Source organism: Neophocaena asiaeorientalis, unplaced genomic scaffold (assembly GCF_003031525.2).
Source record: "Neophocaena asiaeorientalis asiaeorientalis breed wild unplaced genomic scaffold, Neophocaena_asiaeorientalis_V1.1 scaffold423, whole genome shotgun sequence".
NCBI lineage: Eukaryota > Metazoa > Chordata > Mammalia > Artiodactyla > Phocoenidae > Neophocaena > Neophocaena asiaeorientalis.
The window spans coordinates 1-59394 of record NW_020174133.1 but is presented as its reverse complement, the minus strand read 5'-3'; the positions used below and the strand labels follow the sequence as shown (position 1 = coordinate 59394).

The 59394-nt window shown below is 46.7% G+C and overlaps 1 protein-coding gene across 1 annotated transcript; it reads left to right on the top strand.

The window, feature by feature from the left end:
* The first annotated feature begins 1812 nt into the window (after positions 1 to 1812).
* HEG1 (heart development protein with EGF like domains 1) lies at positions 1813 to 54568 on the top strand. Its single transcript, XM_024754739.1, has 16 exons — positions 1813 to 1840; positions 4891 to 5244; positions 6374 to 6721; positions 10208 to 10483; positions 11119 to 12477; positions 14520 to 14636; positions 15266 to 15385; positions 19645 to 19748; positions 22492 to 22550; positions 22798 to 22958; positions 26786 to 26920; positions 32092 to 32134; positions 32267 to 32304; positions 42819 to 42906; positions 46768 to 46942; positions 49456 to 54568. Exons 2-16 carry the CDS (start codon positions 5001 to 5003, stop codon positions 49603 to 49605), a joined length of 3417 nt encoding a protein of 1138 aa, XP_024610507.1. The 5' UTR covers positions 1813 to 1840; positions 4891 to 5000; the 3' UTR covers positions 49606 to 54568.
* Positions 54569 to 59394: the final 4826 nt, after the last annotated feature.

The following is a 59394-nucleotide window of genomic DNA, read 5'->3' as shown; positions in this document are numbered from 1 at the left end:
GTATATATGTAATTTATGATTCATATTTTTAGGAGATTGGTTTTTAAGATTATTCTTAAACATTGGTTAGATAGGATAAAAGCTACAATCCTTTCCAGCTTCAAAGTTCTGTGGTTCAGTGTTTTACAACCAGCTTTATGAAATGGTGGAAAGGAAGCATTTTCTAGGAAGCTAAACTTGATTCTGGTCAGGGTCATTTAATATTTATACTTTAAATTCAGCCCACTACTGTGGTATATATACTGTGGTATATTTGAAAATCAGCCTATGTTTCCAACTACTGGCCTTGACTCTGTAGTCACCTGTACTTTTTAACATTAAAAAAATAATTAGCCCTCCAATTCCTTGAGCATTCATTCTTTTAGAACCTTATACTTTTAATTTTTGAAGAGTTCTACCATATCGTTCCTCTTCCTTGAGTTTCACTGAGCATTTCTATTTCTTCTTAGCAAACTGGATGTTCTGTGCTAGGTAGGGTCCCACCTCCCTCTTAGATACTGGAGGGGGCTTTGTGTGCTGTTAAATGAAGGAATACCCAGGCATCCAGGACTGTCTGGATCTAGCCTGACAGCCCCTGCTCTCCTCCCCGCAGGGATGCAGAGGGGACATGAACGAGGATCTGAAGCCACATGGGAAACGAAGCTCTGCTTTATTTTTAATGCTGGGCTGGTCCCTGCTCTCCTGCTAACCAGAGCTCCGGTGTACCTCCTACCTCCTCTAAAATCCAAATCTTGAGATTTAGATTTTCTGAGCACAGGATCTAGGAGCCCTAGGCATGCAGGCAGCAGTGCTGAGAAAGCCAGCAGGACTTGCCCGAGGCAGACCGGGAGTCACCCAGCCCAACTGGCCTCTCTGTAAGGAATCGAAGCCAAGAGGGAATGGGGTAGGGGCGTGCGCTTTGTGACACTTGGCTGCTCTGTCCACTAGTAAACGTGACCCAGTGAAAGTCGTGGCACTTGGACCAGTCAGATGAGTGATGCTTCTCACTAGGTGAGCGCTAGGATTCCAGCCAGGAGCCTGGCCTGGGGAGGATGGGAGTCCTTATTTGAAACATGAAGGGATTAGATCAGTTGATCCTAAAGATCCTTTCTAGTTCCAGCATCTGTTTTTCCAGACACATCAGCCTTTGTATTCGGTGACTCCTTTCACTTCTCATTCTGCTACATAGAAACATACACACAGCACAGCCTCTTCTGAGGCTCAGGTAGTCAGGGGTTACCTGCGTCCAAAAATAAATTACATGCTAATAAATGTATGTGTTAAAGCAGGTAAAAGCCCAGACAGCTAACTCATATTTTAAAAAAGAGATCGGAAGCTGTTTGAAATCATTTTGCTTGCTGCTTTAGATCTTTCGTTGTTTTTCCTTCTGTACTTTTTATATTTTCTATAATGACCATGTACTGTTTGATAATTAGGGGGAAAAGTAAGCAAAGCAACTAATAGGGGAAAAGTTCTCTTTTAAAGGCAAAAAGAGATATGTGTATGTTGAATTATGTGAAAATGGCTACAGTTGAGCACTGAATTTAGTACTGAGCTTCCTGGAAGCCAGGGCACAAAGGGAAACCAGGTGAGGCATGATATTATTGTCAGATAAAGTGAGTATACAATTCCACCCATAGGCTTCAGTGTTTGGGGGGCAGTACATTCTGAGAGGAATATTTATGTAAGGAATGTTGAGGCTCATAACAGAAAATGCCTTCAATTGCTGTTTTGTGGAAACTGTGCTGATGTTCTTTAAAAGTTGATATTTTCTGTCGATTCTCAATAGGAGCTGAGGGTGTATTAATGGATCTCAACTCATGGAAGTGTTTCTGTGGGTAGCTGAGCTAATGTGGTCCAGGTAAATTGCTTCGTGGTGATTTCACTTTGTAAAGGAAGAGGGTATAAATAACTCAGAAGGTTGTAGATTTAGCCTATCTTTCCCAAATATCAGCCGCTCCTGCCAGATTTTTGGCAAGTTCTGGATAGCAGCCAAGCCAAGGGTGAGCACTGTGATGCATGCCTGAGGCTCCAGTACGCTGTGTTGTGATGGGAAAGTGACCCATATAGTTTTCTCAGAGGAGCAGGCGTTCCTTTCACCTCCTATTATAAAGATTAGGGAATTTAGGTTTTTTCTGCTCCCAAATGGATGGGCTTCCCATTTTTGAATGGCTGCTTCAAGGGTAGAAAATGAGCAAGGAAAGGCAATTATTAAATAATCAATAGTGCTGGTCTGCTGATTAGAAACATGGTACGTTTCACCCTAGATGTATTTAGCGGGCACCCATTTAACATAAGTGGTGACTGTAGGTTAGTTTGACCTAGCATTTTCTCCTCTTATTAAGAAGCACCAGCTCTACAGAAGTATGCACACTGCTTCATAGCTTTACTGTGAGGATGGAACAAGATTATAGATATTAAGTACTTACTTAGCACAATATATGGAGGTGTACATGAAGTAGTGGCACATCGTAATTGGTTAGTAAAAGGCAGAGCTTTTAATACTGATGATAATGAGATGGTGAAGCAGTGTTCCACAGAGCCCTCAGGGTCAGGGAAACCCTAGCCATTTTCCTTTTGTGACTTCCAGCAGTTGTAACTTTTACAGTTGTATTTCTGAGGCCATTGCTTTGCTGGACAGGTATTTATGCTGAGTCCAATAAAACCTCACTGTGCATTGAATTCATGAAATAATGCAATTTACTGGGAATAAAAGTGTTTTGAAAGAGCACTCAGCAATCTGATGAGGCTGTATTTGGTGGCTATAGATGGTGGCTCTAATGAAGTTAGGCCTGAGAAGCTGAGTGGGCGAGTGAGGATTTGGGGCGTGTCTGTGTTGTGCTTTCCTTTTTTTATACTGAACATTTTTTGTTTGTTTGTTTGTTTGTTTGGAGCAGAGAAAGGTTTATTGCAGGGTCAGGCAAGGAGAATGGGTGGCTTGTGCTCAAAAACCCCAGGTCCATTTGTTCTTTTTGCGGTACATGGGCCTGTCACTGTTGTAGCCTCTCCCGTTGCAGAGCACAGGCTCCGGGCGCGCAGGCTCAGTGGCCATGGCTCACGGGCCGAGCCGCTCCACGGCATGTGGGATCTTCCCGGACCGGGGCACGAACCCGCGTCCCCTGCATCGGCAGGGGGACTCTCAACCACTGCGCCACCAGGGAAGCCCCTCTCATGTTTTAATTACTAGTTTTATGGATTGCCTGCATCTTCCTTGTCTCCACGAAGGTCCAATGACCAGTCCTGTGGCCTATGTTCTAGGTATACCTGGTTTTATGGTTTTGTACCAAAGTGAAAGGAACCTTTCTGTTTCCTGTGCTCTCCCTATATGTATATATTTGATATTTATTTGTGCTTTTGGTCATGACTGCACATTGGACTCATCTTCAGGGACCCGTTTATAATGAGAACTTCCTTTTTTCCTTTCCTGAGTCATAATTAACAATTTGAAGCCTTTCATTATATAGGTATAGAGAGTACTTTTTTAAAATTTTGGCTTAAAAAGAAAAAAAAGCACTCTTCCTTCTTACCTTTGGATCTTGCCCACTCAGCAAGCTTTCCTTCAGTTTATTCCTGTTTGGAATGAAGATTTCAATGTGCCCTTCTGGAGGTCACTTCTCAGGGTGTCCTTTGGAAAGTTCTTTGTGGAAGGGAGCCACCAGCAAGCCACAGTACTTCTGCAGAGCGCACTGCGCTTTTTGACCAGTGGTGTATAATTCAGTTCTTGAGGTTCTTGACGATTGATCCAGTGTCTGCCATCCATTTCATCAGAAAAGCTGTTCTCAACCTGAAGTCCTTGACCTCCTGGAGTAGTATGTGAGCTCGAGAGCTGGTCTCCCAAGCCTAATGACCTAACTATAGTAATGGAGCCTGTTGCTTTTGGATGGAATTAAATCAAATCGGTGGGGTAACAATCAGTATCTCCTGCTGATTAGAAGCTCTGGTACTTAATAAATGCAGCTCGGTTAATAGTCTTTCAAAACATAAGGTTTACTATGGCCATGAGGTGGGGAATAATAAAGAACACTTGATGGTGGCAAGGCTGGGAATTACTATTCTAGGCCAGCATTGTTCTGACTGTGGTCTGCAGAGCCCTAGGCCTCCTAAGTGGTGACTGGGCGCCCTGCAAGGCACCCACTTTGATTCATTTTTATGTATGGGTTTGTTTTTTTATTTATTTTATTTATTTATGTTTGGCTGCATTGGGTCTTCTTGCTGTGGGCTTTCTCTAGTTGTGGTGAGTGGGGGCTGCTCTTCGTTGCAGTGCGCAGGCTTCTCATTGCGGTGGCTTCTCTTGTTGCGGAGCACAGGCTCTAGGCACGCAGGCTTCAGTAGTCATGGCATGCGGGCTCAGTAGTTGTGGCTCACAGGCTCTAGAGCGCAGGCTCAGTAGTTGTGGCACATGGGCTTAGTTGCTCTGCAGCATGTGGGATCTTCCTGGACCAGGGCTCGAACCCGTGTCCCCTGCACTGGCAGGCGGATTCTCAACCACTGTGCCACCAGGGGAGCCCATATGTGTGGGTTTTAATCTATAATAGCATTTGAACAAAAGGGTTACACTGCTGAAACAAAAGAAAACAAATCCTGCACCTTGTTACAATGGTCTGTCCTGTGTAAGTAATAAAGTGGGATTCAAGAGCAGAAGTTTTTAGCTTCCTCTATAAAGACAAATGAAAATCATGTCTAGAGGCTTTCTCCTGTCTTCCTCTTAGCTTGATCTGAAGCTTTTATTGTGCTCGGTGAAGGACCTCATGCTTCTCCACTCAGCTCTGTGAGGAGAGGGCAGATGAGTGTGTTATGTGTGTTTATCTATTAGATCCACCTTATCTACAGTCATCTACCGAAATGTAATTAAAATCATTTGTGTCCAGGTACACCCCAACTAATCCTGAAGCATATTTTCTTCCATTTTAGCTTCTGCAAGTACGGAGGATTTAAACAACTCTACTGCTGTCCACAGCCCCTCGGTCAGTGGGACAAAGAGTGTCCATGTTGCTACCGTGTTCCCCGACGGTGTCCTAAAGATGCTCCAGTCTTTAGCCATCAGTCCAGGACCTCTAAATGAGACAGAGCGTTTCCCTGAGGACTCCGAAATGACCACAACTTCAGCATCAGTCCATTCTTCACACTCTGAGGCAGGGTGGAGAAGAAACAGTGGAGTAATCAGGAGCCCAGGGGATGGGGAACTCACTAAGCCATCCACAGAAAATGGAGTTGGCCTTACGTCCTCCAAGGTCTCATGGGAATTTTGGCAAAATGATTCCCCAAGTAAGTCTTTGATCTTTATTTAATTTATTATGGACATTTTAAAATTGTTGCATTTTCTCAAGGAATCACTTTAAGACCATTTGCAACCTTTAAAAAAAAACAAACCACTGTGTTCTTGGATAACATCATCTCCTTTATCTGGTATACCACATTATCTCATTTTGATTTTCATCCTCATGACAATGTTGTGAAATTAGTCAAATAGGCGTCATTCCTCCTGCGTTCTTGTAGATGAGGAAACTGAGGCTCAGAGGGTTTAAGTAGTGAGTGCGTGGTCTTTAGCTCACTCGCCACAGAGTTGAGACCCCCACCTTGAGGTCTCACTGCTGGTGCATCTTGTCACTCTGCGGCATCATCTTCAAACTGAGAGCTGGCCCGCTCTTTAAAGCTAGCTTCAGTTATCTTCTGTACAGATCATCTTTACAAAGAAAATGTGCAGATATAAACATACTCCCTAAATTCATGGCTTTAGTGTACCCCCTATAGTTGATTTTTTGTTTGCTATACTTCAAAATTAGAATAATCTTTTTAAAAAAAATAAATCTATTTAGTTATTTGGCTGCACTGGGTCTTAGTTGCAGCATGCGAGATCTTCATTGTGGTGTGCGGGATCTTTTTAGTTGCGGCATGCGGGATCTAGTTCCCTGACCAGGGATGGAACCCAGGCCCCCTGCACTGGGAGCACGGAGTCTTAACTGCTGGACCACCAGGGAAGTCCCCAAAATTAGTTTTATTAATAATAGAACTGTCTTAGAGAAATGCTCTAAGCACAGTATTTGGGCACATTGTATTTGATGGACATAACAGCATACTCACTGGCTCATAACACCCCATGTTTTGGGGGAAAGAGAATAAAACACTCAGGCCTATAAGCTACTCTGCTTTGCACATACTGTTTAAAAGCTCCCGTCTTCACCAATTTTTATTTTTAGTATTGATCTCTTACTGACACTGAAGAGTTTTGAAATAATTATTTAGAACCTGAAAATACACGTCAGGTTACACATATAGTAAATACTATACAAGGTCCTTGCAAAGGGCACCTTCTCCTAGGGAAGACTCGCGTCTCGGCTGTGGAGGGATCTCTCTTGCATCCGTGTGATGGCCTTTTCTCTCTGACACCTTTCAGCCTCCAGAGGACACCAACTTGCCAGCAGCTCTGGTGCGGGGAGTGGCAGCTCCGTGTCTCAGACAGCGACTGTGTCTCGGTCAGTCCCGCCGGCGAGAGGTGGAGAGAGCACTGCTCGCTGGTTCTTGACCGACAGCGAGCCATTCGCAGATGCGACCGGAAGCTCCACTTCCCATCCTGAGGTTGTGAACGCTTCGGTTTTGACCCGGTTTTCAGCCTCCGCCCCACAGTCTCGAGGAAGTGACCCAGCGCCTGGTGAGAGGAGCTATTCCGAACCGGCCACCGAGTCCTTGTCTTCATCCTCCTCAGAAAGCCTGGGCTCCTCGGCACCACGCGGGGAGCGCTCCAGTGAGTCTCCGTTCACGGAACCGCACCCCGTGGACGGTGGAGGGGTGCCTGGGCTGCGATCTTCTGCCGCATTAATGAAATAGCTCCGTGGGCCCCTCATTATTCCCAAGCCATCCTTCTAGCTGATTGATACCGATATCCCTGTATATCCCCCAGTTTTTACGTTCCATCTCCGAGATGTTGCTGTTGCCACGTGCCCCTCCCACGCACAGCTCGGGGACTTCTCTGCCGTGTCCTTCCACCCCATATAAGCGCCGCCACCATACCCCCGTGCCTGCCGCAATCACACGGCTTCTGGAAGGTGAAAGTATCAGCTTCTTGTGAGTGGTTGTTCACTCCAGGTCTGGGCTTTCATGGAGAGAAATTCTTTCACCGCCTTTTAAACAGCTTTATTGAGATATAATTCACATTCTATATAATTCACCCACTTAAAGTGTACAGTTCAGTGGGTTTCAGTATATTCACTAAGTTGGGCAACCATCACAACTACGTAATGCCAGAACATCTTCATCACCCCAGAAAAGCTCTGAGCTCACCAGCAGTCTCTCCCCGTTCTCTGCTATTCCCGGCCTCTGACATCCACTAATTTACTTTTTGTCTCTATGGACTTGCCTCTTCTAGACATTTCTTATACGTGGAATCGTACAGTATGTGGCCTTTTGTATTTTTCACTTAGCATCACGTTTTCAAGGTTCATCCACATTGCAGCATGTCAGTGCTTCGTTCCTTTGTATAGCCAAATACTATTCCGTCGCATGGATGCACCACGTTTTGATTATGCTTTTATCCATTACTGGATCGGTGGGTTATTCCCACCCTCTGGCTATTAGGAATAGTACTGTTCTGAACATTCAGGCACAAGTTTTTGTGTGCTCTTGGAATTGCCAGGTTATACGGTGGCTCTATTTCTGACCTTTGAGGAGCTGCCAAACTGCTTTCCAGAGTGACTGCACCGTTTTAAATTCCCACCAGCAAGGTTACGAGGGTTCCAGTTTCTTAACACCTTTACCACCACTTGTTATTGTCCAGCTTTTTTGATTCTAGCCATCTTAGTGGGTGTGAAGTGGTATCTCAAGTGGTGTTGGTTTGCAGTTTTCCCAGCTGACTAATGATGGTGAACATCTTTTCATGGGCTCATTGACCATTTGTATATCTTCTTTGGAAAAGTCTATTCAGATCTTTGGACAGCTTTCAAATTGGGTTATTTGTCTTTCTTTAATTGCACTGTAAGAGTTCTTTGTACATTCTGGATACTCGTTCTTTATCAGAGATACGATTTGCAGACATTTGCTCCCATTCCGTGGGTTGTCTTTTCACTTCCTTGATGTTGGCGTCTGCAGCACAAATTTTTTAATTTTGATGAAGTCCAATCTATCGATTGAGAAAACTTTTCCTTTTTTTTTTTTTGCGGTACGCGGGCCTCTCACTGCCGTAGCCTCTCCCGTCGCGGAGCACAGGCTCCGGACGCGCAGGCCCAGCGGCCATGGCTCACGGGCCCAGCCGCTCCGCGGCACGTGGGATCCTCCCGGACTAGGGCACGAACCCGCGCGTCCCCTGCATCGGCAAGCGGACTCTCAACCACTGCGCCACCAGGGAAGCCCGAAAACTTTTCCTTTGATGATCCTTTTTAATAATGTTTTTGGAAAATATTTTAAAACAATTCTCAACAGCCTTATCAATGTAAATTGTATGCTGACTAAAGCAAAAATGCAGTAACTTATCATTTAAGCTTATAATAGATTTAAATTCTTACCTCTCCACCACTCATAATAGCAGCTCTTTTGCCCCCTATGAGTACCCTAATTGATGAGGAAAATTAACATTTATCACTACTGATGTGACGTGGAAAAGCATAGGCTGTATCGTAAAGAATACCACATGTATGGGTGGAAGCTCTTTGTGCTCTTTTATGTCTGTGAATGGAAAACACACACTGTGTCTCCTAAACACAAGGAATCCTTTCCGCCCTACCCCTGTGGCGCTCCGAATTTTTGCCATCCCAGACCAGGAGCTCATGTCCCATAGCCTTTCCCTCTTCTGTCTCTTCACTACCCTGCACTCTGCAGTGAGGGCGCAGTTGATTGGTTTGGAAAATGTGATCTCAGTGTGAGTGGACCTTGGGGTTCGGTTCTAAAGCACCAGATAAGGAAAAGCCTCATTCCTGAAGCCACCTCACTCAGGGTTAACAATGCTTTCTCCCTTTTCCTCTGAAGAGCCCACAGCTGACCGATTCTGCCATCCAGCTTTCAGAGTTCTTGGTTCGTTCCTTTTTCTGGGTTCAGATGCAGCCCCTCTGTTTCAGGGCATGACTTTCCCCTGTGTTAAGTCTGTCCGCCTGACAGGGTTGTTGGCCTAAGTCTTATGTAACGGAGCCTCGACCATCATTGTCCGTCCCAGCCCTGTCCTCTTTGCCAGGGAGATTTTTCTCGGGTACACTCAACTCTCCAGCCTCTCCTGGTGGACTTTCTGTGGGTCTCTTAAGTCCTGCTGCCTTGGTCAGATCACATCTGTGACTGGGTCCTGGCTTTCTCAGTGCTGCCCCAGGTCACTGTGTGTCCCTGTCCCCATTCCTGTCTGTCAGTTAATGCAAACCTATCATGAAGAGAACCTACACTCAGCTTTGTATCCATTTTCCACCAAGGTTGGTCCATGGGGTGTCAAGGGCTAGACTGGTCTGGGAATAAGAATAAGAATCAGAACAGAGCCTGTTGGTCTCATTAGATCCAGATATGTACGCCAAGAAGAATTGGACCTCATTTCCATCATTTCTGAAAAGAAGGATTTATTTGATAATATAATCTAAGGTTCTTTAAGTTTATAGCATAAAACATATACCCAAGAAAGGAGGAAAAGGATACTTATTCATGTGTCACCTGTCCCTGTTCCATCCCTACCAAGAAAATAAAACATATACATTAAAAAAAACAAACAAACAAAAAAAACCCACCCGTAACCTCTGACCACAATGCCATTTCTCACTGATGTGCTAGGGTGAAGAGCTACACTATAGAATGACGGACAGTATAGAACAACAGGCCCTGTGTCGGTCGTGTATCGCTGGTCCTACCAGGAGGTAAAGACCTTCCAGGTGATACTGGCCTCCCTCCCAGACCTTGTCGGGTCTGAAGCCCCAGCAGGGTTGTTAGTCTTTTGCCCACTGTTCACCTCTCCCGCTGCCACCACCGATTTCCCTGACATAAACACTATTTACTATGTATCACTGAGCAGAAATACCGTATCAATCCTGTTCACTAACTGATAAACGTTCCCATAAATCCAAGCCACCTGAACAGCAACGCTGACCCCCCCGCACTGCTTCCTGAGGTTTCAGTCACCGGTGCCTTTGCAGGAACAGCACACAGTTTGGGTTTTCACCGTGTCAGTTTCAAATAAAAACACTGAGAAAGCCTAGGGAAGCGTCTGGCTGGCACAGCCCAGCTCTACCCCCCGGAGTGACCGGCCCTCCCCTTTTTGGTCCTCTCGCAGCCACCGAAGACAGTCCTGAGCTGGCCGTCAGTTCCGAAGTGGAGGAGGGGGCGCCCGGAGCCCGCGCTCACAGCCCGCACACCTGGGCTACTTTCACTGGAGTCGGAGAGCGCACGCTGCGATCTCTCAGCAACGGCAGCACGACTCCTGGGGATGTGGAGCGCTCAGCGGCGACGCCCAGAGACGCGGAGCGCCCCACTCAGCGGGGGAACGTGACGGCGACCTGGGATGCCCGCTCGGTCTCGGGTTCACTGGCAGCCTCGCGAGTGCTCGGAGGTGATGGGCAGGATCTCTTGCCGCGTTCCCTCAGCTCAGGTGTCAATTTGCTCGTGATCCTAGAGTGATCGAGTTCGCTGTCAACCCAGAAAGTGCCTTACCGGCTCCCTGTGAAGAGCACTTTCCGGGTTCCCCCACCTCCCCAACACTTGCCCCGGGCATTTGCGGTGCTGTCTGCCAGGATGCTTGCAATAAAGAAACCTGGCCATGTTGTGGCTTAGGCCAGTCTCCTGGGAAAGAAATATCTCATTGTACAGAATGGAAAGTTGGGAGGGTTTTCCTTTTTCCACTTAGGCATAACAATTGTTCTATTTGGGGTCTTAAGAGCTTTTCAGATACTAATTTGCTTTCATCAAAAAAGGCCTGTGGAAGGAATTTGGACCTGTTCCCTATTCTTCGGCCCCTGGCCCCGCTTCTCTTTCATGACCATTTCCCCTGCTGCCGCTGTGCTCCTCACAGGAGGGCAGGTCCGCTCACTGCAGACTCAGACCCTGCCTGCCTCCCCGTACTGCCTCTATCCAGAGAAAGCGTGTCAGCCCCCAGGCGTTCATGGGTGGGACACTGAAGGTCTGTCTCATAGTGCAGGTTCACAGATGTCTGTTTAGTTGACCTCACTTTGGTTTTTCCCTTTGCAGTCACTGGAATGAGCTACGATGCAGTGAGTGGCACACACCCTGAACACGGGACGTCCAGTGACTACACAGACCACACCTACGTTTCAGCTCCTTTCACCAAAGGGGAGCGGGCACTGCTGTCCATTGCAGACCACAGTTCATCCTTGGACGTAAGGGAGAGTTCCACCTCTTCCGTTAAGATCTCAAGCTCTTTGCATTCAGACTCTTCTTCCTCCTCTCAGGCTCAGGCAGAGAGAAGCAACGTCTCCTCCCACGATGGGGAATACGCTCAGTCTTCCACTGAGGCACTAGTTCTGCGCACGGCCAGCCCTCCATCCCGCACACCCGCCCTTAGTATGCTGACCACTCTGGTTCTTCTCGACACCGATGCTGAATCCGTTGGCGATACATCATCGTCTTCTTCGTCAGGGCCCCCCTTGCCCCAGCCCTCAGTGTCACAGTCCTACCGGTTGTTCTCGTCAACCTTGCCATCGACCAGGGCCTCCACTCACCCACTGCGGTCCGCCCCTGATGTGCCCACACCTTTGTCTTCCTCGCCACCACCCTCACTAGTATCCCTGACAGCATCTGCCCCTGTCTCGCCGTCTGTCTCACAGACAATCCTCCCACCTTCATCCTCTACCCTGGTCCTGCCCAAGGCAAGGGGCGCTCCTGTAACTTCAGCCTGGACGTCGATAATGGCATCATCCGTGGCAATGCTCCCCAGCAGTCAAACGGCAGGTCCTAAGAACCAGAGCAGCCCACACCTTGGGAAGCTCGTTACGGAATCAAAGCCACAGAGCCTGGAGACTCTGCCTGTGGAGGCCACGGAAACTGTAACAGTGAGGTCTCCTCTGGGGATCCCTTCGCCCCTGGCCTTAACGGAATCCTCCACTGAGCAAACCCTTCCAGCCACGAGCACCAGCTTAGCCCAGACGTCTCCAGCTTTGGTAGCTACCACTCTCCAGACCTCTCATCCCCATGTACCCAGCCCCCAACCCCCGTCAAGCACAGCATCTCTGACGGGTGGTCCTACAACAGTACAGACAGTGGCCGGAAAACAGCTCCCGCCAACCAGTCCTGAAATTCTAGTGGTACGCATCTCAACAGAAGGTGCTGTCACCACAGAAAGGAACCCAGTGAATAGAGATGCTGCCACCGGATCGATCGCCCTGACCAGTGTGCCCACATCAGCAAAAGAATGGACCACGGGGCTTGCCCCTACAGAAGAGCACAGCCTGGCTTCACACTTCCTCAGAACATCTCCTTCCCCCCAAAGCACACCTGTTTCTACAGCTAAGGTGTTGACATCTACATCGACCACCCTCACTGCGCAGAGCAGCACGCAGTCGTCCACAGCACCGTCATCTCCAGCCTCAGGTAGGACACAGTCGCACAAGCACGCTGAGGCTGCACGGGGCTCGGGGTGGCTGGTATCCGCCATAGGACAGTGTCTGCTTTGTGATCTCAGATGCTTTCTGTTGGAGCACTTAAATCAGAAAGGAAAGTCACGGTGACAGTCTTCTCACCCCTGAGTTTCAGAATTCTTCCCGGAGAAAGAGGAGCGGATGCCGTTGGCCATGTGTGACATCAGTAGTGCCATTGTAACTTGTAATGCCCCGTAATTGGAAGAGCTTTTCAAGCATGGCTTTAACTCTAGCAAAGCCAGAGTGGGGTCGTGAAGCAGGATTGAAGGGTGGAAAACTGGAGTCAAGAAGCTTTAGGTGGCCTGAGACAAAGAGCGAGCAGGTGCCTGCTCCCAGATCAGAGCCACGAGCCTCTGAGCTAGTCAGCCAGCCCCCCAGTCACCGGGGAGACTTCTCTTCATCCAGGGGAGCCCAGGCTCCTTTTTCTCCCTAAGATTATGATGTCAGTGGATAAACGTGGGTGGAGAGATGTGTTCAGTGAGAGGATGATGAGCTAACCTTTCCCATAGTGACTGTGTGACATTGCACCTGAGGTTATATATCTTTATATCCATGTAGAAGTTGCTGGGACAAGGGAAATAAAGCCATCCACATGATTCTTTATCACTTAAGGAAAGGTAGAAGGAAGTAGGATGATACCTCCTTTGATGTCAGGGTCAAAATTTGCTGGATATTTAGCTTGTCCAGACTCAGGAAAGGAAACCTGCTGTTGGTGAAGGGGTGAAATGGTAACTGAAGGGAGGAGGGAAGAAGGGAAGGGAGTTAGAAGCAGAGTTCCAACCAGGCAGCCATCATCCGGCTCGTGGCTGGAGGGCCGTGGACCCCACGCAGGCCCCGCAGAGCCCTGATGCATCGGTGCCCCCTTCGTGCCAGTGGTCTGAGCCTTGCTGGGAAATGGAAACTGGCTCCTTCTTCTGGCAAGTTTGGGATCCCTGCTTCAGGGCTCACAGGCTTCATTTCCAGATGCCAAATATATTCCAATACCAGGTAGAACATAATTCACAAGTGTCCCTTAAAGCCAATTATAGCCATTGCAGTGATAACTGTAGGTGAGTATTAGGACCATTGTTACTGGCTGTTGCTATGTCTTTTGTGACAGAGTCCATGGGTGCAGTGTTTGTACATACGGGTGCTATGCTCATGCAGGTGGTCTTGGGTAGATATGAAGTAGCAACGAGGAGCCGGGACGCCATCTTCAGGTTTAGCCCATTTGTCTCCAGGGTTATTCTGGAGTAAGCACTCTTGACTTCTGCCTTCTCTTTCTCATTCTACCACTGACTTTTCTCCTCGGAGATGATTTTTCTCCTTCTGTTATGAGTTTTGGCTTTTCTAAATGTGCGTCAGAAACCTTTACTAGGCAGCTATTGTATAACTGTAGCACGACAAGGCCAGTTATACAGACGCAAGCAGAGAGTGTGGTCACTGCACCCGGGAGCTTGTGCATCGCCAGGGCCCGGATGAATGAGACGGGCTCACGGTCACACCGCGTGAAGAGAGGGTGCCGTAGCGCTCACCTGCAGGCATTGCGCTGAAGGATGGCACGTTGTGTGGAGGCCCCGTTACAGTGCGAGACCTTTAGGAAAGAGAACGCTTGGAGCAGGGAGGATGGTTGATCAGGCGTCATTTTCTCCTTAACGTGTGTTTTAAATTGGCATTGATTCAAGTAGAATTAACTGTTAAGTATCCCAAGGCAATGTAATCATCATTCCCGAGCCGAGGGACCTGTAAGCAGTATTTGGATTTGAACCAGCTCCTGCATTTAGGGATCCAACTGTCTAACACGTGTGTATGTACACAGCTAGTGCCAGCATCCGGTCCCAATACATCTCCTCTGCACCTCTGGGAACCCATTCTAGTGCACAGTGTGGCCTTTCAGGGCAAGTACACAGAAATAAGCAAGAATCAAATATTAGCTGGGAGAATTAAATATTTACCTAGCACTGCCCTCACCTTTCCTGTGTGATTAACTGCATTATATCTGAAATGTGTTTGCAGTTAACAGCTGTGCCGCTAACCCTTGTCTTCATGATGGGAAATGCGTCGTGGACCCCACCCGCCATGGGTACCAGTGTGTGTGCTCACCTTCCTGGCAAGGAGATGACTGCAACGTGGGTAAGAGGAAAAGTCACCTGCAGTGGTCTACAATACAGTATCACATTGAGATAGGCAGTAAACTCCCTTTTCCTCCAAAACATAGGGGAGTAAGATTTTAAAATTCATACCCCGCTTACTTGAGAATTAGCATGCTTATGTGTTGTCTGCAGAGCAATGTCGGACAATAACACCGACGAGCCTCCGCGACCTGGCTCCCTTATGCGGGCTCCCTACATCCCTGCCACGCTGGACCACCCACCACTCCCTGAAAACCCCTACACTTTCCTGCTCCTGACCTTCGCTGTGCTGGTGCCCCAGCCTAGAATCCCCCTACCCACATCTGCTGATTAAAATTCTTCCAGTCTTAGGCCAGATGTTATTTGAAATAGTCCTTAATTCTCCCTTCCATCAAAATCATTACTTTCTCTTTACTTTCAAATCCTGCCTTATATTTATAGTTAGTTGTACTCAAGGCTGCCCCCACCCTCAGTAGACTGGTAGCGCCTTGAGAACCAGGGTAGTGCCTACTCGCTTCCAGGCCCCATCATACCCAGTGCCACTTGGCCCTTAGAAGTGCCCCTTGTACTGGATTATGATGGTGCTGCCTGCTGCAGTTTCACTGTGACCTTGTGTTCCCTTCTCCGCAGATGTGAATGAGTGCCTCTCAAACCCCTGCCCACCCCTGGCCATGTGCAACAATACTCGGGGATCCTTCACCTGCAGATGCCCAGTGGGGTACCAGCTGGAAAAAGGGATATGCAATTTGGGTAAGAGAGTTTGTCTGTCTTGGAATTTTCTCTGCACCACAGTGTATTTTGCAAAATAACATTTATTGTTTTTCTCCCTAATCAAAATCAATCTTTGCCCAAGGAATAACTTTAAGGCATATAGAAGGGAGTGGAAGACACTGCCTATTATTCCACCACTCAGAGATGTAGCACCTTATTTGCAGTCTTTTTTAGTGTGTATTATATTTTGATATAGTTGAAGTCATATGGTATTTGTACAAACTTTATACCTTAAACATTTTTCCATGTTATTAAAACTATTATACAAACTTTGTAATGACTGCATAAATATGCCATCATTTGTGCATGACACTGTTTGCTTAACCATTCCACCCTGTGGTTAGGGGGAAAAGAATCAAAAGAATATTCTAACCAAAGAGTTAAAAAAAAAAATTTAGGGAGAGAAAAAAGAGAATAAAACCCTGATTATCCTACCACATTCACACATTCTTTTCATTTTTAAAAACGATCTTCGTGGGCTTCCCTGGTGGCGCAGTGGTTAGGAATCCACCTGCCAGTGCAGGGGACAGGGGTTCGAGCCCTGGGCCAGGAAGATCCCACAGGCCACGGAGCAACTAAGCCCGTGCGCCACAACTACTTAGCCCGCGCTCTAGAGCCCATGAGCCACAACTACTGAAGCCCACGTGCCTAGAGCCCGTGCTCCGCAACAAGAGAAGCCACCGCAATGAGAAGCCTGCGCACGGCAACGAAGAGCCAACTCAGCCAAAAATAAATAAATTTTTAAAAAAAGATCTTCATGTTCTTGTCCACAGACAAGATACAGTTTTTACAAAGCTACTGCCATAATTGTACCATACAGTTTGTCACATTTTGATCCCGAATTTAATATTTTATGAAGCTGGTTGGTTTTAGATATAATCTCCATTTTACAGGTTAAAAAGCAAACAACCCAAATGAAAACTAAGGCCCTGACAAAGTACCAAATGGCCCGGCTTATACAACCGCTTGATGAGACGCCAGGTTTGCAGCCCACAGTCCTTCCATCACACAGTGCTGTGTTCATTCTGGGAGCTTTCTTGCACACAGGCTGTGTAATCTGAGTTAGAGCGCCGAGGTCAATGAAGAACTTGAAGAAATTACAAGTGAGGAAGATAGAGTTATCTAAGCTGGAGAGGGAGCTGGTGGGTACAGTGACTCAACTTGGAATCAACTTATATTGCCCAGTGTCATACTCAACACAGAGAAAGTGCTCAGTAACTGTGTTTTTGAGAGAGCAAATGTCTGTGTCCTTTGAAAGTGTTGTTTGCATGACTTGCATTGCCCATAGGCTGAGGGGGATAATCAGAGTTTTTAAGAAGGTGGTGTCAAATGACAAAACTATAACAATTTGATAATGAGTTTGATGTCCTTTACTCAAGGGAAAGCAGTCCATGGACTGGGGAAGTACAGGGTCTCTCTCACAAGCAGTGGAAGGAACACTCTTCCTGAGCCACTTTGGGCAAGAGTGAGTTTTATAGCGCGTAGAAGCAGCAATGCGGACACAGGGCATGATTGGCTGGGGTTGCATATCTGACCTTTTTTAGAAATATCAAGGAACAAGGAAATAAGTATAGAGCCCAGAGTTGTCTTCGCTCTTGGCGATTGGCTGACTGATATGCTGCATTACTGGCCAAGGGGAGCGTTTACAGGAACTCTAAAGTTTGACTTGCTGACGTGGCACCCCCGGCAGGTGCAGCTCCATCTTGGGGCTAGAAATGTATTTCAGTAGTTGGTACCCTATTAAAATAATGGTAGAATTTAGAAAATTGTTTAAAATACAAGGATCAAGTCAAAGCGTTATTTTTAAGGAAGAAAAATCTGGGAATATAGACATCAGTCAAAGTCGAGAAGTCCTCGTATTCTAATAGATTATTTGCAGTTGGGTCACCTATTCCATTTAGCTACACCCTGTAAGAAATCAGCAAGTTTTCAGTTTAAGAATGGAGATGACGGAAATGATTTTATCTTGAAACAGTATGGAAAGTACACTTGCCAAGGACTCAAATGCCAGGCTTCCAGCTCCATGTCCAGCACCTACAGCACACTGACCCCTGAGCATCAATTTCCTCATCTGTAAAATCAGATTACCACCTGCTCTGCTTCCCACTCAGGGTTATTATGAAGATCAAATAAATAATATATTTGAGCAAGCTTGGAAAATGGTAGGGGTCTCCAGATGGGAGGTATCCTTTGACATTAGTCTTCTAATCTCTTGGACCAGAGCTGAAAGCAATGAAAATGATAAACTACTTTGAATATAAAGCAATAATTTTGGATCTTTAAAAAATCATTTAGATAACCTGTGTAGATCAACAGTTAAAAATCACCCTAAAGCCAGATGATGTAACTGCAGCGTGAAGATGGGAATGTGTCTGGGAGAGGGCGGGGCTGGGGGGACACTGCGGTGCCTTACTCGTATTCACACAGATGCAGAGGCCACATTTACTGTCCTGGTTCAGAAGAGATCTGTGTACCTGATGCTTACCATATGTATGTTTCTGCACAGAGACTGGGCACAGACCTAGACCTGTGAGATGGGAGGACGAAGGGGTGGGGTGACTGTTCTGGAAGCCTGTGTGTGGAGGGTCCCACAGGCACCATGCATCAGGAGGAGAGCCACTTATTGTGTTAACAATCATCTTTCCCTTTTCAAGTCATTTAGCTTCATTGTTCATAAACACCAGTGGAATATGCAAATTAGAGCACGCTGAAGCTCTTTCATTTAGCCAGGAATGTTTTCAAAGAGCTCCCTGCTTCTCAGAAAGAGGCCTAAGCAGCTGGCTTCACTGAACTGTAGAACAAGCAAAAAGATGTTAAATAAGGATTAAGGGCTTTAGACAGTAAGTATAAGATGTTAAATGTTTTCCCTGGCTCATCTGTGGGCCTTTCTCTTAATTCAACAGGCAAGCTTTCTATGAAAGAGCAGCTTCATGTGTTTCTGTGTTTGGGTTTATTTATATTTTTTTCTTGTCCAGAGGGAAAGATAAGAATTTAATCTAAAGGAAGATAAGAGCCAGATATAAAGCAGGCTGTCTGTCCTAATTTTTTTTTTTTTGCGGTACGCTGCCCTCTCACTGTTGTGGCCTCTCCCGCTGCGGAGCGCAGGCTCCGGACGCGCAGGCTCAGCGGCCATGGCGCACGGGCCCAGCCGCTCCGCGGCACGTGGGATCTTCCCGGACCGGGGCACGGACCCGCGTCCCCTGCATCGGCAGGCGGACTCTCAACCGCTGCGCCACCAGGGAAGCCCTGTCCTAATTTTTGATTGCCTGCCCATTTGTAAGTTCTGTCACCCTCAGGCCCAATCAGCACAAATTGATGTTAACTAGAATTTTATTTTATGAGTGAAATGGGCCTTGAAAATGGGGCTATTTTCTTTCATGTCTGAACCCAACAGTATCTTGAACATGGGTTGTTTTCATTGTATGGCTTGTAGTCATGGAGTCTGGCAGCCCCCTGAGTGGAGTCCTGCTACAGATGTTTGATACCTTTCTCTGTAGCCACTTGGTTGTCCTTAGACTATGAGATTCCTCACGGGGCAGGGGGTTTAGGGGGGAAAGAAGAACTTGGAAGATGGACACACGTGACGTTAAATGTTAATTTTGGCCCTTGGGAGCTGGGTGATCTTGGGAAGTAACCTGGCTTCTGGAAGCCTCTTTTATCAATGATAGAGCAGGCATTTCCTCTGAGCAAGAGGCATGGGGAATGGATGGAGGTGACTCTCATGAGAAGAGGAAACCAGAGCACGCCCTTGAAGTGGAGGGCTAACTTGGTAAAAGACCTAGAGAGAAAGAGCTTTCCTCCATCCAAAGCTTTATAGGGCCCCACGAGCATTTGTCTTTCCAACCTCACGTCTCCCTCCCCTCTTCCTGGAAGTGTGTTCTTTAGACCAGCTCATCTCTCTTCTCTCTTGCAGCTTCACTGAGCATCTAAGATGTGGGAGGCCACTGGAGAGACGAGGGAAGCTCACTCTCTCAGAGCCCTCACACATATGCAAAAGGCTCTTTGGAGCCTCTCACCCAAAGGTCTGCTCAGACTGAGTCTTCAGCTCAGCTCAGTAGGTGCTCCCATTGCTAGAGGAGCCCCGAAGAGGGAGGAGTGGTCTCCACCCTCCAGGAGAAAGAAATGCACAGAGAGCATCCTGGGAGGTGGAGGAAAGTTGGGTGCCTTGAGATTTACAGACACTCAGCCATGCGTAGGTGGACCTTGTGAGGTCTAACAGGTTATGTTTTCATTTTCAGTTAGAACCTTCGTGACAGAGTTTAAATTGAAGAAAATATTTCTTAATACCACCGTGGAAAAACATTCAGACCTCCGTGAAGTTGAAAATGAGATCACCAAAACGGTAGGTTTCCCAAAAGGCATCTTCCTGCTAGTCCTTTGTTTCTAGAACAGATTTTATTCAGAATCGGGAACATCCTGGGGATCAGCTGTATCTCCTGGGCTGTTCATTTCTGTTATATTTGGAAGGTGAACTTTAGGGTAAAATTAAAGGCCTTTCAGAAGTAGAAGGGAGGTGTTGAGAACCAGTGATGCCTGTAGAAGCATTTCTTCTAATGTGTCTTCCCATGCAGCCTTTATCGGTGCCTTGGCATTTCTCTTCCATGTTCAGACTCATAGTTACAGACATTTAGGTGACATGCACCAATAAGAGCTGTTGGTGAAGTGGAAAGACCCAGAAAATCCTACTGTCCCATCTGCTGTTGACATGCTGTGTGATTTTTCTGTCTGTGTTTTGGAACCTGGAGAGAATGATGCTTTTTTCTCAAGGGAATGCCAAAGGTGGAACAGTTAATCCTATTACCCAGGGTTGAGAATTCACTGAGTAGATTATCTAGGGGCCTTTGATTCTTCTTCTTTCCCTCCTTGCCTGTTTTTTGTCAGGAAAAAGACAAGAAAGAAAAAAAGAAAAATGGAGAGGAAAGAAGAAGAGATAGAAATGAAGCTCAGATAGTAAATTTTGCCTCTCAGCTGCTACCGTAGTCTAAGATTCGGTGTTCAGAAAATTGAAATTTGCCATTAAAATACGTTTTAGAGATTGATTTCTGATTTTAATTTTACTTGTTCTTTATGGGTAAGAGTATATTAGCCAAAACCTATAGGATTTTATGGGACCATGGGTTTTATTTGTGTAAAATGTAGATTCCAATTCCATTTCTGTATCTACTGAGCATCTACTCTGTGACGGGCACTTTACCAGGTGCGTCACTCCTATAAGAGGTATTGCCAACACTTTTACAGAGGGAAAAGTGGCAGGTTCTGGGAGTTAGTGACATTGCCTGAGTTTACACAGAGCAGGTGCAAAGTTAGAGACCACTCTCACTTCGGACAGCAATTGCGAGTTTGGGGGTCCCCAAGAAACACTCAGTTTTGATAGTGCACTAGAAGGACTCACAGATCTCACTGAAAGCGATTATACTTGTGGTTACGGTTTATTACAGTGAAAAGATCCAGGTTACAGTCAGCTAAGGGAAGAGATGCATGGGGCAGAGTCCAGGAGGGATTCAAATTCAGTGCTTCCAGTCGTCGTCTCCCCATGGGGTCATGGACAGGGTTAACTCCTCTCAGCAATGATGTGTACAGCATTCATAGAGTATCGCCAACCAGGGAGACTCACCTGAGCCTTGGTGTCTAGAGCCAAAACACAGATAGTCAACTGCCCGTATGGCTGACCTCAGTCTCCAGCCCCTCTGGAGAGGTAACCCTTTGGGTTACCCTTTGTAACCCCAATCCCCACCATAAATCACACTGTTAGATTATCTGGAGCAGCGCAGGGTCTCCAGGTAAACAAAGGCAGGACATTCCAAAGGCTTAGAAACTACCTCCCAGGAGTCAAGGGCCAGACCTCTCTTTGAGTAAGGTCAAATTCTTTACTATATGACGGGGTTTTACGTCTACTAACCCTATACCTGGTGTTCTTGGCACTGCACCACAGCTGCCTCTTAGTTCGGTTGTAGGTCAATATTTCCTTCTAAGATAGTACAGAGGCTGAGAAACTTGTGCAGAGGTACAGTCCCTCCCATTACACGGTGCTCAGTGACTTATCTGATTTGCTAATTTTTACCCAGTATCAACATATAATTTATTAGTGATGTGACATCCCCACCCCCAAGATATAGTGAAGATTTGGCTATGACTAGAGAAGATTTAGGCTATGACTCAAGTAGTCTTTCCCAAGGTGCCGTTCTGTTCTGAAATGTGCTATTTCTGTTCTTTCCTGGGAAAAAAATTTTAAGTAATAATAAATCATTACCTTGTGAATATAAAGTAATGTCATACAAAGCCAAAAAAAGGTTTGATAGCATCCTGTGTTTGAATCCATCTTGTGAAGGGTGAGATGTGTCTGACACACAGGCTTTGAAGACAGGTGGGTTGCATTGGTCAAGGTATTGAGACCCTCTGCTGCATAAAAGGAATCCCCAGCCCCTACTGTCGGTGGCGGGGGTGGGGGGGGCAGGGAGTGGAGAAGCAGGCATGGTACTTCATGCCCCACAGGGATTTTCTGCTCTTTCCGAGAGCACAAGGCAAACACAGGGAGAGTCGCTCTTAATTTGCTCTCAACAAAAGGGCTCTTGACCCATGTAATGTAATTTCCTATGGAGAGCCTTATTGAAGAGGACCTATCTGTGAGTTAGGTCAACTCATTGTAGATTATGAGGGGTCTGTGTCAGGCCTGCCAGACCTGGGGTAGCTGAAAGGAACCCAGCCTTTTCAGTGAGGCTTGTTCACTATGCAAAGTCCAAATAAACAGTTGCCTCTGAGGTTTTTGAAACCCTGGGTCTTAGAAGAGATCTGCTCCTTTGAAGATGTTTTGCATCCAAGGGTGCTGTTCTGAACATCATTTCCTGCCAAGATTTTCCCCACTGATTTACTATCTGCCTCTCTCCCTTTGTACTCATGGAACAACAGAATAAGAGCAGAAAGGCATTTAAGAAAGGAACAAAAAAGACACCACTCCTGCGTAAGGCTGCCTGCTGACAACTTGATGGCTGGAAAACGCCTATTTGATCCTGAAAATAGGAAATTCGTTCTAGGTTTAAGGCTTTTGTCTGACTCACAGTTAACGATAAACCTGTTCTTCCTTTCAGTTAAATGTGTGTTTTTCAACATTACCTGGTTATACCCGATCCACAGCTCATGCTTCTAGGTAAGTAACAGGATTATATTCGTTTGTGAACCAGTCTATAGAAAGGGGAGGATGTTCTAACATGGGTGATGGCCGCAAAACTGGGCCTTGTTTTGATTGGGCCATAGGGTGATCCAGGGCCAAGGTCACTGGCACTTCATGCTCTCCCAGGCCATCACTGGAGAATGGGGAGGACACTCATTTTCCAAAAGCCCTGGGGCGCACATGTCATTTTAGGACAATTAAAACCTACATATTTTGCCTGTAGGGAGCCCAGTGCGGTGGTGATGTCACTGCAAACCACCTTTTCCCTGGCCTCCAACGTGACACTGTTCGACCTGGCCGATGGGATGCAGAAATGTGTCAACTCCTGCAGGGCCTCTGCTGAGATCTGCCAGCTCTTGGGTTCTCAGAGGCGGATCTTTAGAGGTAAGAGGCCCTCTGGGAGGACCCCACCCATTCAGTTAGGCACGGACCGAGGGTAGACGTGTAAGGCATTCAGGGCTCAGGTCCAAGAAACTTGTCACAGAACCAGCCTGAAATGGGCGTTAAGCACAAGGCCTTTGTGCATCTTTGTGTACACATGCACAGACACACACACATACATACGCGCGCACACACACACACAGAGTCCTGTACACCCAGCCTTGAAGGCCCCCAGTCCTTGGCATACTGTTTCTATTTCTTCTATCCAGCATTAGTATTGGAAGGGATGTAGGAGCTGATGTAATGGAGCAAAAACCACTCTTCTTTCCCTTGAAAGGTTCCTCCTCTCTCTGGGGAGATAGAAATTCACACACAGAATGTACATGCTTGTCAATGACTCCAGACCTTCACCTTGACATACCATTAGGTTAAAAAAAAAAAGCATGTACAGAATCACCCGTCTTTCTGTGTATTTGTTTGCAAATTCTATTTGCACAGAAACAAGACTAGAAGATTAGAGGGCAGACTGCTCACCGTCCATGATTTCTCTTTTCTTGTTCTTTATCTGTTTTTGTTGAAAGCTTCTACAGTGCATCTGATGTGAGGCAGCTGAAGAAAGGGATTAGAAACAAGTTTGGAAGGCAGATTTGGGTCTTGGAGGGGAGGTTTCGCCTCTGGGATGGGAAAACTCTGCTGGAATCAAAAGTGCTTCCTCATGCAGGGGGGCTTGCCCCTGCTGTGTCTCATAAGTGGTCAGAGCTGGCTCTGGTTCGCTCATTTTACTACACATAGGACTGGTGAGGGATGCAGAGTCGGAGGGAAGCTCCCCATCTGGTGCCCAGATGCTAGACTAAGTTGTAGGTAGCAGGTTTGGTGCTCTGCCTGCTGGAGATCCAGGACGTTCCCGATGAGCCAGAGCTTTGTAAGAGCAGGTCTGGAGAGCCCTCCTTATGGACTGTGCATTACAGACCTGGCAGTTAACCTTTTGCTCAGGGATAAATGCTAGAGCTTTGCCCATTTAAGGGCTATTCACTTGAAAAAAAAAGAGAGAGAGAGAGAGAGAGAGAGAGCTAAGCATTCTGGAGTTGAAGTTGCTATCATTCAGCTTCATTGGGGAATTGGTTAAAAAGTTCCTGCCCCATCACACGGTACTCTGCTTTGATTTTAGTTTCTTTCTCTTGCCAGTGATTTAAAGGTTCCAATTTTTCCTCCCCAGAAAGTAGGAAGGGGACCTTGCAGTTCACTAAACATGTGTGGAATACATGCTACGTGGTCAGCATTATATTAGGTTACTTTTTTTGTCCTTAGTAAATGTATTTCATGTTTTGCAAATCAAGTGGCAAGATATTTGGATTTGTAAGGGCCCTGCCCACTCTCTGGACCCCATTCTTCCAACTGCTCAGATGTAGCTTACAGGAAAGCTCCTTCCTGTCTTCCTTGCCAAGGTCCCTTTTTTTTTTTTTTTGAAGACTTTTTTCTAGAGCAGAGTTAGGTTCACAGCAAAATTAAGAGGCAGGTACAGAGATTTCCCACAGACTTCCTGCCTCTACATGTACTGGTGCCCATTCTTTGCCTCTGCTTTCCAAGCCCCTGAGAACAAAGACGGCCATGCCTCTTGGCTGAAAACAGCCTCACCTCTCTGTTTTCCCTCCCAGGGCTTCTCCAGGTTTTGCCAGCACACTGCTTGGTCCCTCACTCACCTCTCTGAGTGCTAGAGAGGCGGGCTGGACAAGGGGGAGCTGTCAGCTTCTGACATCTGGGCGTTCCCGACACGTGGGAGGCACCGGGCCACTCTGGCCGCTGCCCTTGCAAGCGCAGTTTCTTCCCCTTCAATTCACAAAACATCTACTTCCTCGCCTTTCAAAGAACTGTAGCTCTCATCTCTCCAGAGGTTTAGAGCCCTTGGAAATCCCCCAGGGAGCGTCCCAGCCTTAGATTCACATAAATTCTCATTGTCTGTTTGGCGGATGTTATGCGCAGGAAGGAGCATGGGAATTGTAGATGCAGAAAAATCACATCAGCAGGCTGAAAACGAAAACGGCATGATACATGGTTCCGTTGGATGGACTGATAAAGGAATGTTCTTTAAGAATTTTGAGGATAGCAACCCCTCCATCGCAAAGGCGGGGCCAGCTTTCCCTGTCTTCAAGTGAATCTGCTTCTGTGCCGGGAAGAGTTGCTTCAGCAGGGCGAGCGGTATTTGCCAACAGGCGGGATTCGTGGGCAGAGTGGAGGGAAAACGTGACATTGGCTTCCAGAAAATATCTAATCAGGCCAGGCAACTCAGGCTGGCTGCTGCGCCAACTAGTACCAGCCTGGACGGCCTTCTGTGCTGGAGATATTTCTTTATATTAAGGCTTTAGATGAGAGATTGTGGCCGTTTAGTGCTCCTCTGTGCCAGCTTCACCGTGTTTGCCTGGTGAGATTTTCCATTTTTCATTTTTCTCCCTTAAATACAGACCTTTCACAATAAACAAAGGAAATTGTATCACACACACCAATAGGTTCTGATTTAGCATGCCAGCTTCCACTGATAAAGGCAGGAAATTCAGCTCTGAGAGCTGAAGTTGTGTCCTAAACTAACCTCCTGTGACCAAGCCACCCACTGGCCCCGAGCTCTCGAGACTCAGACAAGGAGGCAGATGCCGGGGTCCCCGTCACCAGAACCTGCCTGGGGTGGGGTGGGGGTATAGCTGTGCTGTGTTAAGAGCTGGCAGCTGGTTTCCTTAAGGTGGGAGAAGGGAGCCCACACCTCACTGCCCAGTGTACACGTGGCCCTTCCTCGGCTGTCTCCTCACGCTGGACTTGCTCACACCCACCAAAAACAGCGGCGTAGGTCAGTCTCACCCTGTACATAGTGTAAATAAGTTACTGTCCACTATCCAAGTGATTTCATGTTTTTGTTCTATTGTCTGTATACCCCAATTACGTATGTTTTTTTGTTAGACCTACCTTAGATGGTAAAAAGCACCCTCGTTGTGTCCACTGTATACAACCTCAGAGAGGGCCTAATGTATACAACCCGAGAGAGGGTTCACTGTGTACAACTTCAGAGAGGGTCTGCTGTACATAACCTCAAAGAGAGCCCACTGTATACAAACTCAGAGAGGGCCTGCTGTATACAACCCAAGAGAGGGTTCACTGTGTACAACCTCAGGGCCACATGCCCAACAATGAATGCTTTTGGATAACAATGAAAGAGTTCTTTGTCATCCATGAAATGAGCCTGGCCCACATGGCCAGGTGCTGACGACCCAGATCCAAGCAAGCCCCAGGCGGGCATCCGTATGGTGGGCAGGCGGACAGTGACAGAACACATACAGCCCGGCTTACCTTCCACACCTCTCCTCGGAATCAGTGTGCTAGGCAGCAGGCTACCCGCCACAGCAGGCGCTGCATCCCTTTAGGCCAGACAGACACAGAGCCGGGACACACCTCAGCCGAGACAGGCCTTCTTCCTAAGAGAGCGGGTCACACTTTCTGGGTTTGTGCCGATTCTCCCCTGCAGCCCTAGAGCGTGAAGGTGCAGAGGATCCCACCCGTCGAGGGTTGTGTTCGCAGGGGACGCTGGCGCTGGCGACGGCACCCCGCACCCCGTTTCTTCTGGGTTTGTTTTCTGCCCCGCGAACTTTTACTAACAGACCCGGGGGCCGACTCGGGGGAGGAGCGGCAGAAGGCAGTGCAGAAGTGCCCTCTGAGAGGAGCGGCGCACCACGCAGGCTCTTTTGGAAACTGTTCTCTGAGCCTCTTGAAACAGGAAGTTCACGCATCTTAATGTTCGACGTGGAGGAGGTTTTGTTCTGTCTCACTGTCTTGTTTTTCCATTCTAGCGGGCAGCTTGTGCAAGCGGAAGACTCCAGAATGTGACAAAGAGACCTCCATCTGCACCGATCTGGACGGGGTCGCGCTGTGCCAGTGCAAGTCTGGCTACTTCCAGTTCAACAAGATGGACCACTCCTGCCGAGGTACCGGCCGGTCTGGGGTTCTGTGGCCCAGGGGGTGGGGGAGGTGCTCTTCTCTGCCTGGGGCAGTGTCTCTGCTCTAGGGGTGACTGTTCTAATCTGGGGGTAACCGGTTCTAGTTATTTGGCTCCCAGCAGAGTTGAATACGTTATCTCCCTGGAATAATAGCGTTATCTCTGACTGGTGCACACTGGTCTGGCCAACCAGATTCAAAGGAAAAGAAAAGAGAATGGAATGCCTGGGGGTGGCCAGGGCTTTTTTTTTTTTTCCTCCTAATTAGAGGAAATTAGAAGAATTACTGTTTTAATTCCCAAAGCTTTATTCTATTGTCTGCTAATCTTTTAAAATGAAAATACCAGCACGGAAGCAGGGCTGTACCTTTTAGTGGGAGCTGGCAGCCCGGGAGACCTGAGTCAGAGTCCCACTCTGCCTGCCCGTCCTGTATCATCTCGGGCAAGTCACTTTGCTTCCCTGAGCTTGAGTTTCCTCTTCTGTGAAATGGGTGCAGTGATACTTCATTGGATATTCTAAGAATTAAAGAGGGCAGTGGTTATGGAGGTACTTTGTAAGCCATCAGCCTTGTATTTTACCCAGGTCGTTGTTGAACCAATCTATTGTCTGCTAATCTTTTAAAATGAAAATACCAGCACGGAAGCAGGGCTGTACCTTTTAGTGGGAGCTGGCAGCCCGGGAGACCTGAGTCAGAGTCCCACTCTGCCTGCCCGTCCTGTATCATCTCGGGCAAGTCACTTTGCTTCCCTGAGCTTGAGTTTCCTCTTCTGTGAAATGGGTGCAGTGATACTTCATTGGATATTCTAAGAATTAAAGAGGGCAGTGGTTATGGAGGTACTTTGTAAGCCATCAGCCTTTGCCCTTGTATTTTACCCAGGTCGTTGTTGAACCACTGAGTTCTGGTTTTAAGGGTTTCAAGGCAGAAACCTAATTCTGCTAATCTCTTAGGTGAGGATTAACTTCATCCAGTTTGAGACGAAGGCTGGTCAGCACGTGCAGTGCAAGAATACTGCTTTAAAATAAAATGAATTCAAGTCCAGAGCACTGGGTACCCTGACTTACGAAACCCTGCTGCAATTCGTGATCACAGGAAAACTAGCAGCATAAAGGCATCACATAGCCTTAGGCCTCGCATCACATGAGAACGTGTATGGCCCAGTTTTCCTGCTCAGTCAGTGCCTGCCGGTGACAGATGTACTGGAATCTGAGTAAAAATGGCCTCCTGGGGAAAGGTGACATGCCACTTATTTCTGTCAGGACTTCCCGTTAGAGGAGAGGATAAAAATACATTTCAGGGCAGTGCCCTCATCCTGCACTTCAGACCCTCTGACTTCGGTGCTTTGAAAGTGCATCTCCTCGGCTCTGCACACAGGCGCTGGGGTGGGGTTTGAAGAGGGGGCCCAACTCTGTGGGGCAACAGGCCTGATTCTGAAGCTCACAGCGCTTCTCAGTGCCCTGTCAGTCTGCCGCTTTGATACAGAGGTGATGCTTCTTAGTTCCCTCTTATCTGGTTTCATGCAAAGTGCTCCTGGCCCGTCTTAGAAACTGGGCCACTGAGCCCACTTCGTGTGTGAAGGTAACATCCTTCACACGTGAAGTGCGCTGACGTCCCTGTGTGCTGGAGGCCGTGTAGCTATGCGGGGCAGTCGTTTCTGTACGCAGTGCCTCTGCAATTTCAGGTGGCCTCAAGAGCAGCCCTGCCACCTTTGCTTCTGACTGGCATGAGTCATTTCCCTCTCTTTCCAAGTCACTAGTTCTATAATTGTGTCGCTTACAGACTAGCATCAGCAATAGCAGAGCTGTCAGGGATTTACCAGATGCAGTGTCACAGGCACCGGAAACCTTATGTCTATCAAGTAATGACCGGAGAATCGGCATAAGAAAACCATGGTTAGCTTTTGGGCTTGTGGCCGAGGCCCTATGCAGCCTGGTTTCTGCAGTATCCTGTTGGTTAGATTTTCACCCATGGCCATCAGAGCTCCATGAATGGATCCCGGAGCTCCTTGGACCACAGCCCGGTCAGCTGGGTTCTGAGGGGTTACAGTGACATCTTCTGGCCGTTGGTGCTGGAGCACGGGGGTAGTTAAAAGAAGTACCCTCTCGGACACCTCAAATCCGGGGTCAGTCCCTGGTGTAGATCGAGGCTAAAGGCACGTGGGTGTGTGTTTTCTAAATCTCTGCAATGAACAGTTGTACGTTAGCAACTGCATATTGTTCTTTATTATTGTTGGCACACATACACCTTCTCAGTGTCTCACATAAAACGTCTTTACCAGACTTTCAAAGCCTCACGTAAAATTAAAGTAGGTGTCCTTCCCGTAGATGTCTTAGCTTCCGTCCATCATGCAGATATCCTGATGCATTCCAGCCACCTGTTTGCAGGTCTCTTTCTCTGACTAGGCTGCAGATACCTTGGGTGCCCGTCTCTAGAATATGCTTGCACATTACGGGGTTCCATAAACGTCTGTTGAATGAACAGTTGGAGGGTAGGGCAGCGTATATGACAGGCCAAGATTGGCAGGTCTTGATTTGGCTTCCTGCAAGGGAACAAAAGAGCCCTGAAGGCTCCACCATGTACTTCTGGCCTTTTATTTAAAAGTCCAGAGGGTAAAATTTGCTTGTGTTCCATATCAATAGGGGAAGCCCACTTGGGGTGTATATGCTGGCTGTTGACACATTCATTTCATCTTCAGTGTTCTGCGGGTCAGGGTCCCTCTAGGGCATGGAGGTGCGGAGCTGGATCCTAAGGCGCACTGGAGTGCCTTATGACAAGGTTTCCCTCCAAGAGCCCCTAGAGCAGCACCAGGCCCACGGTAGCACTCAGTCTTTGATGAATGACTGAACGAGCCCATCTGAAATAAGGAAATATCGTTACACCGGGGAGCCAGGCCACTTCTGAAGCTAAGTGAAAACAGCCCAGCCCATCAGCTCATAGACAGGACAACAGATGGACCTTACATCTGGCTGGATGACAGCCACGGGGTGGAAAGCTCCCACCCAGCAGATGACGGTTGGGTGGGTAGATTTGCTGTAAAAATATTTCCAGGAAGAAGTGTTCAGAATAGAACAGACTAGTGTGACATCAGCCTGCCTCAGTGCTGAGACGGGCGGGGAAGAGTCACTGGGATGCCAGCAGTCTCTGTGTAGCTGCCCTGCAGACAGAGCCATGGGTCATCCAGGGGCGGCTTCCCCTGCTCCCACGACCCGGCCATAGCACAAGGACTGCCAGGGCATGGTGCTTTCCACGCCGGGGAGACAGGAGGTCTCAGCTTGTTCCTTAGAGAAGGCCCCAGCTGAGTAAGGCCAGCTCAGAGAACTCAAAGGTATCAAAGATTTGGGAGAGGGGCCTCATTTCTCTTCCCTGAAGCGGGATATGATTATGCTGTACCTTGCTGCAAAAAAGATTTGAAGTGCCTAATGAAAATTCATTGTAACAAGATGAGATTTAATTTGAAAGGTAAATCAGGTTGAAGGAGAAATAAAATGACTACTTTGTTGAGGCTAGAAGGAGAATGAATAGCAAAAAGATATACCTTAAGTTCCCGCATGTTTCCTAAAGATAGGCCGCTCACTCAAGTTCTGAGCTTCCTGGACACTGAGGCAGAGAGAAACATGATTTTGAAAGAAGTGGCGGCCATCAAATAAAGTACAGTTCTTTAGGCCCATCCCCATTTTTCTAGGCCCCAGGGTCCAAGAGAAGTTTCTCTGGAGCATCCACGTCACCGGGTTACTGAGTGGTATTGTGGCAATGTGGTCCATGACAGCCTGTGATAGATACCCTAGGGGCTTGCCTGGGGCTGCTGCTAGTAATAGATTGCCCTTAATGAAGAGAGCGTAGCTCAGGAAGAGTGATTCCAGGGGGCCAAACAGTGCAGTACAGGCTCACAGCTCTCATGGTCTGCTGGGAGAGAATTTAGATTATTTAGAACAGCATTTTCCAAACCATTCCACCAACCTCTAGTGACATATCAATAGTCTATGACAACAAAATAGATGCTAGGAACATTCAGTGTCTAACACTAAAAAATAGAAGGAAGAAAAAAGTTAAGCACATCTACGTAGGTAATATTAATATGCACTGATGCTTAAAGGAGGATGCAGGAGGTCTGCGAGAGATCTCCCATCCCAGCCTGCAGGGCGTGCAGCCTCTGAGCCACGTGTGCTGCTGGCACTCACATCTCACCGTCAGCGTGTGTGCTGTCTGTCCAGAGATCGCTGCTCTACGCTTTGTGCCTTTTCTTACCTGTGATTCTTGTATGCGGCGCATGGCACACATTAATCATGAATCCAATTTCTGTCATTCCTTGCAGCAGTGAATTTGTCCGAGAGGAGATTTCATATTGTCTGCTTTCATCCAGGCATGCATTACAGCTCATGGCGTTCTGTCGGCTTATTGTAATGCGGAAAATGTTCCGTGATCAGATCAGTTCAGGAACTGCTGATCCAGGGGAATGGCTGGCCCACAGGCCTTCAGTGAAGCAGTGGTCCGTGAGCTGTACTGCCAGAGGGTTCAAAGCTATGGTCTTGGGTGATGTGCCGATTAGGGCTCATCTAGGTGTGTCTAGAATCCACTACACAGACCACGGGGTGAGCGTTCTCTTATGGAAACTGAGGCACCCACCAGGACCATGGCTCTGAAAGGTGTCACAGCTCTCACTTCCTCATGGAAGGGGGTTGATGGAGCCAACAGCTGGTTAAAGGTTTGACTTACGTTAAAGAAAGTGAAGCACTTGTCTTTGTGTTTACGGAAGGATGTTACACAGGGGCCACGGAGAGCTTGCAAAAATAATTGCATATGTTGGATAATAATTACAGCTACAAACAGTTAGTGGTTACTATGCGCTAGGTGCTGCGCTAAGTCATTTGCATGCCTTAGTTTACTTAATCTCCTCCAAGAAACTATAAAACAGATATTATTATTATCCTCTTTTTTATAGCTGGGAAACTGAGAATCACTAAGAGGTTAAGAATTTTTTTGGTAGAATTGAGTTGAGCTGGCAACAGTATTTAGGCCAGGTTTTAGGTAATTCTAAAGCTGTTTGTAGCCTGCTGGATCTAGAATATTGTTGTGGCCTTTAGGGTGGCTGGTTTTATTAACTGTCAGTTTGGACCGAGGGAAGTCAATAGACACGTTCCTGGATTTTCCTTTTTTTCTCTTTCAGCCTGTGAAGATGGATATAGGCTTGAAAATGAAACCTGCATGAGGTAGGCTCCGTGTTCATTTATTCTGATGAATTTGTTCCAAACCTTATTTAGAAGTTACTTTGGTAAATTGCCTCAGTTATTTCTTTTGATATTTGAAACTAATTCTTATTCTTTTTCTTTGTTGACTTGCAGTTGCCCATTCGGCCTTGGTGGTCTCAACTGTGGAAACCGTAAGTATGCAGAAGTCCCGAGTTCTGCGTGGGCAGGGCTGGCACGGCTGTTGGCACGCAGGGTGTCTGTCCCCTCCTCTTGTCCTCAGTTCACATCTGCTGTCTTCCCAGCTCCTGTGCTGGGAGGAAAACAGAGCGCTCTCCAGGGCCTGGAGGTTTGTAGGGGAGATAAACGCTTTCCTAAATAGCCTGACTGTGGAGTGTTTATCAGTACATTAGGCATGAGGTTTGAGGCAGAGAGGGAGGGACCACACCCAGCGAGAACAGAAGAGCCTCCTGAGTAGTTTCTTGGAGGGGGTGGAATTGGAGGTTTGGGAAGACTTTGACGGGCAGGTATGGAGGGAGAAGGAATCCAGGGAGAGGGAACAACCTAAACAAAGGTCTTGGGGCAGCTTGGGCCCATGTTTTTCAGGGACAGTGTGTAAGTGGGTGTGGCTGAGGACAGAAAGAGAGGAAGGCGGAGAATGGGGGATTAGGTTGGCAGAGTATGTGGGGACCAAACTGTTGGGACTTTCGATGGAGTCTGAGAGTTTAGGTTTTAATCGGTAGCAACTGTGGCACTAGCAAGAGTCTTAGAGCAGGAAAGCAGTTTGATCAAGAAAATCAAGTCGGGCTGCCGTGAGGAGGAGAGAGGACAGAGGAGAACGTGGGGCCGTTTAGACCAGTATCGTTGGGGCGGGGGTCAGGGCTGGACGCAGAGTGGGGGGTCCCCTGCTGCTGGCTGACGTCCGTGCTCCCGGGTACAAGAGGGTTGAGTGGCGGTGACTGTGCACGTGGCAAGTTTCACAGTTAATTCACTTCTTTGAGAGAAGTGGTTGGGATTCATTCCAGATCACTTTCACTGACATTTTCTTATACTGAGACCTGAGAAATTACAGTCACCCTCAAAATTACTGAAAGAAATTCTGGGATATAGAATGTAGCAGGAATAGTAACACTCAGTATTTTAGGACAGCTTTGTCCCTCATTCCATAGAATCTGCCAACAGTCCATATTCGAAGTTTACTAGACCACAAGTAGACATGACTTTATTTAACAAGAGATGCTCCTCTCACCCCATCAGTCAGAAATTCCAAGTGTTTTAAAAGCTCTTACGCCAGAAATGGGGCGGGGGGTGAAGACTAGATAGAGATTTCTTTTTAATATTATTATTGATTTTACTTATTTATTTAAATTAATTTATTTATTTGGCTGCGTTGGGTCTTTGTTGCTGTGTGCGGATTTTCTCTAGTTGCGGCGAGTGGGGGCTACTCTTCGTTGCGGTGCGTGGGCTTCTCATCGCGGTGGCTTCTCTTGTTGCGGAACACAGGCTCTAGGAGCGGGCTTCAGTAGTTGTGGCACGTGGGCTCAGCAGTTGTGGCTCACAGGCTCTAGAGCGCAGCCTCAGTAGTTGTGGTGCACGGGCTTAGTTGCTCCGTGGCATGTGGGATCTTCTTGGACCAGGGCTCGAACCCGCGTCCCCTGCATTGGTAAGCGGATTCTTAACCACTGTGCCACCGCGGAAGCCCTAGGTATTTCTTACTATGGCACAATATCACAGGTGTACTTGGTTTTATAAGAGCATGAGTGAGACTAGGTGACGCGCATGGAGATGTGACCATCTCGGGGTAGGGAGCAGGGGGTGAGAGAGCCCACCTGCCAGTCCTCCCGGGGCCCCTTGGCCCTGACAGGCCTCTCATAGGATGAGCCAGTACTTCTAACCTGCTTGTAGTCAAACAGCTCCCTAAATAGGTTTTACTAGAAAATGCTTCATATTTCTCAGGAAATGGAAGAGTGAAAATGGATACAGGGAAAAGCCCTAGAAAGGGTTGAAGGAAAGGGGAGTGAGCTGCAGGGCATCGTTCTAAGTGGCAGTGAGTGATTTGCTTTTCAGAGATCATTAACTACTGTATATGTGGAGGGGATTTACCACTACATCCACTGACTGTTCTGTGAGTTCCTGTGTCTCCGCGTTATGGGCGTCGGGGTCTTGGAAGTAGCAGAATTTCTCTCTGTTCCCGAGACTTCTTTTTACTCCCTTTTATCCAAGTCATCACGATGATGTCCAGCAGAGGGCAGACTCCAGTTAACTCTGAGGGTGTGAATACCACTTTATAACTTTGATATCAGTCTTAATGTCAGTGTTGCAAAGCAATTACTAGTCACTGATAATAAATAGCACCTGCCAACGGCCCCTTTCTCTGCGGTCTCAGATCAGCCCTGGTGTGGGTTAAGGAATCTGGAGCACCTGAATTTCATCCCTACCTATGGTGATAACACCGTGTGAATTCTGTGGCTTGTCACTCAGTGTTTTGTGCCAAATAGCAGAGCTCTCACCACCCACCCCTGTCCCTTCTGCTGTCACCACCAAAGACAGTAAGGGCCTTCTTGGAGGTCTGGCTCAGGCTGGACCTTTTATAGAAAAGAAACACTGCTCTCTGCAGGCTTCTGGGGACACGCACTCTGCTGCCCAAGCCCCGTGAGACGGGGAGCCCAGCTCTGTCCAGCCACGCACGTGGCCCTGCAATTCCCTCACGCCTACATTCCTGGGAGTCACCCAGCTCTAATACATTCTGGCTGCAGGCATAACCTCTGACCTGCCTTTCTAAAAGTCCCTATTAGCTTTCTAGCGGTGCCCAGATTTCACCCGTCGCTCCTCATAGAGAATATCCTTCAAACTGGACCCGGCAGGACAAGCTCTCCTCTCAAGTCCCTGAATCCCTGAGGCGGTGCGGGCCCAACTGGACCCCTCTGTGCACCTGGCAAGGCTGCCCACGCCAGGCAGTGCAGGGCTGCACCTGTCTTATCACTGCTCGTTTTAATTTTCTTTCCATGTAAAATATGCCTCTTTATGCCGCAGATTCCAACAATCCTGTCCTCTGATACCACTCATCCGATGGCCCCAGAATTCTTACAGACTTGTTCTCGCAATGTCCCTCACTTCCCCTTGCCCCTCCAGCCTTTCTTAGGTGTGCATGTTTCCTCCTTCGCTTGAATTTTATAGAGGCTCCTCCTCACAGTTTTATTATATCTCTCATGACCTTGTGGTTTGCTTCACCTTTTTTCTCTTTTTAAAGTAAGTGAATTTTGTCTTTTCATGACGTAAAAACAACACATGCCCATTAATTTTCCTTCTTTAACCCAAATTAATTAGAAAATAGATACAAGGGAAGAAGAAAACTAAAATAAAGCCTTATCACCCATGAAACACCACTCTTAATACCCTGGTGTATATCCTTGCTACTAATGCTGGTCGATGGGACCAGCAGAAGCCACAGCATCTAGGACCTTGTTAGAGATGCAGCATTTCAGGCCTCTCCACTCCAGACCTACTGAATCAGAATCTGAATTTTAACCAGACCCCTAGATTTGTATACATATCAAAGTTTAGGAAGCAGTATACCAGAGGTATGTATGTGTCTCTCTTTTTAACAGAAATTGGGTCTCACAGAATAAACTGTTTTGTAACCTGCCTTTACGGCTAGTCAACTGTGCAATGTTTTCATTTACATAATTTTATGAGGCCGCTTTTTTTTTTTTTTTTTTTTTTGCGGTACGCGGGCCTCTCACTGTTGTGGCCTCTCCCGTTGCGGAGCACAGGCTCCGGACGCGCAGGCTCAGCGGCCATGGCTCACGCGCCCAGCCTCTCCGCGGCATGTGGGATCTTCCCGGACCGGGGCACGAACCCGTGTCCCCTGCATCGGCAGGCGGACTCTCAACCACTGCGCCACCAGGGAAGCCCTATAAGGCCACTTTTGATAGTTCTGTGGAATTCTACTCTCTGGATATATCATAATTTACTTAACCACTCCCCTCTTACCATCAATTTTAAACCTTTCTTTATTGTCCCATCCTCTAAGCCGTTCTTCTGTTTGTGGTTATTGTCACTTTGTGATGATAGAACACACATAATTTTCCTAGATTACCTTTTTCTGGCTGCAGACATTTTTATCCATCCCTCCTTCTTATCTGCACCACGTCCTTCTGCAGGTCATCCTTTCCATTCGGATGTCCTGCGTCTCTCCAGTGGAGACTCACACAGCCAGCGGGGACGTGGGGTCTGTTTCCCCGTGTCTGGGCCTCTTCATCCTCTTCCGGTGAAACCAGACATTCACCTTAAAGATCCTCCTGCCATGTCTTTCCACCCCACAGTCTGGTGGCAGGTGTAGAAAGTGTCCTTTAATGGTCTTCACCTTGTTGTTACATTGGGCTTAGAACTCAAACCAGTGGAAATGCTGTGTGCTGGCAAGAGTCACTCGTAACAAACTGCTTAGGAGGACGAAGAGATCATTAATTATCCAGAAGTCAGCTGGAAGTCTCCTGCAGCTAAAAGCAAACAACTCACTTTGTGTCGGAACTGAAAGGAAGCAGCCTTGGGAGAGGGGAATGCTGCCCTGTACCTACTCTTGCGTGTTATGACCACACTACAGCCTGTAGATGTGCGAAAGGTAAATTTCAAGAGGTACAGAGGAAAAAAAAAAAAAGAATGCTGTGAACAGGGTGCTAAAGGAAAGATGATGCAAGAGGAGTGGAAAGATTTAAAAGGCAGAATTCTAACCAACATCACTAATGAGCACAGTGAGGGGGAAAGGGAGAGAACTAAATGAATTTTAAAATAAAACGAATGTGGCCACCTAGAAAGGTCTGTAATGAGTTCAAGGGTTTTAAAGGAAGGCCTACGGGTTGGTACGATTCTGACACTAATTCCAATGTGTCTTTTTCCACATCACTAAGCCAGTTATCTCAATTCTGACACTATTTCCAGGTAGATCCCACAGCTTAAGGGCTCGGTCCACAAGACCTCCCCACCCCAGTCTCCCAGCGGACACCAATCCCACGTCCAGGTTGTCACCTGTGCTCCTGACCAACCGGCTTGTAGATGGAGGTTCCAGTGACCCCACCTCCCTGCGTTCCATTAATTTGCTGTACTGGCTCGCAGAACTCGGGAAACATTTTAGCAGATTACCAGTTTATTATGAAAGGATAGAACTCAGGAACATCCGGATGGAAGAGATACTCAGGGCCAGGTTGGGGGAAGGGCCCGGAATGTCCATGCCCTCTCCCAGCGTGGCACCTTCCACTCATCTCCCAGCGTTCACCAACCTGGAGCTCTCTGAACCCCGTCCTTCTGGCTTTTCATGGCAGCTTCATGACACAGGCACGGTTGACTAAATCATTGGCGGTTGGTGACTGAAGTCTGTCTCCAGCCCCTCTCCCCTCCCAGGAGGTTAGGGGGGTTGGGACCGACAGTTCTAACCAGCTAATCACAAGCTTGGTTTCCCTGGCAACCAACCTCCATCCAGGAGTTTCCTAAGGGCTTTCCAAAAGTCACCTCATTAACATAGCAAAAGACACCTTTGCTCTCCAGGCTTAGGAAATTCCCAGGGTTTTAGGAGCTGTGCTTGGAACTAGGACCGGGAACAGATACGTATTTCTTATAAATCAGTATCACAGCTGACTAAGGTTATTCTGGAGTAAATAAACCTAGCTGGCTTGAACAAAAAAGATGGTTTATTGGAAGGCTTCTGGGGTAAGTCATGGAATTCCAGCATCAGGAATGGCAAGAATCAGGGAGTTGTGGAGAGTCACAGCAACAGGAGGTTGGCGCCTTCTTTTCAGAGCACACGTTAACATGGATCCGTCTTCATCCCTGTCTCTACTCGTGCTGTGGGTCTGTGCACAGGCTTTCTGCCTCACGATGGAAAATAGGCTCACCAAAGAGCTTCGAGTGTGTGTCACTGGCTTAGTCATTTTGAAATAGAAGGTTCTGTCTCTCTCCCAGAATGAGATTCCTGGGAAGGAACTAATTGATCCAGTTTGGACCTTGTGCTTACTCCCAGACCAAACCCCTATGGCTGGGTATGGTGTTACATGTATAAGCATGACCACCCCCACTGTACCCTGCATGTGGAGGGGGGTGGACAGTTTCCACAAGGGGGTTGACTAAGCAGACAGTCCTGTAGATTCCATCCAAATAAGCATGTAAGCAAGGACAAATATAGCCTCCGGGAAAGACTAAGGCCCAGAATGGGTTGGTTTAATGAAAAATGGCAACAGCGTTGACAGCAACACCAACCTATGCTCAAACCACAAGGAGAATAACGTAAAGATAGAGCCATTGCTTGGGAAAGACTGTGAAATGTCAGCAAATGTCCAAGACAAAGTAAGTGAAGAATTCCAGGTTATCATTCTGCAGGATCTCTTCAAAGTAGGAAGGATAGGACAGACGAACCTAAGACAGCACACATGGCCTTCGTTCTCACCTTAATAAACAAACATTCAGGGAACCTCCGGGACTAGTGAACGTTACAGTAGGGGTTGATTTACAGTCCCATGCACTGTACGTCATCATATGGCCTCATAGTAAATCTAAAGTCAGTCCTCAAGTGTGAAAGATCAGTTGTAGTTCATGAGCTGACTTGACCATAGGTATGAGAAAAAAGATCTGTGGGTTATATTGTCCACAAGCTTATTACAAGTTTCCAGTGACATGGCTGCCAAAGAACAACAAACAGCTCTTTAAGAAATGTATGTGTATAAAGTAAATTATATAGGTACATATATACACATACAATTTCTAGATTTAGAGGAGGTTGTGTGTATCTGTGTGTTTATATAAACACATGAATAAAATTTGGGAAATAGAGAAAAACATGAAGAAGAAAGTACCAGTGCATTATTACCCGAGGCAGTGCTAAAGTCTGTGAACGTTTTTGTGAGTTCCCTCCCAGGCGCTTTCTCTGTGCTTATGTGCACAGAGGTCTTCGGATTTCAGTCCAGCATTCTTTCCTCTCCTACGTAATTTAAGCCAGTGCCACCCAAGGTGTGGCCTTCCAGTTGGCAGTGTCTCCATCCCTCAGAAGCTTACTGGAGATACAATTTCTTGGCCTAACCCAGACCTGCTGAATCAAATCTCTTGGGGTGGGGAGCAGGCATCTGAGTTTTAAGAAGTCCTCTGGGTGAGTCAGATGTGCAGGAAAAGTTTGAGAAGCACTTGTCTATATCAGTGTGTTTTGTTTCAAGGGGGCAAATTATGCTCAGAAACCACGAGGTGGTCTTTGCCAACATTTTATTTAACACAGGTTGACTGTGGGAATTATAATTTCACAAGGCAGTAGCACACAGGATGTCTCTTTTTTTTTGCGGTACGCGGGCCTCTCACTGCTGTGGCCTCTCCCGTTGCGGAGCACAGGCTCCGGACGCGCAGGCTCAGCGGCCATGGCTCACGGGTCCAGCTGCTCCGCGGCACGTGGGATCTTCCCGGACCGGGGCACGAACCCTTGTACCCTGCATCGGCAGGTGGACTCTCAACCACTGCGCCACCAGGGAAGCCCAAGGATGTCTCTTAATAAGTCAATAAAGAAATAACAGTCCAAACTAATCACATATTTATCACACTGTTGTTCCAGGAAAGGGGAGGTGAAAGGAATAAAGTCCAAACTTAACTGAGGTGTACCTTTCAACAAGTTGGTTCTCAGGAGAGACGGTTCAGCAGATTTCCAACTGTCAGTGCAAAAACCACAATCCTTGTTTCCAGAGCAGGTTGCTAGGGAGTCAAGACACTTGTGTTGACAGGCAAGATGATCTTTGTGAGGCCACTGCACTGCCCGGCCTCTACCACTACTGGTAGAAGAGTCCCCTTTACCATGGGAGGAGCTGGTGCCCCAAGGTCTTCGGAGAGCTATTTACATCAGCAAAGGATAGCCTTGTCCAGACCGAACACTCACAAGAGTCCCCACAAACTCTGAGTATTTAGAGTCTAAATGTCCCCTCGTTCATGTTGCTTCTTCATAGGTTCTTATTAAGCCCCCAGCAGCACTAGTAAGTGCTGTCGGCGGCCACAGATGTGGATGCTGACATCCTGAAATACATTTTCACTTTTATATCAAAACAATAACTTCATTCATTTTTTTTTTTTTGGCCGTGCCCAGCGGCTTGCGGGATCTTAGTTCCCCAACCAGGGATTGAACCCTGGCCCCGGCAGTGAAAGTGCCAAGTTCTAACGACTGGACCACCAGGGAGTTCCCCAATAAATTCATTCTTAAAAACAATTTCATTCTTGTCACAAACAACGGGACCTGAAATCATATCAAACCACCTCATAACACGGCACCCCTCAAAGTGTGGGAACTATGAACTGGGACAGGATGGCGACAAGATGATAAAGAAACGGAGAGTAAGCACTTAGAGTCGTTTACGCTGACATGGCTGTGACACCCAAGCATGGGATCCTTTGTAAAATAAATAGCTTTGTTGTATTTTACGGAAGTATTGGTCTGCAGTAGATGCCTTAAAAAAAGGAGAGAAGGAAATTCATGATAGTTGGTGCCTGGGGGGAAAGACAAGAGGAACAAATGAGATTGTATTTTCTTCATTTAAAAATAATATCCAAAAGCACAGGCCAAGAAGAACTGGTCCTTGACCACAGATAGTTTGGAAAAGCACTGGTCTACACTGCCTTTGTCTCGTTTTAGACACAACACAGGTGTTTGTTTCAAAGGGGAACCTGCCACAGCTGCAGCAACTTGCAAGGGTCACTTCTAAAATGACTGCTCACTTGTTTTGCCGGAAGTGAGAAAACATGAACTTGGTGTGGAGGGATAAGCAAGAACTAGACTTTGGTTTCTGGTTAGGAACAATGGGAGCTTCTGTAGGTTTTTTGAAGCAGGGAAATGGCACGGTCAGATTTGGTTTTTGGAGTGAGTGGGCAAGACTGAGCACAGGAGCCTGAGTTAGGAGGTGATGACAGTTGTCTGGTCAGCAGTCGATGGTGGCTTAGGGTAGTGTTGGTGGAGATAAAGGGAAGTCGACAAATTCTAGAGATTTGTCTTTTGTCCTCACTTTTTAAAAAATGAAGCTTGAGTGGATGTGTCAGGAGGTGAGGGAGAGAATTAACTCATTCCTTGGTTTGGCTTTGTTTCCTGGATATCTTAATACTGATGGTTTTTCATAGTGATCAGGCTTCTGTGCTATTTATTTCAAGAAAGGACAGGTAAATGGTTGCATGACTTGTATTTGCTCTTCTCTCACAGTCTGCTCATTGTCAGCTCTGTGCATTATCCTTTGACTTTACCCGAATACCTAGAGAGTATGGTTCCATCCTAATTTACTATAGAAAACCTGGTCATTGGCTCTTTTTTTTTCATCCTGGACCTTACAACCTGAGAGCACAATTATAATCATATTTCCACAGCAAAAAACAATCTGAATATTTAATAGATTTTATTGAAAATATGTTTTCCAGAAATACATAGGTATAAAACCAATTAATTAAAATTTTAATATTGTTTATTATATATGATCTGTGCTTGCTTATATGACTGCTAATTTCTGGTAATTAAATTCAATCTGTATGTGTTGAGACTACCCAGTTTCTAGCATGGTTTATGCAGTGATTCCCAGACTCTGGGTAGTATTTCTTATAAAATTGTGGAATCTAACCTAGGGTTACCTTCTTTTTATTTTATCAAGTAAGAACCTAAAACCAAATTTTAAAAATTATACATCAATTCAAAAATTTTAAAAAACAATTAACCACCAAGGGTGGGAAGTAGCCAAGAAAATATTCTTTTTTTCCAATTACTTTTTAAAAAGCAGCTTTACTGGAGGCATAATTTACACAAGATAAAATGCATCTGTGTTAAGTGAGAAAAAAAGTCGGAAGGACCAAATTTTGGAAGGTATTAAAACTAGGGAAAAAACAACCCCAAAGAGTTTAGTTTTTGAAAAATGTATGCATCTCTTTTATTTTTCTCTTCTGATCGTGGATTGGTAACAATGTCATCGGGCTGGTCTGCAGGTAGAATTTGGGAGCCCCCATTCTAGGAGCGGCTGAGAAAGAGAAACTCTGCTCCAAACAGTATAGAGGAGGGATAATCATTTTCCCTCTACCCTTCCAGATTCTTGGCTGACACGCCCTCCCCACTCCCATTAAAAGCCAGAGTAACAGGAGAAAAAACAGTTTTAATTATGCACATATACGCGGGAGCCCCACGAAGATATGAGGCTCAAAAGGCAGCCAGATGATTGAGGCTCATACACCCTCCTGAGCTGAGGAAAGGGCCAGGGGTCTAGGGCTTCAAAGGGGAAAATGCAATTTACAGGAAAGTGAGAAGAGGAAATGTTTGGGACACGTGTGCCAAGCAGATAAGTCTCCCAGGTGAAAAAGTTATCTGTGGTATTAGCTCTCTTCCTGGTACAAGCCTCTTTCTAATGTAAATTTCCCTTACAAATGGGTAATTAATACTCAGTTTTCAGAGTTTCTCATGTGTCTGCAGTTTCTCAAAAATATCAGCTCAAAATAATAAATATACCAAAGAGGCATATTTGGAGATGGCACAATCTGCTCCCCTTCAACTGAGAAAATGCAGAGCTAGTCCCAAGCAGCCTTTGCTGGGGGCCCAGAAAATGAAAAGTGGTCACCAGCTGAGGCATGGGGTAGCCGTGGGGTGGGGAAGGGGACCATTTTTTGGTATTCCTTTATTCATTCATTACCCTCTTACCAATCCACTTTTTTCCTTTTTAAACCTGTTTAGCCTATCAGCTCATCACTGTGGTGATCGCAGCAGCGGGAGGTGGGCTTCTACTCATCCTGGGCATCGCACTGATTGTTACCTGTTGCAGGTGAGTGCCAAGAGTCCACATTTTAATTCTCCTTCTTTGCCTGTGCTAAGCAAGGGTCATTTTTACCCCTTTTAAAGAACGTCTGGGGTGCTTTACAGTATTAAATCGTAATGAATGACTGAACCATTTAAAAAAAGGAAAAAGGGAAATTCATGATAGGTAGTACCATCTGGGAAAGAAAAGGACAGCAAATGGGATTTTTACTAAAAGAGCACAAAAGCACAAGCAACAAAAGAAAAAGATAGGTTGGACTTCATCAAAATTAAAACTTCTCTGCTTCAAAGAACACTATCAAGAAAGTGAAAAAGACAACCCACAGAGGGGAGAAAGTATTTGCAACTCATCATCTAAACATCATATAAAATATATGCCCATATATAAAATATACAACTCAGTAGTAAAAAGGTGAAACCGCAGAACGCGTTTTGGGACTTAGTAGAGCGTAGGTTCTTATGTCTTGGTGCAGAAAGAATTCAGCAAAGTGATAGATAAGAAGTGATTTATCAGAGTAGGATGCTTGTGAGGTTTACAAGCCTGTGGGCAAGAGGGTGCCACACTAAGAACTTAGTGGGCTCCAGTTTTATAATCAAAGGAAGAATGGGGAGGGGGAGAGGACCGCTGTTGAGTGGACGTCACGCTTCCATCATCAGCTCCTCCACAGCAGGCGGGGGAGTTTTCTTGTCCCTACATGGTGAAGCCGGGACTGTCATGGCACTATTTAAATAAGCAGAAGGGTGGTAACATATGCTAAAAGTGGTAAATCATCTCAGGTTGTAGTATAATGTCATGTTTTCCCCGTATGTTTGTTTGTAGTGCATGCAAAGGAGCGTGTCCTAGGAATTATTAACTTACTGACCTTACTGGGCAGGATGTGGGTCTCATTTTACCGTTGTTTTACTGTTTGGGGGCATGTCTCAAGCTTCTGTGGCATGGTTTTGTTGCTAAGCAAGCCAGCTTGGTTTTGTGGTTAAGTAAACCTGCTTTCTTGAGTGATCGTTAACTTACAGGGGTCTCCCATGCTTTTTTCTTTACTTATCCTTTAGTGGGATTAACTATTTAATCACCGATTTTGTCCCTTTACTCTGTCCCTATCAAAGGCAACCCAATTAAAAGTGGGCAAGGAACCTGAATAGTCGTTTCTCCAAAGAAGACACACAAATGCCCAATAAATATATGAAAAGATGCTCAATGTCATTATCCATCAGGGAAATGCTGTCCAAACTAACATCAGATACCACTTCACACCCACTAAGATGGCTACTAAAACAAACCAACAAAACCCAGAAAATAGCAAGTGTTGGTGAGAATGTGGGGAAAGTAGAACGCTCAGACACTGCTGGTGGAAACATAAAATGGTGTAGTCACTTCGAAAAAGCCTGGTAGTTCCTCAGAACGTTAAGCAGAACTGCCATCTGACCCAGCATTTCCACTCTTATACCAAGAGAAATGAAAACGGGTGTTCGCACAGAACCACGTACACAAGTATTCATAGCAGCATTGTTCGTAATAGCCAAAAGGTAAAAATAACCCCAATGTCCATCAACTGATGGATAGATAAACAAAATGTGATATATCCATACAATGGAATATTACTTGACGTAAAAAGGAATGAAATACTGAAACACGCTATAACATGCATGAACCTTGAAAATAGTATGCTATGTGAATTAAGCCAGTCACAAAAGGCCACATGTGTATGGTTCCATTTATTTGAATGTCCAAAATAGGCAAATCAAATAGAGACAGAAAGTAGATTGTCGGTTGCCTAGGCCTGGACGGGCAGGGGGAGAACTGGGGAGTAATGGCTAAGGCGTGTGGCGTTTCTTTCTGGGGTGATGAAATTGTTCCAAAGTTGCACAACTGATGGTTGCACAACTCTGAATATACTAAAAACCATTGACTTCTACTCTTTTTAAATAAAATTTTTGGCTGCCTTGAGTCTTCATTGCCGCACGCAGGCTTTTCTCTAGTTGTGGCGAGCGTGGGCCACTCTTCGTTGCAGTGCGCGGGCTTCTCGTTGCAGTGGCCTTTCCTGTTGCGGAGCGTGGCCTCTAGGGCGTGTGGGCTTCAGTAGTTGCGGCATGCGGGCTCAGTAGCTATGGCTCGCGGGCTCCAGAGCACAGGTTCAGTAGTCGTGGTGCATGGGCTTAGTTGCTCCGCGGCATGTGGGACCTTCCAGGACCAGGGCTCTAACCCATGTCCCCTGCATTGGCAGGCAGATTCCTAACCGCTGCGACACCAGGGAAGCCCGACTTTTACACTTTAAATGGGAAAATTAAGAAGCAAACAAAGACGAAAGGGATTGCCTGGAATATTTAGCGGTGGAGAGGGGGCAGGCATATGGATGAGCAGACAGTAGTAAACTTGGCTCTAGGCTTCCTGGACAGCAGTGGGGCTGGGTTTCGATTGGAAAAGGAAGAAAAAGAAAGGAATTGGTTCCCTTCTCTGTGGTTATTCAGATAAGGGAAAACTCAGACTTTTGATTTAGATGATAATAAATGGCAGGAATTATCCTGACATAGCAGTTGGAGGGGACCTACAAAATAGCAAGTTATCTTTTCAACCATTGACCCGAAGCACATTTTAAGATATCCTCTAAGATATCCTCTATCTCCAGGAATGCTGCAGAGAGCTAGCTGCTCCAACTGCCCATCTAGGGACGCAGGCCTCATGGTTCAGCCCATGCTTGTCATTCACAACGTTGCAATCAAAGCATCAGAGACAAACTGTGTGAGTGGAAATAAAAATCTGGGTAGGAGACTAGGAGCTAGAGAGATAGACTTTGAGTGCTCCAGGAGACAGAAGCCTCCTATCCGCTCAGTGTCCTGTACCAGGTAGTGTAGCCATTTGGGGAAAGAGAGCCTGTGACTATTGGTCCCTGGGAGGTCACTGTAAATCAGTAAGTCATTGTTTGAGACAAGATGCTCCAGCCCCCAGGGGGCAACACAATGGCAGGTCTGTTCTCAACTTGAAAGAAGGGACAACGCCTAAGCCCCATGCTGGACATTTGGTTTTAAGATCCTGAATGATTTGGTGCCTTCCCTAGAACATTTATTTACAGGAAAGCGAGGTATAGAGGGAGGAAACTCCAGATTATCTTACCCAGGACAAATACCACTAAAAATGTCTGATTCGAGGCCCATTACAGAAGGTGAATAACACATCCTCCGACAGTTTCCAGTCAGAGAACTCTCACCACTAGGGAACTTGTCCTAGGGTTTCCCTGCCCCGCTGACATGAGAGTCTGTATGGGTATGTACGCAGGTGGGCCTTTCTGCAAACAAAACATACTGTTTTCATGGTTCGTGAAGTAGCTTCATGCAGTGGAACAGCAGTGGCCGGGGAGTGGGAGGCCTGAATTCCAGCCCCAGCTTTACTAGTAGCCAACTGTGACCCCAGGACAAGTCACATCCTTCACAAAGCCAGAGTTGCCCCATCCCCAGAGCTCCTCAAGCAGGTTGGGAACTGCTGGACTAAAGAATCCTAAAGGCCCTTCCCACTGCAACATCTTCTGAATTTATGACTCTCGTTTCCCTGGCTGACCCCACGGTGCAGCGATGTCTGTCCCCCAGAACAGTCTAAATCTGCTCCACTGCAGCTGTCTTTGTCCTCTCTACCCACGATAACCTGCCCCTTTGGGTTGGAAGATTTTTTTGCATCTTTTTTTTGCACCTAATCGCATTTTTATAGGCAAATATTAAAATAATAACAACAATAGTAACATTCCTCAGTGGGCAGCTACAAAAATGTATAGTGGTATCTTTAGGTCTAATTTTCCTTGCAAAAAACTAGATGGTGCTTTCACAGTTAGCATTTCTTCACAGAACTTATTTCAATTTTCACAATTTTTTTACCTTGCAGAAAGAATAAAAACGACATAAGCAAGCTCATCTTCAAAAGTGGGGATTTCCAAATGTCCCCATATGCTGAGTACCCCAAGAACGCTCGCTCACAAGAATGGGGCCGAGAAGCTATTGAAATGCATGAGAATGGAAGTACCAAAAACCTCCTCCAGATGACGGATGTGTATTACTCGGTGTGTATTCCCATGCCCAGGTGACCTCCCGGCTCCAATTTCCTCGGAGGATTAAAGGGATTCTGTTTTTTCTGTTTGTTTTGGGGTTTTTTGTTTTGTTTTGTTTTCCTGGTCTCAACACGTGGCTTGCGGGATCTCAGTTCCCTGACCTGGGATTCAACCCGGGCCACGGCAGTGAAAGCCCGGAATCCTAACCACTAGGCAACCAGAGAACTCCCAATGGATTCTGTTTTGTTGTAGTAAAAGCACTCCAGCTCATTAAAGGTTAAAAAGAATGGTGACCTACGCCTCTTATTCACATAGTTTAATATTCAATTTACTTACTGTCTATTTGCATGGGATTTATTAGTTTCAACATTGAGCTATGAAGAGTATTCCCACAGAGCACGGTATGTACTTTATGAGGTTGAAGCAATAACCTTCTTGTCACTGAACTTGCTTTTAAGTTACAGGATTGGAAGGTAAAAGATAGAGAAAGAATTTAATGATATTTAGCCTTTGGCCCTTTCATTCTTATCTCTTGTCTGCCATGCTTTACATCACGTGGTTGGGTAGTTGAAACCGAGGGATTGGGAAAAGGTATAAAGAGAACAATTCAGTGTCATCCTGAATTGTCAGAGGTTTGGAAGATTCAGTAGGTCTTTAATAATTTGCTATGTCCAGCCCTGGAGTGCATCATTTGGAAAGATGAGAGACCACCTGGAACCCTTGCTTCTTCTGTCCCACACTGAATAACCCATGTCATATTCCCACGCCTGCTCAGTTCTTTCCTGTTACACTGCATCGGCCGTAAAGCAAACACAGGCGGTGATACCTGAGCTGAAAAACAAACAGCTGGCAAGTGACTTCTCCTGCCTTGCGGAGCTTAGAAGTATAGCAGTAAAGTGAAACCTTGCCCTAAGTCTTCAAGGGACTTAATAGCTTTAGGCAATCCTGTTAACAGACTGAACAACCACTCTGGTTGCTATGGAGATTAACCTGCGCGTTCAGACTTTGGATGGGAGCGGCATTCGTGCTAAGGAAGCTGTAGTTTCAATGGACTCTGAAAAATTTGAACCTGGCCTGGAGGAAGAACAAAAAGAAATAAGGGGAAAGATAAATGTAGATACAAAGATAGATCTAGTTTGAATGTTTCCGTTGATATTTACGCATAGGAGCTTTGCTTTACCCTCTGTTTGTCAGGAAAGTCTTTTTCCTCTGATAACTGCAGCCGTAACTAAGCAGGTGTCTCTCCCAGGGGTACCCACACACTTACAACCTTCACTAGGGGCTCCTCAGCCCCCAGGCAGCACCAGGACAGAGCAACTGACAGGCCTACAGCATCACAGGACCCACGTTTGCTGCGCGTTCCCAGGCCATTAGCTGAAGAGTCGTCTTAAGTAGATACACTCACAAACTTACATGAACCCCGTTTTCATTTCAGACAGTAGGCTGAGCAGTCTGTAGAAGCAGAGCCTAAGCTGTCACCTGAGGGAGTGGGCTGTCCCTCACAGTGGCCTCAGGTGTACACTGGGCTCTCCTGGGATCCACATTATAATAAGCAGAAACTAGTGTTTTGTTTCTATAAGCCGACATTTCTCCCTGAAGGAGGGCCTCCTCAAAGTAGCCAGGGCCTTCCCCAGGGGCTCCTTTTGCGTTAGGTAGGTAGTCACAACCCACTAAGCTGGGATCTGGTCAGAGACACCTGAGAATCAGCTGGCCTCCTGCTTGGGGGTCCTAACTCCACCTCTGACAGGTGGCCTTGTGAAGGTCAGTTCCCCATTCTCAGCAGGGACAATAGCTTTCTGCTAAATACCAGAGAGGATTTAAAGCCATTGTGCTTCGCAGAGAAACGCTTTTTTAAAAGTCAAAATGATAATCCGATAATAATTACTCTTGATAATAATCAAGATAATAGTTAACCCAAGTCTTTTCCTACGTTGGTATAAAACCACTGGGCTGCTCTTCGGACTTCCCTGGTGGCACAGCGGTTAAGAATCCACCTGCCAATGCAGGGGACACGGGTTCGAGCCCTGGTCCGGGAAGATCCCACATGCCGCAGAGCGACTAAGCCCGTGCACCACAACTACTGAGCCTGCGCTCTAGAGCCTGTAAGCCACAACTACGGAGCCCACGTGCCACAGCTACTGAAGCCCGCGCGCCTAGAGCCTGTGCTCCGCAACAAGAGAAGCCACCGCAATGAGAAGCCCGCGCACAGCAACGAAGACCCAACACAGCCAAAAATAAATAAATAAATAAAATTTAATAAAATAAAATAAAAATGACTGGGCTGCTCTTGATTATGTAATGTTTCTAAAAACCCACTTTTAAAATATGGGCAAAGGGATCCCAGGTTCCATAAAGAGATGACCTGGGAGGTCCTGACTTCTAGGTCAGACCTTGCTCTGCTGTGTATAGCTGCCTCCATCTTAAATTCGTCAAAATATAGCATTCATTGTTTCTTTTTTCTTAACTATTAAATTTAAACCCAAGAATAATAAACTGACTTTCCTTCTTTTCTCTTTGGCCACCAGCCTACAAGTGTAAGGAATCCTGAACTTGAACGAAATGGACTCTACCCGGCCTACACTGGATTGCCAGGATCACGGCATTCTTGCATTTTCCCCGGACAGTATAACCCATCTTTCATCAGCGATGAGAGTAGGAGAAGAGACTACTTCTAAGTGCAGCAGAGAGAGGGGCCCCTTGCTGCGACTGCACCAGCGGAGCACCTCCCGCCGGCCGCTCCCAGGACTTGTGCAGCCACACCTGAGCGGCCAGTGGAGAGGGGATGGGCGTGGGGGGTGTGACCACAGTGGAAGGGGACAGCTGGAGCCCGTGGACGTGGAGCTGCAGGCTGCTCATCCGGCACCTTCATTGCTGCTGTGAATGTGAACACGGGCCAGTACGGTAGAGTCCCCGCATGACTGCAGCTTGGCCGTGGCTTCGGGGTGACTGTTAATTAGGGCTGATCATCAGGTATCAGTGCAAGGACCCAGGTTTTCCTTAGTTTGCACTTTAGTAAATGCAAAAGTAGGGAGGGAGGTCTCCTTTTGGATGTTTCTCAAGACTGCTCCGGAAAGAAGGCCTCTTCTACTCGGGCACTTCCATAGGCCTCAATTTGGTGATTCATTTACAGCAAAATACTGGCTCTTCTGTTGTTTTCCTGCCCAGTAGCTACGTGCTGAACAACAGATGCCGATGGACATACCACTAGTGTTTGGAGATGCTGGAGGTTAACACACCCTCCTAAGTCGTCTCGTGCTACGTTCTCCAAACAAACCCCCAAATGAGGAACTGAAATTTGTGAGGTACAGCACACAATTCCAGTTTGTTTTCTTTAGTCAAGGTGACACATTTATCGAGGATTTTTTTTTTTTCCCTTTGCAGTTACATCTGGATCAGGGCAAAACAACTTCCATTTGGTTCTAGTTAGAGGCCCAGCAAGCACTGGATGAAGGCCCTGGTGGAAGGGTGCCATCCCTGAGGGCACTGCATGGTGCATGGGCTCTGACCTGCATCCTTGAGGCCGAGGCTGCTACATGTGGAGTAGAAGTGGAGAGCTCAGCGCAGGTTGGGTCTGAGCTGGTACTTCACCACTAATGGAGAAGCAGCTTTTGTTGTTGCCACAGCTGAACATGGTTAGGGAAATGGGCTGAACAGGCGTATTCAATTTTCTGAAACACCAGTGCTTTGGGAAGCCGGGCGTGCGGTTCCTGAGAAAGAATACGGAGCTGGGCTGGAGCCACACGTGAGCCTGCTTACCCACCAGTGCGGCATCTTTGCTAGTAGCCCCGATCTCGTCCTCAAACTCAGTGTCGGTTGAGTGGTTCAGCCAACGGCTCAAAGCTATTTATTCATTGAAGAAATAACTTATTTTCTCTCAAACAGTAATTTGTAACTCTTTGTACTACTACGGAGTTCCCTCCAGAAACATGGGTATAATTCAAGTCAGCATTGGAGAACTAAAGACTTCTGGCCAGTTAGGGAGTTGAGCGTTGGCCTTGGGGAAGGGAATTCCACGAGTCTTACTTACGGTGGCTGAAACGTGGGTCCTGCGAGGGGGGCATATCCTGTGCTGTGCCTTTAACTGCTTCTTGTGGAACTGTGATCATTCTCATCTGCTTTTGAACATCCTGGTTCAGGATGAAGTGAAGAGAACACAAAGGTAAAAGAATTGTTCCCACCCTGAAGCTCGGAGCTCAGTGGCACCCACACTTCTGGAAATGGTGCAGCCTTTGGAGATGGTTCTGTCCCGGTCACGGTTGTTTCTTCAAGGTTCTCTAAGCTCTTCAGAATGAATCTAATCATTAGTCTTATGTAATTCTCGTCCAAACAGTTTTAAGTGCGAAATCCCGAGTCCCCTGGTCTCCACGAGTCACCATTTCCCTGCTGCAGCAGGAGTACTAGTCAGCTGTTGATACCACTTAGTAGTTTAAATTGCATTCATCTCATGAGATAGATACAAAAAGAATTCTGTTTTGTTAGTGGGTGCCAACTTAAAATTTCAGAGCATCCCCTTTTAGAAATCTCGAGTCTGGCCTCTTTCCGTGCAACCGAACGGCCGTCTGTGCCTCGTGGTCTTCCATCTAACTGGAGAGCTCAGGCTTCTTCACTCAGCACACCTGAGCCAGCAGGCTGGGGCCCGAGGGAGGCGGCTGCTTCCGGGCTTTGGCCGCAGAGCTTCGCTTGCCCCCGGGACCCGGAGCCACAATGGAGGCTATCCCCAGGCATACACGCCCGCCGCCTCCAGCTGACCTGACAGCTGACAGATCATCGCCTGTGCCAGGGCCAGAAGCTATATGCTTCACGACATGAAGCCTTCTGTCCCCAAAGCGTCCTGGAGCAGAATCTCAACATCCAGAAAAGAGTGTGCTGTAAGTTCCAAGAATGCTTTCCTGGGAGTGGCTTTTGTGCATGTGAAGTGGATTAAGAGTGCTGTTTTTCCTTTTACTGTGAGAAAGGGAGGCCCCCTGCAAGGTTGAGTTCACATCGTATCTGCAGTTTCTAGAGGCTTGCGGGGTTGGGGGCGGGTGTCAGTGCCAGTGCCGGCTGCTCTCCTGGGTAAGGAAGGGAGAGGCTGGCTTTGTTCCTGCTTGGGGTTAAACACCTCTAGAGGGTCCTCCCTGAGCCAAGACACAGCTGGTGGGGCAGCAGCCCCTGGGATGGGGGACAGGCTGGATGCACCCCTGGTGAGCAGAAGCCCTCCCCTCCAGCACAGGCGCTGTGTCAGCGCCTGTACCTGGAGTGTGAGAGCCCTGTGCACAGAAATGCCTGGGTCCTGCGTGGGAGCCCCACAGCGGGGGGCGCTGGAGGAAGCTGCCCATGAGACATTCAGACGTCTGTAGGGAAGAGTGAGGCCACGTGGAGCCCCATGTCCCGCAGCAGGCCGGAGCACGGTGACTCACAAGGCAGGGAGGTGCTCACCGGGGCCTCCCAGCATCTGCAGGTTTTGTCGAAGCTCCAGAGGGTCTTATTTCTGGTGTCTTTTCCTCTTGCCCCGTGAGCCAGCCCAGGGCACTAGAGACAATTTAGAAAGCCTAAATAGTCTCAACAGACATCTCATGTGTTCCCACCACACCCAGGCTCTGTGCAGGGTACGTGGCCTCACTGCACCCTGGTGAGGTGGGTGCGAGAGAGCCCATTTCTCGGCTATGGGACCCTTCAGAGGGGATAAGCACCTTGCCTTGGAGGGCCAGGACTCAAACCCTTCTGCCTGGCTTGTTCGTCTCGCTATACCTCTTGCCTCACCTCCCTGGCAGATGCCTCACCATCCAGTGTCAAAGACAGCTGGAGAGAGTGGGCTTAAAATAAAAGTTGTTTATTTTAAGAACTTTCATATTATTAAACAGTAACTAAACTAATGCCATGAAGTACAAAAGCAAAATGTTGAAACAGTCCTTTCAGGTCTGTTGTTACATGTATTTCTTGGATGCTTGAGGCCATCATCAAGATAACAGTGGCTGGCTCATGCCTGTTAGCAAGAAGCATATTGGTACGTGGCTTCGGTTGAAGGAGGTGTATGGTGATGACCTGGGTGTTTAACAGACACGGCCAGACTTAGACATCTGTCTGAGGGCTGCCTCGCCCTGCTCCCATGGTGAGGCCACGTTTCCCACATATTGGAAGCATGTTTTTGTGAACATGATCCGAGTCTGGAACATATTCAGTTGAAATGTCTTAAATGCTGACAAATCTTCCTCCTTTGACAAAAGTTTGTTTTCAGAAGCAGCTAAGTCATTTAGAGCCAAAATTGCTGAGTGGATAGTGTAATCAAGCTGGCTGATAGCATTTGAGGTCCAAAACTAAGACGTAACTGTTAAGTTCTTAAAGAGGTCGTTCTTAACGTTAGCCCAAATGGGAGGGCAACATCTTTGCAAGATGAGGCTGGATGGCTGCCCACGAAAATGTCGTTGAAGGGTGATATTCACTCAGATGTGAAAGTTCCCAGAGCAGACACGTCAGGGTCACTCCTCACGTGTGGCTTCTGGGGGCCTCCATTAAGCCATCTTGCCCACTGGTGGTGCACCCAGGTGGGTGCCTGTAACTCCATGGATGCTGCCTGCAGAAGCAAGAATGTTCAGGCCAGCTGCTTCTGGCTCAGTTTAGCCTAACACACCCCAAACTAGGGTTTTGACCCATGGTTCTGAGATACACTGATTTCAAAACTAGAGCGCTTCTTTGGAGAGAGGAAAAAAGCAAAGTTCAGTATCTCAGTATTTTGTATCTTACTGAAAACCACCTTTAGTATCAGAGATATTTTTTCTGTGTGAAAACTTTTGTGGGGATTAGAAGGGACATTTCATTTCCTTCTTCTTGACAAAGCGGCATTCTGAGGTTCTCATGTGCATTTTTGGAAATACATACCGTTTTGTAGAGTTGGCTGTCAAGTATATGCTCTTTTTTCTTTTTCTTTTCTTGGCTCCCCGGAGAAGGAAGCTGGTTAAACTACTAGAAAGATTAAAGTTTTAAATGTCAGTTAATTTGTTGTGCTAAAGTATCTTTTCAAGAGTGTTATAATCCATCCTGTTTGGTGTGAAGTGCTCACAGAGAACCCTGTGAAACCAAAGGGGACAATTGAGGTCTAAAAAAAAGACATATCTTAGACTGGCTCTGTTCTCGTGGCATTTTAAAGAGGATATTTAAAAGGATTGGCATATTAGATTCTAACTTTTTTTTTCTTGGATACATAATAATGCACTTCAGGTGCAGAGTTCTTGGATAGGAAGGATGGGACTAGACAGGGATGGGATGGAACCTGTCTAGCTGGGAAACTAACCCAGGTTTCTGTATTACTTCGCCTGGTTTTTAAAAGATCTCTCATCATGGGGTGCTATGAGTTTTGTTAATGTTTGTGTTGCTGGATTTATGGTTAAATGAAGCATGTAGCTGGAAGATGAACTTTTGAGTTTTCACATTGTCCCCGATTTCTCTTTGCAGACCTTTAAACCTTAGCCCCTGGTTGATTGTGTTAAATCCATTATGAGAATGTTATTTAAAGTTGTATTATAATTGCAACCTCCACGAATTCTTCAGTACTGTAGCAGCAAAGTATTTGTAAGAATTTGATTATTTTTATACTTATATCCACTATAAGTCTGGCGTTCTAGTCAGTAAAATGATGCAATAAAATCAATATCATTTTCACTGTGTTTTTCTCGTGATAACAAACAAACCACAGCAGAGTGCAACAAGTTCATTTTTACGAGGGCATCATTTAAACAACGGAGCTGCACTGTGAAATCTTACATGGCACAAGTGAGGAGATACGCTTTTGATGATGGATGGATGGGCAGACGGATCAGGCATAGAACCTGCTTTTGTTTACTTTTCTTTCTGCTGGTTGGAAAGAGCCAGTAACCAGTTTTCAGACACGGAAGATTTCCTCCTCAGTGCCTCCCACCATCACTGTTCATATCTTGCAGGAGAAAGGAGAGTAAGCATATCCGTGCTCTATGGTGGAGAGAATCTAGAACTTTAAGGTGGTAGGCCGTGGGCCTTAGACTTACGTGGCCAGTGAATGTGGCCACGTGGCTGACATTTGTTCATTAATTAATTGCTTATTTGAGATTTGAGTGCCTTTTGTGGCAGGGATGGATGAGCCTTTCAGATGCTTTATGACAGTAACCTTGGCACTAGGAGAGGCCAATAATGGCAGCTCAGGACATGACGGTGACCTTTTGGTGGATTAGATCAGGGTTGCAGCCCATCAAACATCTCTCAATGGAAATAAACAGAAGCACTTTCCTCTCCTGACCCGGCTCCCCCTACGCTGCTTTCTGTCCCACCATTTAATCCCCACCTAAGACCTTAGCAGAACCCAGTACTGAACCTTGTTCATTTTCCTGCCCAGCTCAGCCTATCTGAAGTAGCTATTTGGGAAATGAGAGGAAGCTGATGCAAGACATGGAGTAGCATTGGACAGACAGGGAGAACGGTGGGCTTGTGGTAGCAGCAACCGTCACATGAAATAATTTTACTCTAGCAGAACCCAGCAGTAGGTACTAGAGCAGAGAAGGGGGCCAACAGGTTGACCCAGAATTGAGTTTTTGGCAGGTGGCACCAGGTGGGAGGATACTGGCTAGAGGACTTTACTGTGAGTGATGCCTGTGGGTCTGGACTTAGAAGAAGGAAAGGCTTGATGGAAATGAAGGGCTGGGACTTCCCTGGTGGAGCAGTGGTTAAGAATCCACCTGCCAGTGCAGGGGACACAGGTTCGAGCCCTGGTCCAGGAAGATCCCACATGCCGCGGAGCGACTAAGCCCATGCGCCACAACTACCGAGCCTGCGCTCTAGAGCCCACAAGCCACAACTACTGAGCCCACAAGCCACAACTACTGAGCCTGCATGCCACAACAACTGAGCCCGTGTGCCGTAACTACTGAAGCCACTGCGCCTAGAGCCTGTGCTCCGCAACAAGAGAAGCCATTGCAATGAGAAGCCTGCACACCACAGCGAAGAGTAACCCCCACTCGCCACAACTAGAGAAAGCCCGCGTGCAGCAACGAAGACCCAGCGCAGCCAAAAATTAATTAATTTTTAAATAAACAGAAAATTAAGGGCCAACAAAGGTTAATATCTTTAATCTGTAAAATATGTTAAAAGCTCATACACTTTCTCAGGCTTCCCTGGTGGCGCAGTGGTTGGGAGTCCGTCTGCCGGTGCAGGGGACGCGGGTTCGTGCCCCGGTCCGGGAGAATTCCCGCATGCCGTGGAGCGGCTGGGCCCGTGAGCCATGGCCGCTGGGCCTGCGCGTCCAGAGCCTGTGCTCCGCGGCGGGGGAGGCCGCGGCAGTGAGGGGCGCGCGTACTGCAAAACAAACAAACAAACAAAACAAAACAAAAAAGCTCATACACTTTCTTTAGAACATTATGAATAACCCTCCCCATGAAACAATAGACAAAAATCATGAACAGCAGCTACAAATAACCTAGCAAATATATGGAGAATGTTCAATCTCATTAGTGGTCAAAGAAATGAGAATTTAAATACTGAGGTATCATTTTTCACCTACCATCGTAGGGAAGAAGCCTACTTTTTAAAAGTGAAAATACATTATGCTGATGGATGTAAAGAAAGCTGCAGAGGAGTAAATTAATATAAATCATTAAGAAGAATCTGGTGCAAAAATTTCTAGAAGCCTCAAAATTTTTATTCTTGAATTAGTTTTACTCCCTGGAATGTACACTAAGGAAACAATACAAAATGAAAAGAAAAAAAGAGAAAGGCACATCCTTCTCGCTCCCTTGCCCCCCAGCACTAGGCTCGTATCCAAAGAACTAGTCATTAACCTTCAGGAATAATGGAACTTTGAGGCCATTAATGCCCCCTGAAGCTCTCTGTCCTCCGATTAATAGGTATCACAGTAAAGCAAGTTTTCTCAGCCTACTTCTCTACAGAGGCAGGTAGGTCAAAGGCCCCCTAACGTCATTGCCATTGATTTCTACATTTCTATTATCCTAAGTTTCTATTATTAGCACCTTGGTTATCACCCACTAGACTGGGAACTCTTTAAGGGCAGGGACCTCAGTCTTATTTATCTCTTTGTTTTGTATCCACCTCTACTCCTTATGACTAACACTCATATAGTAGATGCCTCATAGATATTTATAAAATTGGCTGTCATTTCAGCTACTCCCACTCCATTGTGCCCCATTGTCTACCCTATTTCTATTATCCTAAGTTTCTATTATTAGCACCTTGGTTATCACCCACTAGACTAGGAACTCTTTAAGGGCAGGGACCTCAGTCTTATTTATCTCTGTTTTGTATCCACCTCTACTCCTTATGACTAACACTCATATAGTAGATGCCTCATAGATATTTATAAAATTGGCTGTCATTTCAGCTACTCCCACTCCATTGTGCCCTGAAAATTAAGGGCCAACAAAGGTTAATATCTTTAATCTGTAAAATATGTTAAAAGCTCATACACTTTCTCAGGCTTCCCTGGTGGCGCAGTGGTTGGGAGTCCGTCTGCCGGTGCAGGGGACGCGGGTTCGTGCCCCGGTCCGGGAGAATTCCCGCATGCCGTGGAGCGGCTGGGCCCGTGAGCCATGGCCGCTGGGCCTGCGCGTCCAGAGCCTGTGCTCCGCGGCGGGGGAGGCCGCGGCAGTGAGGGGCGCGCGTACTGCAAAACAAACAAACAAACAAAACAAAACAAAAAAGCTCATACACTTTCTTTAGAACATTATGAATAACCCTCCCCATGAAACAATAGACAAAAATCATGAACAGCAGCTACAAATAACCTAGCAAATATATGGAGAATGTTCAATCTCATTAGTGGTCAAAGAAATGAGAATTTAAATACTGAGGTATCATTTTTCACCTACCATCGTAGGGAAGAAGCCTACTTTTTAAAAGTGAAAATACATTATGCTGATGGACGTAAAGAAAGCTGCAGAGGAGTAAATTAATATAAATCATTAAGAAGAATCTGGTAAAAATTTCTAGAAGCCTCAAAATTTTTATTCTTGAATTAGTTTTACTCCCTGGAATGTACACTAAGGAAACAATACAAAATGAAAAGAAAAAAAGAGAAAGGCACATCCTTCTCGCTCCCTTGCCCCCCAGCACTAGGCTCGTATCCAAAGAACTAAGTCATTAACCTTCAGGAATAATGGAACTTTGAGGCCATTAATGCCCCCTGAAGCTCTCTGTCCTCCGATTAATAGGTATCACAGTAAAGCAAGTTTTCTCAGCCTACTTCTCTACAGAGGCAGGTAGGTCAAAGGCCCCCTAACGTCATTGCCATTGATTTCTACATTTCTATTATCCTAAGTTTCTATTATTAGCACCTTGGTTATCACCCACTAGACTAGGAACTCTTTAAGGGCAGGGACCTCAGTCTTATTTATCTCTGTTTTGTATCCACCTCTACTCCTTATGACTAACACTCATATAGTAGATGCCTCATAGATATTTATAAAATTGGCTGTCATTTCAGCTACTCCCACTCCATTGTGCCCCATTGCGTACCCTTTTTAATTTGTGCATTTGGTTGAAGTTGGCATCTTTTTAAAATTTATTTTTGGCTGTGTTGGGTCTTCATTGCTGCGTGCGGGCTTTCTCTAGTTGTGGCAAGTGGGGGCTACTCTTCGTTGTGGTGCATGGGCTTCTCATTGCTGTGGATTCTCTGTTGTGGAGCATGGGGTCTAGGCACGCGGGCTCAGTAGTTGTGGTGTGCAGGCTCAGTAGTTGTGGCTTGCAGGCTCTAGAGCACAGGCTGAATGGTTGTGGCGCATGGGCTTCGTTGCTTCGTGGCATGTGAGATCTTCCCGGACCAGGGATCAAACCTGTGTCCCCTGCATTGGCAGGCAGATTCCTAACCACTGTGCCACTGAGGAAGTCTCAAAATTGGTGTCTTTGTTCAGTTGATTTATTCATAAATGTCCTTGTTTATGTGCCAACCAGTCTGCATTTCAGGGGTGCTATGTTTATTAAAGGACTCTTGAGTCATGTACCTTAAAGCAAGGTTCAAAATCCATTCCTCTCTGGGCCTATTAGCAGTAATCGCTTTCTATAACTATGACTAATAGAGGGATGTGATAACATATGGGTAATAAAACATGGTGGGGAATCATCCATTCCCTCCTGGCAACCACCCATTTATTCTCAGTATCTATGAGACTCCTTTCATTTTGTCTTATTCGTGTGATTGCTTTGTTTTTTAGACTCCACATATAAGTGAGATGATGCGGTATTTGTCTTTCTCTGTCTGGCTTATTTCACTTGGCATAATAGCCTCTAGATCCATCCATGTTGTCGCAAATGACAACCTTTCTTTTTCATGGCCGAGTAATACTCCACTCTGTATATATACCACATCTTCTTTATTCATATATCAATAGGACACTTAGGTTGCTTCCATATCTTGGCTACTGTAAATAATGCTGCAATGAATATTTCTTGTTCCTGCCAAGCTCAGCTAGACATTGTAAACATCACAGCATTTCCATACCCACTCTCCC

Bases quoted from the DNA above. Each gene is read 5' to 3' on its own strand.
- HEG1 (XM_024754739.1), top strand. From the start codon at position 5,001: ATGCTCCAGTCTTTAGCCATCAGTCCAGGACCTCTAAATGAGACAGAG. The intron at 15,386-19,644 runs GTAAGAGAGTTT...TTTCATTTTCAG, and splicing joins AAAAGGGATATGCAATTTGG to TTAGAACCTTCGTGACAGAG. The intron at 32,135-32,266 runs GTAGGCTCCGTG...GTTGACTTGCAG, and splicing joins GAAAATGAAACCTGCATGAG to TTGCCCATTCGGCCTTGGTG.